The 72,089-nt window shown below is 35.8% G+C and overlaps 2 protein-coding genes across 2 annotated transcripts; one reads left to right on the top strand and one right to left on the bottom strand.

Moving 5' to 3' along the window:
• Positions 1 to 43,402: 43,402 nt before the first annotated feature.
• Positions 43,403 to 48,873, bottom strand: LOC111909805 (serine/threonine-protein kinase SRK2G). The gene is made up of 9 exons (XM_023905579.3): positions 48,682 to 48,873; positions 47,758 to 47,832; positions 47,546 to 47,647; positions 47,349 to 47,402; positions 47,086 to 47,178; positions 45,741 to 45,833; positions 45,468 to 45,572; positions 44,011 to 44,109; positions 43,403 to 43,928 (listed from the first exon to the last, which is right to left on the bottom strand). Exons 1-9 carry the CDS (start codon positions 48,799 to 48,801, stop codon positions 43,584 to 43,586), a joined length of 1,086 nt encoding a protein of 361 aa, XP_023761347.1. The 5' UTR covers positions 48,802 to 48,873; the 3' UTR covers positions 43,403 to 43,583.
• Positions 48,874 to 52,803: 3,930 nt separating this feature from the next.
• Positions 52,804 to 55,442, top strand: LOC111909792 (uncharacterized). The gene is made up of 7 exons (XM_042896992.1): positions 52,804 to 52,812; positions 53,073 to 53,422; positions 53,741 to 53,956; positions 54,045 to 54,162; positions 54,251 to 54,548; positions 54,653 to 54,909; positions 55,026 to 55,442. Exons 1-7 carry the CDS (start codon positions 52,804 to 52,806, stop codon positions 55,440 to 55,442), a joined length of 1,665 nt encoding a protein of 554 aa, XP_042752926.1.
• The last annotated feature ends 16,647 nt before the right edge of the window (positions 55,443 to 72,089 follow it).

Genomic DNA, 72,089 nt, shown 5'->3' with positions numbered 1-72,089 from the left:
GATGAAACAGGCCCAATTGGCTGCTTCTGACCAAAACCATTTGGGCATGTTTTTCTCAAGCAAGAGACATCTAACCATATTCATTAAAGTTCTATTACGACGTTCAGCTACTCCATTTTGCTGTGGAGTATACGTCGTCGTCAATTGTCTTTTAATTCCAAACTCCCCACAAAAATCATCAAATTTCTTTGAAGTGAACTCCCCTCCTCGGTCACTTCTTATCCCTTTAATGGTCAACCCCGTTTCATTTTCATCCATAGACTTAAACCTTTTGAAAGTTTCAAAGCTCTCACTTTTCTTTGACAAAAAATATACCCATCCCTTTCTAGAAAAATCATCAATCAACACCATAACATACATTTTCCCACTTGGCGATTCAGGTTTGATTGGCCCACATAGATCAGTGTGGATGAGTTCTAGTCGGTTTGATGCTCTCCAATTACTCATCTTAGGAATTCTGACTCTTTGTTGTCTTCCCAGATTGCATACTTCACAAACTTTGCTAGACTCGGCTAACTTAGGAAGCCCCTTCACCATTTGTTTGAATTGCATGGTTCTCAATGACTTGTTGTTCATGTGCCCAAGTCGTCTATGCCAAATCTGTTCGTTACCATCTCCTTCTAGCTTCAAGCATCGGCCTTTAATGGGTTTCATCCTTGCATTCACTAGGAACATTCTATTTCTTGTCATTCTTGAAGTAGTTATCACACCCTGTTGAGGATGAAGAATCTTGCACACACCTCTTCGAATAACAACAGTCAGATCTTTCTCTTGTAGCTGCCCAATGCTTAGTAAATTTGAAGTGAGTTCAGGAACATAGTACACACGACTGATAACCTGAGTTATGCCTTCAGCTTCGAACCTCACTTCACCGATTCGTTTAACCGTAAGTCGAAGATCATTTCCCAGTTTTACGGAGTGTTTGAATCCTTCATCTAAGTTGACAAACCATTCTCGTGTTCCAGTCATATGATTCGAACAAGCCGAATCAAGAAACCAGATTCCTTCTTTGCATTCTTTCTTTACTTCTGCATGAGTCATTAGAAGTAAATCTTCTCCTTCGTCAAATTCAGTGTAATTAATCGGCTTGTCTTCCTGAGTGCATTCGTAGGCAAAATGCCCAAGATGATGGCATTTATAACACTCTATGGCTGACTTATTGAAATCAGGTCTTGATCTTCCTCGACCGCGACCACGTCCTCTGTTGAATGGGCTTCTACCACGCCCGCGACCTCGTCTTCCAATCGGATCAAGTTCTGCGCTTAATACTTGATCATCACTAGGTTTCTTCAAAAGTTTTTGCTCATGCACAAGCAAAGAACTTTGCAACTTATCCACTGACATCGCGTCAGTGTCCTTTGATTCGTCAATGGAACACACCACATAATTAAAATTTTCAGTTAGAGATCTGAGGATCTTCTCAACAATCATTACATCTGTTATCTCTTCTCCAAAATTTCTCATTTCATTGGTTGTGGACATCACCCGGCCAAAGTAATCTGTGACGCTTTCACCTTCTTTCATTTCTAGGATTTCGAACTCCCTTCGTAATCTTTGTAATTGCGCCTTCTTCACTCTTACGTTGCCTTGATATTTGCTCTTCATAGCATCCCAGATCTGTTTGGCAGTCTCTTTGTGAGTCATAGTCTTTAAAATCTGTTTGTCGATCAACTGAAACGGGTAGTTTTGAGCCTTCAAATCCTTGAGACGCAGAGCATCTAAATCCCTCTGTTGAGCAACCGTGAGTATTGTTCCTTCTCGAGGTTCGGTGTACCCTGGCTCAATTACTACCCAATACTCTTTCGATTTCAGTAGCGTCTTCATCAGCATACTCCAATGCTCGTAATCCCCGTCAAACTTTGGGACGCTAAGGACTTGAAAGATTGCATTCTCTGCCGCCATTGATTACCCTCAAAGTTGCTCCCAGGTTGATCTGATACCACTTGTAGAGTGGCAAATATCAGAGAATATGAATCACTCAAGTTTTCTTCTATATTATTTGATGAACAAAAGCAGCTATAAATAGCTTACATGAGATGATAACTTAAGAAGCTAAACAGTCATAACTCATGACTCCTTAAACCCAAGAAAAATCAAAAGACTCCATCACCAAAACCAACTAACAAACAAGTTGTGCTGAAGCCCAATTATTTAATAGACCAAAACAAAAGACAAGCCCACTTCAAAATAGATCATGTACTACTAAAGGGATGAATCCTAGTTCAACAGTAGACCCATGCATTGTATATGTTTTGCCACTGTTTGTTTGTCCATATGCAAAAACAGTGCCTGAAGAGAAGGTAATAAGACAGGTAAGTTGGAAGGTCGCATTGATAAACCACTCGTTTTATTTATAACAGAAAGAAAGAAGGAAGATGCAACCAACCTGTGCATGAGGGTTCTGAAATTCTACTCCACTAGACTTATGAGTTTTTGTCCACTCCACATGAGGATCATGGATGAAAGTCTGGAGAACACTCATCAATGTTTCTCTGTGTTCCCTTAGTACTGAAAGTGTAATCTCCCAAACCTTCAAGAAGGTGCCTTCATACCGAGTAATCCCCAACCCGTCAATCATATTCTACAAAGACAATAAATACCACAATGTTACTTTCCAAAATAACTCAATAAAAAAATGTATGGTTCAAACAGCTTACGATGATCCAAAACCATAGAGTAGCCAAACCCTGAAGTGTACAAAAAATCAGGGGTGAGAAACTGACATATGTAAAATAAGATATCCCATTCATATGAATGAGTACTTGTAACCTTCACAGATTGTTGGACCTCCGCTGCACAGATCAAGTTCATCTCTTTCACAGCAAGCAATACAACCATTAAAAAATTAACCATGAGAAAAGATTTATGGTTCAAACAGCATACGATGATCCAAAACCATAGAAAACACCCATAAATGATTGAGAAAGTGTAGTAAAGACCGGGGAGCTTTGTTATCTCGGCTAATAAATAATCTTTAGTAGTGTCATTATCCAGGTTGTAAAACTTTGTAAGGATGTCCATTGTCTCATGTTGTAAAAATTTGTAAGCAGCATACCTTTGGTCCAACCATGTCAACTATCTGGCATAAAATATCCATCCAATGCAACAGTTCCTCATAGAAGAATTGCATCTCATTCCTTGTCACCGCCCCATTCCCATCCAAGCTATGCACTTGAACCTATCAAATCAAATCCCCTTTTTTATATCTCTAATAAAAATTAATTAATTAATTAAAAATAAAAAGCCATACTCATACCAGTACTCAAGACTCGGCTCAGATGACTTAGGACACATAACCATCACAGTAAATACCTTTAACCAGAGCACCTCTTGATACACCTCCTCTTGCCAGTCTCCATTATTTGGGTTCCTGTCTGAACAGTGGAATCTGATGATGCTACAGAGGAATAATAAAAACTTGTATGGATTAGTGCATTAAAAAAGTAGTGTATACATAAAATTTTGAGTTCAAACCCGATGGTAAAGAAACATTAATGCCTTTCTCTAGAAACTATTATATTTGGATTATATGGAGTACCTACTTTCTTGTTTATATATAATAATAATAATAATAATAATAATAATAATAATAATAATAATAATAATAATAATAATAATGTAACTCTAAGAAACTGATAATGATGTTTTCTTTTTTTAGGAGGAGGCATCTGGGGCATTGAATAATGAGGCTATGAGTGCTCATAAATCTGAAGCACACATTAAAATGACAGAAGAATTAAAGGCTCGTATAGAAGCAAACAGGCTAAAAGCTTTGGACATGGCTGCTGCTAGGAAGCGCACTTTAGAATCTCAGGAATCTTGACTTTATTTTCTGTTTATTAAACTCTTCTATAAGGAAAATACTTACTTGATTACCATGACAAATATATAATGCTTTTCCCCAATTCTGCTTTTGGTTTGTTAAAATAATTTTAAGAAAGTTAATTTGGATTAAGGCTTTACCTACCACATCCGAAAAATCTGAAACTTAATTCTTTTTTAAATCCACATATTAAAAACTTAACTCTATCAACTTAATTTTTAAATCTATCTGTACCAATATACAAGCCTTTGAAGATTCCATGAACTCTGTCATGATTCCATTGTTCAAAAGAAAGTTAATGATATGGTCAAGCATTCCTATAGAAAAACTGAAAAAATAAGGAAAGATAAATAGAGTAATCGGGAACAAGCTTTTAGTAAAATCAAGAAACTATAAGAACCTGTTGATGCCCTTCCTGTGCACGATTTGTTGAGTTCATTTGATACTGCATCAATTGCTGCCTCCATCTCAGAGATAGCAGTTGACTTAATAATTGTCCCAATATTCACAATTTCAATTCTGCATCAAAGTCCATTTTATTTGACATCTGTTAGTCAATAGACAAAATATGTGGACAGAATTATATGAATATTCCATTCAATGTCATAAAAAACAAGATAAGGTCATCAAATATGATTACAAGCATAGAATTTTTTAGGGCACACTGACCATAGCTGAACTTCTAATGGAAGGATCATTACCTTGATCAGATCTACAATCATAGATACTGCCTTGGTGTACTCTTCCAATTCTTTTAAGGTTACTGCTACCCCCAGTAAAACCACTTAGAAAGTATTCGGAAGTTGTCTGATGTGAAGAAACAAATGATAAGAATGAACAAGAAGTTATAGAAATAACTATAAAACTAATACTACAATATCTAAATCGCAAGAAGCAAATTTTTAGAATGAAACTACTGGATTGTACAAAAGAGTTTATTTTAGAATGGTTGTGCTCCCTGTAATGGTTGTAGCAACGAGCCATTAAGCTTAATGCTTTCTAAGAAACTTACTTTAAACATAGAGCAACGAACAAGGTAAGATAAATCCATTAAAGTCCATTGTAAAAGACATTTACTATTAGTCCAAATGATTGTTCTTTCCTTCCCACTACTAAAGTGATTTGCATTTACAGTATTTACTGATTTGGGTATCGAGCTTCCCAGGATGAGGTTGACTAGGCTAGAATAAAATATAACTCAAAATCAGATACCAAGATGATGTGATAATTGTATGAAAAAAAAATCAAACGATCTGAAGACAAATAATTTAATAAACCTTCGATCATGAAATAGCATCTACAGTCTGAAGCATTATCCGACCTTCAAAAAGGATTAAGCGACACCAACACCAAAAGAAGACTCAAAGAAAACCATGGATAGATCGTACCACAGGAACTGAAAAATAAAGTAGATCGGGGAGAAATGGTTGATCAATGAACATATTCGGCACAGAAATACCTAATTTAATGAGTCGATTGACTTTCAGATTATTCGAATTAACCTACTTAGGGAGAAAAAGAATATAACTATGTAAGATAAACCCTAAATAGTAATCCTTTAAAGCGCGAGAGAGTTAACAGTGACGGAAATGGCGAGGAGCCGAGAGGTCGCGGCAATAGCGAGTCGATTTCTTGACCACAACACAGATCAAGTAATCCTAATCATAGGTCGTTTTCGTTTTCGTGAGGGTTAGCGAGTCGGTTTCCTTGAGGATGGGGTGAGAGAGCTGCAAAGGGTGATGGTAGATTAAGTGTTGATCGATAAGGCCGGTACATCGTCGTCATGCAAGGCCTAAAGAGTCGGTGTGGGTTGGAGGTAGTTGAGGTGGGTATCAAGCGGGGTTTTAGGGTTTCTTTTGATCTATGAAGATTTTACACACAATGCTTTTAGGGTTTCTTTTGATTGGAGAGGAATTTACAACATACGAAGAAGAAGAAGGAGGAGAGTATCAAGGCGGGGTTTTTTTATTTTTTGGATTTCATTCCCCCCTTGGCAATTAAAAAATTGGAGAACGCGCGTTGATAAACAAAAATATAAAGCGACAGTTTTAGACGACACACTTTTTTATGATAGGTGCCCTCGTGTTTTTAATTTTTTTTTGTTGGACACCAATTTTAGGGCACGCAAAATGTGTGTCCTCTATCCTTCAAATTTTGCAAACTTGACATTATTTTTTAGGGCACCCATAAATGCGCGTCCTCTATCAGCGAGTGTCATTGTTTACGCGTCATTAAAGGGTTGTTTTCTAGTAGTGACAGTAAAAATCACATTTGCTTTCAACGCACCGATGATCTACCCACTACACCCACTGAGCATTTATTTCATCGTCGGATGGGACTTAGTCATTTTGAACTGGAAAGAGGATATCGTGTGCTGATCACCCTGAAGCTTAGTAATGATGGGTTTTGGACATAACTACAAACCTATGTGTTCATGCAACCTTAATTGATTTGGATCTAAGTTTTTCACTAGTTGAACATGCAAATTGAATACCAAAGCAAAACCCTAGATCTAGAATTTAATTTCGAAAATTACACAATAAAAGGGTTTTGATGTTTACCTTACTTGTTATGTAGTAATAACAAGAAACCATCTATATCCTTGACTCTTAAAGGAAAGTGCCTCAAATGTTGCACCTCTAATGGCTTACAAACACTTCTAGCAAGAGGAGAAAATGCACTTAGAATTTCGGTTGGGTTCTAGATAGTAAACATAGGTCGAAATCCCTAAGTGATAGGATCTTTATATAACTGTAGGTTGCTAGGGTTTGCTGGAGGAAACCCTAATTTCCTCCTTAAGGATTAAGCAGCCCATGGACTCCTCATCTAAAGGCCTTGGACGAAATCCTATAGGGCCTCCATATAGTTTTCGTACACTCCTAACTAAGGAGACTAATAGCCTAGTCTCACAACTATCAATGATTTGCAACATAGCCCCTGGTCCTTTAATCAATTTCTTTAATCCCGAAACTAATTCCAAATTAGTTTCTGACTATATACTAATATAATAACATGATTTCTAATTAATATATTATTCTCATAATACATTAATAAATCATTCATTAACCTCTCTCTCTAAAATTCATTCTGTCAAGTTGCTAAACTGAAGGCAACCCCAAAGGACCATGCTACTATCAAATCAAATACATACCAATTATATTTATGGGCTTAGACACCTAATCCAACAAGTAAAAGATTGGAAGAACATAAAATTGATGAATTCATATAGGTTAAGCAAGAGATCTTAAAACAAGGTGATTATTTCTACAATCATTCTTCTGATGACTCTGGAGAAGAATATTAGTTTTGGCATCATCAAATAGGGGAGATTGTAAGGTCATTCCTTATGATATGATGAGTTAAACTCTCTACACGCTACCTGTCAACATCAGCGTCAAGATCACCATCAGTGCCAATGCCAGCAAGCCTTATCAACGTCCGCGTATAGTCATATAATCTAATGTAATCTTTGTATATTAGGCAGTTATACAAATCTTTATAAAATAGATAGAAGTCTGATAACCTTGTGATAAGGATCGGTTCTTAGTACAGATTAGATACAATCCCTTTAATCATTGGATATATGTTAGGCGTGTCAAACCCAACAAATAATAGGGGTACAATAGACTCCAAATACACTAATTTAATGCACTAAAAAGTAGTACACGGCAAGCAGGGTCGAACCACAGAGACACGGGACAAAATTCTATACCTCTTTGCGCAAGGTACTTTGGTCACAAAGGGGTGTTTTGTTTGCAAAAGTCAAATAATGAAAATAACAATCAACTTTGGAACATATAGAAAATGAAATACATTTGTAAACAAGTTGTAAAAGTGCTTCCAGATCTAGTTCTCAATGTTGTCATTTAACCTGATTGTGACTTGATGTAATTTGTGATTACTATTCTATGTTGGTACTGAAAGGTATTAACACGCTCTAATACCTTTCGCTTGCCAAATTATCTAACCAAAACACGCTCTTTGACTAGACCTGACTTTACTAATTCAACCTAAACACACTCTTAGATTGTATTGAAAAACTACATTAAGTTTTGTACAAGCTTCCCAACAATGTTCATTTCTTCTCATACGCTCGGAAGTGTGAAAACATGTGATAAATGTTCTACAATAAGAAAACCTATTGTTTGTTACCAATCATTAACTTTATAGAATGATTAGATGCCCTAAAAGTTAATTAACTACACAAAAATTCAATTCATGAAAGTGGCCAATCAAACACAAATCAAATTTAAGGATTCTAGTTTAAACAAGAACATAATCACTAGAATAGAATCAAAAATCAAACATCAAATCATATGCTTCAAGTCACGCAATCAACATGTTTTGAACAAGAACTAGAAACTAGGGTTTCTTAGCCACACATGGCTATGAACAAATCAAACAAGAATAAAGATGAAATTGAAATGTTTAATGCTTACTAAAATGAAATCAAAAGTGTTTGCAATGATTAGGTCTTCTGTAACACCCCGTTTATAAATAAATAAATAAATGTACAGAAGCCCTAACATGAATAATAATTGAGCAAGGCGTTAGTTTTGAGGACTTAAAAGTCATAATTACAGAAGTCAGGGTGTGTTTGGTAATTTGTGACAACCCGAAGTTCGTTCCGTCGTCGTAACCTATTCCGTCTTTTAAAAATTCTTCGTCTTGAATTGTTTTCGTTCGTTTCAAAAATTAAATCATTTATTTGAGTTTGTTATTATGACTTAATTGTCCAAATGCATTAGAAACTCGTGGAAACGTCCCAAAATTTTAGTTTTATTCCGTCAAGTTATAAAATAATTAAATCGGGTACGACCAAAAGCCCCGCTTATCAGCAGTATCGGGTAGAATTCCACCGTGTCCAAAACCTTGAGCATATATAACATTGAGAGAGACTTCATTTGAAGCTTTTGCACTCTCTCACTACACTCTCTCTAACCTCTCTCCTCAATCCAAACTTAAGGTCCAAAATCATCAAATTAAGGATCCAATTCATCAAGGTAACTTCCCTAACTCATAGATTAGCATCCTTAGCCTTCAAATTCGTGTTTAATCTATGGAAAAGGACCATGTTCATGTGTTTACGGCCCTGGAACATGCTTGGGCCGTAAACACACATAAAGGGGGGTTTTGAGCCTTAAAACCCTTCCAAATCACCTTTGGAGCTTAGATATGTCTTATAGACTTAATGGAATGGACTTAGAACACCTTAAACTCATTATTAGAGGAGTAAACATGAGTTTACTGCCCAAGAACAAGCTTGGGCCATAAACACCCATTCATGGGTAGTAAACTCCTTCTAAGGTGTTAAATTGCCACTTACACACCTCCTAAGCCTTGAACTAAAATCTAGAAGCAACCACAAACGAATTAGAAGCCTTAAACTTGATGAAAACCCTTCCTTTAGGAGTTCACGGCCGTAAACTCCCCAAGAATGGGTTCCTAGGCCGTAAACTCCTATAAATGGGTTAAATGGTGCCCTAAATTCACCCCTTGACTTGTAAAATGACTTCAAATCATATGTGATTGACTTAGGACCACCAAAACACTTTGTGAATGGGTACATAAGAGTTTACGGCCGTAAACTCATAGTTTACTGCCGTAAACTCCTCAAATGGTCCTTAAAATACCCAAACCACTTTCCAATGCCTTAGTACCCAAACTAGCATCACCCCTCAATTGATACAAGACCATTTAGCACCTTTGAACACCCCACCACGATTTTACGGCCGTAAACTCATGGGGAGTGGGTCATTAGAGCCGAAAACTCTCTTGAGAGTTTACTCTTGAAGAGTAAACTCCATATCCAAGCTATATGTGTCCATAGATATCACCCGGGTCCCTCCAAACACTTGTAATGAAGTGTTTTCGCGACTAGAAGTGTATATCCCCAACTAATTAATAATTCAAAGCCTAATTAGATACAAATGTGTATCTTTTCATAATACATAGGAATCTTGTGCGTTTGCAAGCCCCGGGCTGACGTTTAGGATCCAAACCGACGCGTTCCTCAACCGGTGAGTTCATACCCCTACCCTTTTTCCATGTTTTTCAAATGTTTTCAGGGGGGAATACAAGCAAAAGTACAAGGAAATCTTGTACTTAAACTTATTATTTTCAGTTCAAATGTTTCATAAATTGTATGCTTTTATTATCAAAATCGTATTAACCAATGGTTCAAATTGCAGAGTAAACTTTCAGACTAAATGTAGATTCCTTTATAAAGTATTATAATCTATATTACATATTATAATTTGCAAAGGAATCATACTAATCATAAACTAAGATTAATACTAATAAAATACACCCTAGAATAGTAACAGAACGAGTATGAAAGTACAACTAGGAACAGAACGAGTACGAAAGTACAGTTAGGACAGAACGAATACGAAAGTACCGTTAGGATAGAACGAATACGAATACGAAAGTACCATTAGAATAGAACGAATACGAATACGAAAGTATCATTAGGATAGAACGAATACGAATACGAAATAACGCCTTTGGATGATGCCAAGACTTCGGAAGTACAGTTAATGTACGCTTTGAGTGTCACCAGAGTTTCGGAAATAATTTTTAATGTACGCCTATGGACATCCACTGAGTTTCGATAACACACGCCTTTGGATGTCGACAGAGTTTCGGAGATACGTCTAATGTACGCTTTTGGAAATCACCAGAACATCGAATATACAGTTAATGTACGTTTCTAAGTGTATCTAAATATTCGAAAATACAACTAAGTACAGTAGATAATCGACATCAGTGTGTAGGATAACTAAGATATCAGAATACCTAACTAATACTATAAGTATGATAGATACTAGTACATCGAAATCTAAACTAAGAACTAACCACAACGCTTAGGAAAATATGGGATTTTTCTGGGATAACATAACAACTCGTAAACGAATTAAGTAACGAATGGATAACTAAACTATAAGAAAATATGGGATTTTCTTGGATAACAACTTTTTCAGAAAACCAAAGGAAACTCATTCTTTTCAAAACTAAACCTCTTATGAACTCACCAGCTTTATGCTGATTTTCAAACTGCTTGTATTCTCATGTCAGCATTAGACAGGTACACCGCCATCTTTTGGAGAAGACAGAGCGTTTAGAAGACTCGTCTTTGCTTTTGTTCATATGATATATGTGTATAACACTTCTATAACTTTACTTTCAAACAAATGTAAATGATTCTATGTAATGTAATGTTTTGTGATTACTGTGCTTACTATGTACATTGGTTATGATATTCAACATGAAGTCACATCCGCCCCGGAACGTTTCCGCCCTGGGTTTCGGGGTGTGACAGATTGGTATCAGAGCCCTTGTTTATAGTGAACTGATATACCAAAGCTTACATGGTATAAGACTATAAACACTGAGGGGCCTAAGTGCTCTGAACTAAAAGTATACCTTAAAATAATAGTATTTTCAAAAGTATACAAGTATATCCTACCGTCGAAATCCGTAACTACAAGTAGAACAAAACATAAGTAAATGGGTGTTGTACGCTGCGGTTAAACCTGGGTAGTTATGTAGTCGTGTCTAGGATCAATATAGCCTGGCCAACTATATTCATTCGAGACACGACCAACATGTGCTTGGGAGTGACTGTGGTATGCAGCATGCTTAAAACTTACCCAATATCCCAAACAACGAACTGTCGTCACAGCGAATCATGAAATACTATGGGAGTATTTCTCGAGCTAATCCGTTATAGAAATCCTCATTCAAGCATTGTTCCTCAATCATTCCTTTAGCGATAGTTTATCTGCTTTGATAACTCTTTCCTGCTTTATCGCTTAATGGAATTCTATATCTGTCATAATGAGATATCCCTTGTATCATATCTCTTGGTTCAATTCAGAGGACTTATGATCCTCTCTTTCCTGGCTATTCTAGATCAAGATGCCTCCTAGGAAAAGACCCAGCTCAAAGAACAACAGTAACCCTCCGCCACCACCACCTCCTCCTCAATTTGATCATGTCGTGTTCCAGACAGCTGTTGCTGCCACAGTGGCAGCCCCCTTATCTCACATAAACCCCGGTGGATCAGGAGGTGGTCTCCAGCCCAAAACCAGGAAGGTAGCCAGGGACACCAGAAGGAGTGTTCCTATAAAGACTTTGTGAACGCAAAACCCATATTCTTCGATGGTACAGGGGGTGTCATTGCTCTAACTCGGTGGTTAGATAAAATTGAATCTATCTTCGAGATCTGTGCCTATTTAGAATCCTACAAGGTGAAATTCGCCACCTGCACATTCACCGATAAAGCTCTGACTTGATGGAACGGCCGAGTCAAATCCTTAACTTTACCTGTAGCAAATGATATGGGTTGGGAAGTTATGAAGGAACTTATGTTCACAGAATACTGCCCTCGGGGTGAAATTCAGAAGCTGGAGAATGAACTCTGGAACCTGAAGATGAAGGGTTCCAATATCGCCGCCTACACATCTAGATTCGATGACCTTGCATTACTCTGTCCGGGATTGGTTACCCCGGAGAAAAAGAAGGTTGAGAGGTTCATCTGGGGATTGACCCATCCGACCAAAGGGAACGTTTTAGCTGCGAAGCCGGATACCTGTGACAGCGCCAAATGCCTAGCACAAACCATAATTGACCATAGCGATGACCCAGAGGAAGCGGACACCACTCCTGAGCCGACAGAGAAGAGTGGTGAGAAGAGAAAGTTTTGGAAGAAGAAGAAGAAGAGTCAGTCTTCCCCGGAGTCCTCAAAGAAACAACAGATAGTGGCAGTCCACGCTGCCACTACCCCTGCTGTTGTTTCTGTTGTCGGTTCCTCAGCCCAAGGACCTATCACCGGATATGCCGGTATCCTCCCGTGGTGCAATAGGTGCAGTTACCACCATCATATCCTTGGCCCTTGTCGTGCAAAGTTTTGTAAGAACTGTGTCCAAGAAGGTCACCTCGCGCAAAGCTGCAGAGCACCAACCCAATCAACTAGTCTAGCTTCCGGAGCAAGTGTCGGCCAGACCTGTTACAGCTGTGGAGAAGTCGGACATTACAAGCGAAACTGTCCTAAGGCAGTAACATCTGGCAACACCGGGAGAGTCCTAGCTGTGGGACAAGAAGGGGCAGCCGCTGACCCCACCGTTTCCATAGGTATATTTCCCCTCAATAAATTTTATGTCTGTGATCCCTTTTCGATTCTAATGCTAAAAGAAATTTGCTAACTATCCATTCAAACACCTTTCTAAACTTAATCCTTCATTATTAACCAAAAAGTGTACTTTCAAGATGGTTAACAAATGAGAAAGAGAACGCTAACGTCATACCCAGAGGTTGTATCCTTAATCCGGACGATTATTCTTTTCTATTCGATCAAATGGCAAAACTTTTCATGAAATGATTTGATGCTATCATTGGCATGTAATGACCGGGTCTTGTTCATGCTGTTATTCTTGGTTTCGAAAAGGTCGTCCGTCTAAATCTTCTCCCTGACCCAATTCTCATGATCTTCGGCAACAAACCTAAATCCAACCTTCGCATCACTTCGTGCATCAAACCTTAAAAAGTTTCTGCAACAACGGAAATTTTTAAACAAATTTTTCATTTCAAAATAAAGTGTTTTCATCCAAAACAAGGCATAAACATTCAACGTGTCATATCATAATACAAATCATATGAATCCCAAGATCATGAATCATCTATCAGTGTGTACAGATCACGCCGACGCCTTCCCACGGTCCTCGCTAGTACCTGAAACACATACACAACACTGTAAGCATAATTGCTTAGTGAGTTCCCCAAAATACAACTTACGCACATACGCCTTTCCAGGCCCTGACCTTCCGGTCCATGTGTCTCAGGGGACTTCCGTCCCTGCTGGGTAAACCTTCCGGTCCTACCCACGCCAACCCTTCGGTCCACGTTACAACGCCTTCCGGCCCATAACATAATGCCTTCCGGCCCACATTAAGCATATCATACATAGCACATATAACAATTAACATATCGCATTTAGCACATATGTCTCATATCATATCTGACCTTCCGGTCAAACAATCAAACCCTTCCGGGTAAAGTATAGTGAGAAGACTCACCTCGTGAATATCGATAGCTATCAAATCCCGGAATCACTCGTGCTCGATCCTCCGAGCTACAATCTCCCTATAACATCATACATCTCTTATTAACACTTTTATCTTCTAAGCTTGACTATCCCTAAGAAGTCAAACACAGGTCAACTCTGGTCAACGGTCAACGGTCAACTTTGACCGGACTCGGCGAGTGCACAAGGGCAACTCGGCGAGTCTAGACGTTTTTACCAACTCTCTAGGATTCCCTTCTTACACGTCGAGTACTTCCCCTGACTCGACGAGTTCCACCTAGGAGAATCGCGGGGCCACCCCGACTCAACTCGTCGAGTCTCAAGAACAACTCGGCGAGTCCCAGCTCGACTCAGTCCACCTGTCAACCCTCTCTAACTCGCCCTGACTCACTGAGTCAACCCATGACTCGACTGGACCCCTCACTGGCCGATCCAAGGCAATCTTCAAGCTACTCGCCGAGTCTGTTCATCGGACTCGGCGAGTCCATGCCATGCAATCACTCAAACTCGCTTCTAAGGTCAGATCTGTTCCAACAATTCATAGATCTGGCCTTCCTAGACTGATTCACCACGTAAAGCCCCAAACTTGGTGCACATACAACCTCTATATGACCATATATGAAGGATTATCAACAAATATCACTACTCAAGGTCATAACCTCCATTGCTCTTCATAAAGCTTAATGAATGAGGCCCTCTGGACCTCTATGGATCCAGATCCAAAGCCTCATCACTAGCAAGGGACTACTTGGCCATCCAATCAACCCAAAAAAGGTCAAAAGAAACCCTAAAACCAAATATACTTCACAAAACAGAAGATGAGCCGAAATCATACCTTTAGATCGAAGATCTAAGCTTCAAATCCATAGAATAGCAACCTCCTTTGCCTCCTCTTGGCTAGAACCTCCCTCTTCTTTTCTAAACAACACACAAAGTTCAAGAAATGCTTCCTTTCTCTCTCAAATCGCTAAAGCACTCTAGGGTTTCTCTCTATGGACTGTTGGGTACAAATGACGGACATAAGGCCCTTTAAATAGGTCCCAAACCCGAGAAATTAGGGTTTCATTAAACAGCACGGACTCGCCGAGTCCATATCCTGGACTCGCCGAGTCCAGACGAATCCCGCGTCAGAATCGCGACCCTACTCGGCGAGTCTGAGCTCCAACTCGCCGAGTCCCCTCTCAAAACACCAAAAATCAAAACAATAAAGATACCTGGAATTCCGGGCTGTTACAATTCTCCCCCACTAGAACTAGACTTCGCCCTCGAAGTCTCGCTCTGAAAATAGCTCCGGATGCTGCTCCCGCATCTCGCGCTCCGGCTCCCAGGTCATCTCCGATCCCTTCCGGTGTTGCCACTGAACCAACACCAGAGGTACCTCCTTGTTCCTCAGAACCTTGATCTTCCGATCCCTGATGGCCACTGGCCTCTCGGCATAATTCAGGCTCGCATCCACCTGAATATCCTCTAATGGAACCACTGCCGACTCATCGGCTATACACTTCCTCAATTGCGACACATGAAAAGTGTCGTGGATCTGCCCCAACTCTGCTGGCAACTCCAAACGATAGGCTACCCGGCCTACCCTTGCAATCACATGAAATGGCCCAATATACCGGGATTCCAACTTGCCCCTCTTCCTGAATCGAATCACTCCTCTCCAAACGATAGGCTACCGGCGTCTGTCTGCATAACTCTTCTGTCGGCTCTGGGCGGTCAATAACCTCTGGCTGACCTGCTGAATTTGCTCCGTCGTCTGAAGCACGATCTCTGTACTGCCCATCACTATCTGCCCAACCTCTCCCCAACAAATGGGGGTCCGACACCTCCTACCATACAACAGCTCAAAGGGTGGCATACCAATGCTCGAATGATGGCTGTTGTTGTAGGAAAACTCTGCCAAGGGTAAATACGCATCCCAGCTACCCCCGAAATCTAACACACATGCTCGAAGCATGTCCTCAAGCGTCTGAATCGTCCGCTCGCTCTGGCCGTCTGTCTGGGGATGATATGCGGTACTAAAATGCAATCTAGTACCCAACTCCTCATGAAATTTCTTCCAGAATCTGGAAGTGAATCGCACATCACGGTCCAAAACAATCGAGATCGGCACCCCATGCCGAGATACCACTTCCCTCACATATATCTCCGCCAACTTCTCCGCTGAAGAACTCTCATTGATGGCAAGGAAGTGAGCGCTCTTCGTCAACCTGTCCACAATCACCCAAATTGCATCAACTCCTCTGGCAGTCCTCGGAAATTTGGTGATGAAATCCATAGTGATCTGTTCCCACTTCCATTCGGGAACCTCCAATGGCTGCAACTTGCCATGCGGTCTCTGGTGCTCGGCCTTAACCCTGCGGCAGGTCAAACACCTCTCAACAAACCAGGCTACGTCCCTTTTCATACAGGGCCACCAATACTCTCTCCTCAAATCCAAATACATCTTCGTGGCTCCCGGATGGATCGAAAATTTCGACCAATGAGCCTCCTCCATCAAAGTAGTACGCGTACCGCCCACAAACGGTACCCAAATCCGACCCTGAAAAGTCATAAGCCCTCGACCATCCGTAACGAACTCTGAAACCAAACCAACGGCCCGTTCCCTCTTCTGCATCTCCGGTTGCACAGCCTCGGCCTGTGCCCCACGAATGGCATCCAATACCGGAGCTATCACGGTCAATCTCAAACATACATCTCGCAGTGGAGTGCTCTCCGCCATGCGGCTCAACGCATCGGCTACCACATTAGCCTTGCCTGGGTGGTACAGGATCTCACAATCATAATCCTTGACCACATCCAACCACCTCCTCTGACGCATATTTAGGTTGGGCTGATCCATCAAGTACTTCAAACTCTTACGGTCCGTGTATATCGTACATCGAACCCCATACAAGTAGTGACGCCAAATCTTGAGAGCGAACACTACTGCCCCCAACTCTAGATCATGCGTGGGATATCTCGTCTCATGAGGCTTCAGCTGCCTCGATGCATATGCTATCACATGACCCCTCTGCATCAACACCGCACCCAGCCCTGAAATCGATGCATCACAATATACTACAAAATCCTCCATCCCTTCCGGGAGAGCTAATATCGGGGCTTCGCACAACCTTTGACGAAGTGTCTCAAAGGAGGTCTGCTGCTCGGGACCCCATGAGAATGCGACACCCTTCCGGGTCAATCTGGTGAGCGGCACTGCAATCTTGGAGAAATCCTTGATAAATCTCTGATAATACCCTGCCAACCCAAGGAAGCTCCTGATCTCAGATGGTGACTTCGGCACCTCCCAACTCATCACCGCCTCAACCTTGGCCGGATCGACCAGAATCCCTTCCTGGTTAACGAGATGTCCTAGGAACTGGACCTCCCGCAACCAGAAATCACACTTGGAGAACTTTGCATAAAGCTTCTCCGATCTCAAAACCCCAAGGACCTCCCTCAAATGCTCCTCATGCTGCTCTCTAGATCTCGAATACACCAGAATATCATCGATAAATACAATCACCGACCGATCCAACATCGGCCTGCATACCCTGTTCATGAGATCCATGAACACAGCCAGGGCATTGGTGAGCCCAAAAGGCATCACCACAAACTCATAATGCCCATATCGCGTCCTGAACACTGTCTTCTGGACGTCCTCATCCCGCACTCTCACCTGATGATATCCCGACCTCAAATCGATCTTGGAAAACCAAGATGCTCCCTGCAACTGATCGAATAAATCGTCGATCCTCGGTAACGGGTAACGGTTCTTGACTGTCAACTTGTTCAACTCCCGGTAATCAATGCACATCCGGTGTGAACCATCCTTCTTCTTGACGAACAGAATAGGTGCTCCCCACGGCGAGCTGCTCGGCCGAATGAATCCCTTCCCCAACAACTCCTGAAGCTGCGAGGATAACTCTTGCATCTCTGGAGGTGCAAGACGATAAGGCACCTTAGCGATAGGCGCGGCCCCCGGAACCAAATCAATACCAAACTCCACTTGCCTCATAGGAGGTACACCCGGCAGCTCCTCGGGAAAAACATCTGGAAACTCACGCACCACCAGAACCTCCTCAACTGAACTCGGTCTCTCGGAAGCCACCCGCGTATCCATCACACACGCCACAAAACCCTTACAGCCCTGCTGTAGACACTGTCTCGCCCTAGCGGCCGAACAAAAAGCTGATCCTGAACGGGTACCCTCGTCGTACACTGAAAGAACTCCCCCACTAAGGTCTCGTATGGTCACCAGCTGACGCTCACAGTCGATAACCGCACCGAAACGGCTCAACCAGTCCATGCCCACAATGACACAGACATCACCCATCGTAATAGGAATCAAATCAATCAGAAACTCAACCCCGAAAATCTCTAACACACATCCCCGGAGAACCTCCGTGGCACAAATCACTCTCTCATCAGCTATAGAAACTCTCAGAGGCCGACTCAACGGCTCATGACTAACACTGATCTGCTGACTAAAGGCCAAAGATACAAAAGACCGACTCGCACCCGAGTCAAATAACACTAAAGCAGGTACAGAGTTCACAAGGAAAGTACCTACGCATATCATATCATAAGCATAACATCTCAACATCAAAATAAATACATGAAATAAAGCATACCTGCCACAACATCGGGCGTAGCGCGGACCTCCTCCGCAGTCAGCTGAAAGGCTCTCCCACGAGCCCTCGGGGCCTCGGCCTTCACTGGTCGAGTCTCAGTAGCCCTGGCAGTAGGTGCAGATCCCTGAAGAAGCTGAGGGCACTCGGCCTTACGATGGCCGGTTTGGTTGCAATGAAAGCAAACCCTAAACCCCTTGGGGAAATCCCTAGCGATGTGCCCCTCCCTGCCACACTTGTAGCAAGCACCATATCGACATGTCCCCTCGTGACCCTTACTGCACTTTCCGCAAGTGCGGCCCTTCGGACCTCCCGTCCTCGAATCGGCGGACTTAGTCCGCTTGGATGCCGGCTGAGACTGAGCCGGCCGCCGATCCACCCGTTGAGACTCAGCCTCCTCCCTGGCCTGGGTCTCCAACTCGATCTCACGCTTCCTGGCATTCGCCTGAAGCTCAGCAAAGGTATGATATGTGGAGTTCGACATGAACTCCCGAATATCCCTCCTCAACACACCCAAATACCGGCTCATCCGAGCCTGCTCTGTGGACACCTGCTCGGGGCAGAACATCGCCCTCTCATGAAACTTCCGCGTGATCACCGTAACCGAATCAGTACCCTGCTTGAGGGTCAAGAACTCCTGAACCAACCATTCCCTCTCCACCGGGGGAACGTACTCGTCTCTGAACATAGAGGTAAACCTCTCCCACGTCACAGCTGAAATCTCTGCCACAGTGAAGTTCGCCGTCACGAACTTCCACCAATCCTTCGCTCCCAGACGGAGCTGGTTCAAAGCGAACCGTACTCTCAGATGCTCCGGACATGAACAAATGTAGAAGCACCCCTCGATATCAGTGATCCACCTCATTGCAGCAATCGGATCCTGTGTCCCGTCAAACTCAGGTGGCTTCGTGTTGCTGAACTCCCGAAACAGCAACGAGTCACATCCCTGTGGCCTGGCAGTGGCCACAGCTGCGGTAGCTGCAGCGGCTGCAGCCTCAGTCAACGCGGCGTACCGCTCATCAAAAGTCTCCATCAAGGTGGTCTTAATGGACCCAAACATCTCCGGAATCTCGGCCCGGATCGCCGCAGCCACCTCCTCATGAATCATTTGACGAATCTCCTCGTCACTCACACTGCTCGTACTCGGTCTGTGGCGTGGTCCAACCATGATGCCTCTGAAATACAACATAGAACTATCAGAGACTCTATCGAGTATAATTGTACTCAATAACGCAACCCCACTCAGTCTCCGATATCTAGGGATTCTTACTTGGGTTGCCCACTGACCCGGTGTCTTTGGTAGTACGGGCCCAATACTTCCGACCACACCGCATCAGCATTCATCCCAAGTCTTCCTCCCCAAACCCCGGATTGTGAGTACTCTATTCTTGTTATGCACTAACTACCCGCTCGCTATCAAAGCATCTCATGACAACAGACTTCCCTAGACTAAGGCATCACAAATCAGGCCACTCTAGTCCTATCATGAATACCTAGTCTCCTAGCATGCATAACAATTCATAACATATCATATCTCTTAACATAACATTGTAAGGGATTTTGGGGATCTTCACCGTTCGGGCGCTGGCTGATCGTACACACTGCTTCATTCTTGTTTACCACAAAATCATTTATAAAATTTTTATGCCTTTATTTTAAAAGTTTTCCTCAAATCCTCGGTTTGAGTTCAGTTACGCCCGAAGGTGCACCCAAATCCCTCAAACCAAGGCTCTGATACCAATTTGTAACAACGGAAATTTTTAAAAAAAAATTTCATTTCAAAATAAAGTGTTTTCATCCAAAACAAGGCATAAACATTCAACGTGTCATATCATAATACAAATCATATGAATCCCAAGATCATAAATCATCTATCAGTGTGTACAGATCACGCCGACGCCTTCCCACGGTCCTCGCTAGTACCTGAAACACATACACAACACTGTAAGCATAATTGCTTAGTGAGTTCCCCAAAATACAACTTACGCACATACGCTTTTCCAGGCCCTGACCTTCCGGTCCATGTGTCTCAGGGGACTTCCGTCCCTGCTGGGTAAACCTTCCGGTCCTACCCACGCCAACCCTTCGGTCCACGTTACAACGCCTTCCGGCCCATAACATAATGCCTTCCAGCCCACATTAAGCATATCATACATAGCACATATAACAATTAACATATCGCATTTAGCACATATGTCTCATATCATATCCGACCTTCCGGTCAAACAATCAAACCCTTCCGGGTACAGTATAGTGAGAAGACTCACCTCTTGAATATCGATAGCTATCAAATCCCGGAATCACTCGTGCTCGATCCTCCGAGCTACAATCTCCCTATAACATCATACATCTCTTATTAACACTTTTATCTTCTAAGCTTGACTATCCCTAAGAAGTCAAACACAGGTCAACTCTGGTCAACGGTCAACGGTCAACTTTGACCGGACTCGGCGAGTGCACAAGGGCAACTCGGCGAGTCTAGACGTTTTTACCAACTCTCTAGGATTCCCTTCTTACACGTCGAGTACTTCCCCTGACTCGACGAGTTCCACCTGGGAGAATCGCGGGGCCACCCCGACTCAACTCGCCGAGTCTCAAGAACAACTCGGCGAGTCCCAGCTCGACTCAGTCCACCTGTCAACCCTCTCTAACTCGCCCTGACTCACTGAGTCAACCCATGACTCGACTGGACCCCTCACTGGCCGATCCAAGGAAATCTTCAAGCTACTCGCCGAGTCTGTTCATCGGACTCGGCGAGTCCATGCCATGCAATCACTCAAACTCGCTTCTAAGGTCAGATCTGTTCCAACAATTCATAGATCTGGCCTTCCTAGACTGATTCACCACGTAAAGCCCCAAACTTGGTGCACATACAACCTCTATATGACCATATATGAAGGATTATCAAAAAATATCACTACTCAAGGTCATAACCTCCATTTCTCTTCATAAAGCTTGATGAATGAGGCCCTCTGGACCTCTATGGATCCAGATCCAAAGCCTCATCACTAGCAAGGGACTACTTGGCCATCCAATCAACCCAACAAAGGTCACAAGAAACCCTAAAACCAAATATACTTCACAAAACAGAAGATGAGCCGAAATCATACCTTTAGATCTAAGATCTAAGCTTCAAATCCACAAAATAGCAACCTCCTTTGCCTCCTCTTGGCTAGAACCTCCCTCTTCTTTGCTAAACAACACACAAAGTTCAAGAAATGCTTCCTTTCTCTCTCAAATCGCTAAAGCACTCTAGGGTTTCTCTCTATGGACTGTTGGGTACAAATGACGGCCATAAGGCCCTTTAAATAGGTCCCAAACCCGAGAAATTAAGGTTTCATTAAACAGCGCGGACTCGCCGAGTCCATATCCTAGACTCGCCGAGTCCAGACGAATCCCGCGTCAGAATCGCGACCCTACTCGGCGAGTCTGAGCTCCAACTCGGCGAGTCCCCTCTCAAAACACCAAAAATCAAAACAATAAAGATACCTGGAATTCCGGGCTGTTACAGTTTCCCTGAAGGGAGTGCCATGCATTCCTCGTCCATGTGATCATCGGGAAACGGGAAGTCTGCAACTTTTTCCCTGATGTTTTTCCCGAAGATTTCCCAAAAATTCATTCCGAACGTTTAGTCGAGTATCGCATCGACCTAATCCCTGGAACTACCTCGTAGCCAAACCTCCGTGTGGATGATGTGTTCGAGACAGCGACCAAGGCTTGGTATGGTCATTACGAGTTAGTAGTGGTACCCTTCGGTCAAACCATTTTTCCTGGTCATGTAGTAAACAAAGCAGTCATACCCGTGGAGCTTTCCAAAAACTAAGGCGATAGGAAATTAGTCGACACCAGAGATATCCATAGAAACCTGTCAATTCTTGGGTCCCGTCGACTATTATCGCAGAACCACCCAGAAATTTATGTTAGAACCATCAGACCCTTAGCTACTCTGCTACATGAAGATGTACCTTCTTGTTGGAGCTTGTGTCCTGTTGAAGGCCCTAACCCAGAAAGGCATGATATGCTTTGGGAAGCACGAAATACTTCACCCGTGGTACATCGGACTTTTCGAAATCCCAGCCGGAATAGGAACCGTGAACTACAAACTTCGACTATCTCAAAGACTTAGTAGTATCCATCATGTCTTCCTCGTCTCGAATCTTTAGAAGCGTTTTCCCAACGAAACTTTAGTAAACCCTTTGATGAGACTGAAATCAACGAAAGAATAAAACCTCCATGGAAGAACAAATTGAGATCATGGATTGAGAGATCAAACGTACGAAACAAAGCCGCATCCCGATAGTGAGGGTTCGCTGGAATGTCAAGCGGAGACCCGATTCCACTCGGGAGCGTGAAGACTCGAAGCAATAGATTCATCGATATCTCTTTAAAATTCATGATCTGTATCTTAATCTTTGAATTTTGGGACGAAATTCCCTCTAACAAAGGGATAATGTGACAACCCGAAGTTCGTTCCGTCGTTGTAACCCGTTCCGTCTTTTAAAAATTCTTCGTCTTGAATTGTTTTCGTTCGTTTCAAAAATTAAATCATTTATTTGAGTTTGTTATTATGACTTAATTGTCCAAATGCATTAGAAACTCGTGGAAACGTCCCAAAATTTTATTTGGAAAAATTTTAGTTTTATTCCGTCAAGTTATAAAATAATTAAATCGGGTACGACCAAAAGCCCCGCTTATCAGCAGTATCGGGTAGAATTCCACCGTGTCCTAAACCTTGACCATATATAATGTTAAGAGAGACTTCATTTGAAGCTTTTGCACTCTCTCTCACTACACTCTCTCTAACCTCTCTCTCCTCAATCCAAACTTAAGGTCCAAAATCATCAAATTAAGGCTCCAATTCATCAAGGTAACTTCCCTAACTCATAGATTAGCATCCTTAGCCTTCAAATTCGTGTTTAATCTATGGAAAAGGACCATGTTCATGTGTTTACGGCCCTGGAACATGCTTGGGCCGTAAACACACACAAAGGGGGGTTTTGAGCCTTAAAACCCTTCCAAATCACCTTTGGAGCTTAGATATGGCTTATAGACTTAATGGAATGGACTTAGAACACCTTAAACTCATTATTAGAGGAGTAAACATGAGTTTACTGCCCAAGAACATGCTTGGGCTGTAAACACGGGGTAGTAAACTCCTTCTAAGGTGTTAAATTGCCACTTACACACCTCCTAAGCCTTGAACTAAAGTCTAGAAGCAACCACAAACGAATTAGAAGCCTTAAACTTGATGAAAACCCTTCCTTTAGGTGTTCACGGCCGTAAACCCCACAAGAATGGGTTCCTGGGCCGTAAACTCCTATAAATGGGTTAAATGGTGCCCTAAATTCACCCCTTGACTTGTAAAATGACTTCAAATCATATGTGATTGACTTAGAACCACCAAAACACTTTGTGAATGGGTACATAAGAGTTTACGGCTGTAAACTCATAGTTTACTGTCGTAAACTCCTCAAATGGTCCTTAAAATGCCCAAACCACTTTCCAATGCCTTAGAACCCAAACTAGCATCACCCCTCAATTGATACAAGACCATTTAGCACCCTAGAACACCCCACCATGAGTTTACGGCCATAAAATCATGGGGAGTGGGTTATTAGGGCTGAAAACTCTCTTGAGAGTTTACTCTTGAAGAGTAAACTCCATATCCAAGCTATATGTGTCCATAGATATCACCCGGGTCCCTCCAAACACTTGTAATGAAGTGTTTTCGCGACTAGAAGTGTATATCCCCAAATAATTAATAATTCAAAGCCTAATTAGATACAAATGTGTATCTTTTCATAATACATAGGAATCTTGTGCGTTTGCAAGCCCCGAACTGACGTTTAGGATCCAAACCGACGTGTTCCTCAACCGGTGAGTTCATACCCCTACCCTTTTTGCGTGTTTTTCAAATGTTTTCAGGGGGAATACAAGCAAAAGTACAAGGAAATATTGTACTTAAACTTATTATTTTCAGTTCAAATGTTTCATAAATTGTATGCTTTTATTATCAAAATCGTATTAACCAATGGTTCAAATTGCAGAGTAAACTTTCAGACTAAATGTAGATTCCTTTATAAAGTATTATAATCTATATTACATATTATAATTTGCAAAGGAATCATACTAATCATAAACTAAGATTAATACTAATAAAATACACCCTAGAATAGTAACAGAACGAGTATGAAAGTACAACTAGGAACAGAACGAGTACGAAAGTATAGTTAGGACAGAACGAATACGAAAGTACCGTTAGGATAGAACGAATACGAATAAGAAAGTACAATTAGAATAGAACGAATACGAATACGAAAGTATCATTAGGATAGAATGAATACGAATACGAAATAACAATTTGGATGACGCCAAGACTTCGGAAATACAGTTAGTGTACGCCTTGAGTGTCACCAGAGTTTCGGAAATAAATTTTAATGTACGCCTCTGGACATCCACTGAGTTTCGAAAACACACGCCTTTGTATGTCGACAGAGTTTCGGAGATACGTCTAATGTACACTTTTGGAAGTCACCAGAACATCGAATATACAGTTAATGTACGTTTCTGAGTGTATCTAAATATTCGAAAATACAACTAAGTACAGTAGATAATCGACATCAGTGTGTAGGATAACTAAGATATCAGAATACCTAACTAATACTATAAGTATGATAGATACTAGTACATCGAAATCTAAACTAAGAACTAACCACAACGCTTAGGAAAATATGCGATTTTCCTGGGATAACATAACAACTCGTAAACGAATTAAGTAACGAATGGATAACTAAACTATAAGAAAATATGGGATTTTCTTGGATAACAACTTTTTCAGAAAACCAAAGGAAACTCATTCTTTTCAAAACTAAACCGCTTATGAACTCACCAGCTTTATGCTGATTTTCAAACTGCTTGTATTCTCAAGTCAGCATTAGATAGGTACACCGCCATCTTTTGGAGAAGACGGAGCGTTTAGAAGACTCGTCTTTGCTTTTTTTTCATATGATATATGTGTATAACACTTCTATAACTTTACTTTCAAACAAATGTAAATGATTCTATGTAATGTAATGTTTTGTGATTATTGTGCTTACTATGTACATTGGTTATGATATTCAACATGAAGTCGCCTCCACCCCAGAACGTTTCCGCCCTGGGTTTCGGGGTGTGACATAATTAATGAACTTAAATTGAACATATTTGAAGGCTTAAGGGTTTATTGGTAATTTAGGGATTTATTATGAAAGGAAATCATAGAATCAGGGGTAAAAGGGTAAATAATGGATTAAAAATGAAAAGATCCCGTGGGGAGGGACTGTAATTGTAATTATGGTAAAGATGTCATATGGGCGGGTGAATATGTATCCTTATTTTGCTGGAAACCCTAACCCTACAGACCATTTATGCAGCCGCCATCTTCACCTTATGCCTCCCATCTCCGGCGCTACCTCCTTCTCATCTCCCCAGCCGCCGCCGTTGAAACCCAAGACCACCGTGCTGCTGTTTCCGCTGCCGACTAAGGCAGCCACCATGGTCCGTCGTGCGAGTAAGGAAGATCGGAGCTCAGAGTCGACTACCGCCACTGTTTCATCGCCTCTCCATGTTTCCTTCTTCTTCTGTTGTCGCCATGTCACTGTAGCAGCCACTCCGAACGGCTGTTGTGGCTGGAGCTCTTTTTCAACTACCTTGCGCTACCATAAGGGTGGCTGAGTTCGGGGTGCGTTTTGGTATTGGGTTCGCGACGATCTTGCTCGGGTGGTGCGTGTTGATAGGCCGAGACTCAAGGAGACTCGCCACCACCGTGAGGTGGTGGCTGTCGATACAAATCACCGCCAGCCGACGTTTCTATTACCTCCTGCCGTCGCTGTCGTGTCTTGACACCACCAACCACTGTGGTGGTGGCTGTGAGTTGGGTGGGTGCTTGATTCTGCTTCTAATGGATGTTTGTGTGTGTTAATTTTAGTGAAACGGAGTAGTTGTTTGGCCGGAATTCCCAAGAATAGCCACCACCACCACCACCGTGAGGTGGTGGCTGCCGCCACGACCCACCGTCAGGCACCATGTTGTGGCTGTGTGTGTATTAGTTAGTGTGTGTATTTTGGATAAAAGCCTTGTAATTGTAATTAGCATGGAATAATGAAAATAATAATAGTAACCACCACCGTAAGGTGGTGGCCGCTGTCGTGAGCCGCCTTTGACCACCACTACTTAATGGACTAAGTCCTTAATGGGTTAAGTAAGAAACACTTAGCCCTAATCGCTATTTTATGTGAAACCCTAGTTTCACTTAGGCCTTGAGTTGGGCCTTTCGATTGGGCTTTGGTAACTAGATTATTAATGGGCCACCCAAGAATAATCAAATGGACTAGAGTAATTAGTTGGGCTTTAGTGTAAGGCCCATATGAAGGATTGGGCCCAATTTGGAAAATTGAGCCATAGTTTGGGCCTAAATGGTTGTATGATATTGGGCCCTTAGAATGAGACAAGTTGGACTGGACTGAACAATTGGGCCTTAAGGGAAGTCCAAGCAGAGGTTTGGGCCCAATTTGGAAAATTGGGCCATAGTTGGGCCTTGGTCCATTATTAGACTTTTGGGCCTTTGGATTGGGCCTTTGGCTTGAGTCAAGCTAAGTTACGGGGTAAATTAGTCTTTTACCCCAAGCATGGATTTATGAATATGTGTTAGAACCCAATTATTAATTGGGTGTTATATGATATTGACAGATCGAGAATCTGTCATCGAGGCCCTATTCAGTTCCGGACTTCGGTCCCATGCAGTGGGCAAGGCCCTATTCAGTTCTGTACTTCAGTCTGATGTAGTGGGCAAGGCCCAATATGTGCTTTATGTGTTATTGTATGGTATGTGGTAGTTTGGGGGAGCTCACTAAGCTTTGTGCTTACAGTTTTCAGTTTTGGTTTCAGGTACTTAGTTTTCAAAAGAGGAGCTCGGGAAGATTGCAGTGCACACACCATTTGTTCAGCCTGGGATGTTTCTACTCTGATATACTTGACAGTTGTTATAATATTTTGTGATACATTGCTTATGATTTTTATATGAGGTTTATCGACGATGGTTTTTATTATTAAATTAAACGAAATTTTCAGACTATGTTTTTGGGATGCTTCATCTTCTCCAAACTCTCCTAGAAATCTCCCAAAGTCACCCAAGATCGCTAAAAACTGCTCCCAAAACCGTCTCCTGTGAAATGGCGACATCTTCACTTGTTTTATTAATGTTCACATGCTTTCCATAAGGCCATGCGTTTTTAGCATGGCCATGCCTTTTGCCGATGCGTTTTTGGCATGACCATTTGTCTTGACCATGTGTTTTTGGCATGGCCCATGCTTTTTGCTAAAATTCCAAAAAAGTCTTCACTGTTGGTTCCATGTTCAGTCTAGCTTCACCACAAGTCATGTTACTCAAATATAAGATGAGAAAGGACAAACACGACCAGTGTTGGTGCGACAAGAACCGCGTTTCAAACGTAGTCCTTTGCTATGATGACTATGCAACAATGACTCGGGTTATGTCTGTTGGATTAATGTCTAAGTCCATAACTATAATTGGTAAGACTTGACCCGACCCGGCATGGTCCATTTGGGTTGCATACCATCATGCACTTGGATGAGAGAAATAAGACACTTATGGTTATTAATATATTATAAGTTCTAGTATATTAATAATAAGAATAATAAGATTATTTAATTAGTATTGATCAAGAATTAATCTAGGATTAATTAAGTGATCAAAAGAAGACTAATTAAATATATGGGTTGATTGTGTAAATCATCCATACTTGTATAGTGGGCTAATGCTCCATGGATAATCAAGTTGGGCTAAAACCCATAGGATGGTCCATGGATGCTCCATGGTGTATTTGAACCCATGGATCCAAGGAAATGGAAAGTCATGACAATTAGGGTTTGCCCTAATTGTATAACTATATAAGCATCTTATTATTGAGGAAAAATCGGCACTAGTATTATTCTAGAGAGGGCTAGCCGATTTCATGAGTTGTAAGAATTCTCTCAAGTTATTCTAAGTGTTTTGATGATTGTGATTCCATTTGAGGTGTCACACTTGGGGCACTAGGCACTCAAACTTCATGAAGACATTCTACACCAAAGAGGTATGTATTCTATCTTGCTATAGTCATTGTTTTGTATGCTAGATTAGGATAATACCTTGGAAGTTCTTATTTGCATGTATAATAGAGGAAACATAGATCCAAGGTATTTAGGGTTGCATGTACACTTAGGAAGTGTTAGAATGCTCTAAACCCAACAGTGGTATCAGAGCCACGGGTTGTTTTCTGTTATATTGATGCAAATATTTTATTTTCAAAGTTGGAAAAAAAAAGAAAAAAAAAACATGAAGTTCGTCAAATTTTAAGATAATTATTTGTTCTTGTGAAAAACTAATTATTTGTAAAATTTGAATAATTTGCTTTATGAGTTGAATTAGGTCAAATTTAATAAAAGATAAAATAATATGATTATTTTATTAGTTTTAAAAGTTTGATCTAAAGAGTTTTATTTTTTGAAACCTCCATAAGTTATGGATATGAAAAGGTTTTTAAAAAAATTGATTCAAAGTTTTATGGAGTTACAAAAAATTTGGTGTTAATGTTTTAAAGGATTCCATAACTTAAGAATAAGTTATGGATCACCAAAAGTTTTTTGTGTTACCTTGTTTTATGAGTGAATTTAGATTAATGAATAAAATTATGTGATAGTTGGTTTTAATCCAAATTAATCTAAGAATTGATTCTAAAATGTGTTTTTGTAACTTGTCCTCAAGTTATATGAAAAGTCACATTTAAGAATCATAAAACTCATAAAAATTGGCAAAGGTTACAAAAATGAAGAGTCTAGTTCTAATTAAATGGTTTTATGACTCCATAACTTGTCCTCAAGTTATGGAGGACCAGGAGTCTCTTCATTTAATAAAATAAAATAAAATAAAAAAAGGTGTAACCTTAATTAATTCCATAAGTTATAAAATAAAGAAAAGTTAATTCTTTTATTAGTTTAAAGTCTTCCATAACTTGTCCTCAAGTTATGGAACTTGAAGAGTTTTTGGATTAAAACTACTTTAAACACATAAGTTATGGAATTAATTAGTTTTGAATAGTTTCAAAACTTGCCCTCAAGTTTTGGAATTTGTAAAGTTTTCTCTAATGAATACTTTAATTCCAAGTTAGCCCTTAGAATTTTAAAAGTTAAAATTCAACCCTTATACTTTATAATATTATAAGTTAATAATATATATATGTATAAGAGTAAAGTCAGTCTTACCGCTAGTACGCCTCATTCACGAAGCCGGTCTATAAGGTGGGTATAAGGTTGTTGCCTATAAAATGGCAACTTAATGGGTGTCCACTCTCACCCACCGCTTGCTTGACCGGTGGAGGGTCGTTAGCCGAACGGGTTTGACAAGACTATAATTCCCCCTTCATTAAAAGTATTAATGATAATACTAAGTAACTAAACTCTTAATAATACCCAATCTTAGTTACTTAGGAAAAATGTGAATAAGGTGCTAACCCATGAAATTACACTTTACACTTTGTCTAAGTCGTTAGTGGAGCGTGTGTGGTTAACCGGCACACTAACTTGGACTTAACAAGGTAGGTAAAGGGTGACTTAATATTTATCATAGTATCGATGGAGCGTGTGTGGTTAACCGGCACATCGATTGAGGGGTAATTTATTAAGGGTACCAAGTGATTTGCATGGTTACTTCACACCTTGTTTTGTGATCCTCGGCATCCCAGTCACAAAACCTGAAGGGCACACTCGAGATTGAAACATGCCTTTGAAAAGTTCAATGAATCTCAAAGATCTAGGAGTTTCAAAAACCAATTAAAACCTAATAATACATTTCGTTTATCTTGGTGGAAATTGGTGAATCGTCATTCACCTACCTTCAAATATTTTATAGCTTGGATTACGGCATACCTCTTCTAAGTTATAAAATAGTTTGTTGGGTCCTAGCCTTAATATTTCATATTGGGTGTCATATTAAGGACTTTAAATCAACTATCTTGAATATCTCCCAAAAGATGTCTGGTTTAGACACCTATGATCTTCCCAAATCTCTTGAAACAAGGTTTCCTAATGAAGATGATGTCCCATGGATATCATACTTCTTTCTCCTCCTCCAATTATTCTCCCTAACCCACAAGTTCTTGAAAAGTTTAAGGTCACTCAAGCCCTATTGGCAAGGCAAGGTCTAGGTGTGATCACATCTTGGAGATGTAGTCACATATTGACAAGCCGGGAGAGTTGGGTGTCAAAGTCTTGAGAAAGTTGGTGGTTCAATCACTTTCTAAGTCTCATAGTGAGTTCCTTTGGGACACCTATGAAACAGACTATGACAAGACCCTTAATGATCTTATCTATTTGTTAAGATCAACTTCCCTAAAACATGATGGACATTGACAATAGTGACACAGGAAATCTAGAAAAGCATTCTCTTCCCAATGGAAAGGGATCGGCCATAGTCAACTCGGTTGACCAAATGGTAAAGAGAAAAAGCTAAGTCTGTGATAGTCCCGTGTACCATTATCAAAGGGTCCATATGTTTATATTGCCAAGGGAAGGGGCATTGGTTGCGAAGCTGCCACATTTACCTAAGGATGTTAAAGTCAATGAGTTTGACTCTAATTCAGGTAAATTCCACTATATAACTCTGTTAAGTTTCTATTCTGAGATTCTTGATACATGATGTGACTGGGTCACATGGTGATGTTTTAAGAATGAAAGAAAAGTGAAGAAACTTAAAGAAAGAATATGCTGAATCTGATGGCGTAGATGGATTTCTATCGCATAGTTTGAAGATCGGATTCTTGAGCTACTTCTCAGGAGTTATGAGATATTGCTTAGGAATAGATAACAACAAGTTTTCATATGGATTGTAAGGATAAGTTTTCCGCAAAGTTTTAAAAATAAAAGATAAATTTTGATTTTATTTATTTTAAAAATATCCTTACAATGGCATTTGAGGAAAATTGTTGCTTATATGATTCCATTAATAGCAAGAGTGGAAATATGAAATTGATTCTTTCATTTGTGGTAATGTGTAAATTTACCAAATAAGGAAAGATTCCCATCACCCAAGTTTCAATTGGACCGGAACTTGGAATCATGCAAGTTGTATAGCATGATGAATGAGAACTTTCAAGTTTTGGAAAATTAAGACTAATTACTCGGCCACATGGGTGTGTGAGTCAAGTAAAGGACTAAGGGATCGAGTACACATTCTTGTGCACTGATTTAGTCCACCACAAAAGTTTGATAAGATTATTCGTTATGATTTACTTAAGTTCAGTAAATATGATTATACTTACAAGCTTAAGTGTAACTCTGAGACATTGGAAAAGCTTCCAATGTAAGGCAGAGCGAATAAGAAGAATCAATTTAGGCAGAAGGATAAAAGTTTCTCAAATCTGAAAAGATGGGAGAGTACTTTAGTACCAGTTTTTGTGATCATCTTAATGATTAAGAAACCATAGCACAATTAGTTCTCTAAGGAAATCTTAGTGCATTCTTATGACTAAGAAGAGGGATCTTGAATTGTTGAAGTGGTTAAATCAAGAAGATGAGTCATACTTCGTTCCAATACAAGTCTTAGAGTCATACTCCAAGATTGTAATTTGAGTGACATGTCTCAAAAGAAGGTTAAAACACTTGTCAAATGTAAGAGTAAAAGTTTTTCTACTCTTGTACATTTGAAATTGGTAAGTTGTGATGTTTTGGATAAAACAAAGACCAACTTAGGCCAATTGTGTGAAGTGTTTGTCTTGATTAGAATCCTCACTATCTCTTGGATATTTGACAAGGGAGTCTTATATGTCAAGAGGACAGTGGGAGTCTTAAAGGTCTTGAAAGTCTCAAGAACTAATCAAGAGTAAAACCTGAAGTTCTTCACTAGCACACGACTTGAGGTTTATAACCTATCGTGTTGACATATTCTGTGCCCATTCCAGTTAAAGTTGGTTTTGCATTTGAGTTCTTAGAGTTCTCAATTTGTTGCACAACAACTTGGAAGCAATGGCAGGCCCTTGAGCTGCCAGGTGGCAAGAAGTTAAGATTGAGTTCAATCCATATGAGTTTGGATTTGTCATTATCCTTGTCTTGTGACTATGGTTTTGACAATTCACATGGATAAGAACACATACGTCATTAAATCTAAGTGTCATAAGGTTTCTCTCTGATTCATGAAAATGATGGTGAGGAAACACTTTCACTAAGTAGATTTTAGCTAGATAGCAATTGTGATATTTGCATTCTCAAAGTCGTTAGTGGAGCGCGTGTGGTTAACCGGCACACTAATTTGGACTTGTGAGAAGTGGCAAAAAGGTCTAAACATTATGATTACGGCATCCCTCTTCATAATTGTTTAGATACACAAGTGTGCTATCTAAGGGAAGGTGTATGATTTTGATAAAGACTTATCAAAACAATCTAGTATCAGAAATCTGAACTTTGGTAAGAAAGTCAGCTGATTTCTGAGTACATGTCAAAGCTAGTGGGAGCATAAGTGTTATGCTAATAATCATCATGTTAGTGGGAGCATGATAATTATGATAAGTATTGCAAGTTAGCAATGTTAATTATAGAAAACAAAAAATTTCAATTGGGAAAAAGTTGTTTTGCTATAATTAAGGGAGAGGAAATTATACTTCATATCAAATCTATAAGGTTTAGATCTGAGGTTTTAATCATTTAGTCAAGGATATATATATGAATTTCATGTTGGAATGGCTCAACATAAGGAAATTCTATATGTGAGTCCATTATTTGCGTTCTAAAATTCGATTATGATTACGGCATCCCTTTTCATAATCTGAATTATGAGAACTTGGCAAATTGAAATGGAAATGTTATAGCAAAAGACTGGTTTAGTCTTTATGTGAGACATCATGAATCGTGTCCCATATGCTTCAGATATAGGATCGATTACATGTGCTATAATCATCCGTTCTAAAATTTTCCAAATGCCTGGGGCATTAAGAAGGGAAAAGGTTTAGAACTGGATATGACTAAAAGGATTAAACAATTGTCGAGGACAATCTAAGGTTTACCAAAGATTGGTTGCTCAAGGACAGTTGGAAGTATAGTGATAATTCTGGAAGGACCATATTGACATAATCTGTAAGGAGGCAACTCTTGTTCAGAAGTGATAGTCAAAATGGAATTTGGAAATGTTTCAAAGTTAGAATTTTCACTCTGTGTAAGATTAAGGAAACTTAATGCAAGAAGGATGGTTCCAAGGAGTTGATCTCCTTTGGAATGATCTGTAATGTTTGTTGTCAAGTCTTTATGACTTTGTGCATAATCGTTACAAGAGGATCAATGCATATAAGTTTAGAATCTAACAGATTTCTGTAAATGGCATGAATTTGGAATTCTTGCATTTGCAGTAAGGATTTGGGAGTGTGAAAAGAGAATCATTGAAGTTATGTTCAATTGATCTAGTTCACAAATTAAAGATCATAGACAAACATAGTATGCATACTTGGTGTGTGGCATGACTAGTGTTTAAGAAAACATAGTGTACATGCTTGGAGCATGGGACAACTATTGTTTTAAATTCAAGATTAAAAGTTGATAGCTGAAACAGTATACAATGAATAATGTGTAATCATATGGTGATAAATAAAAGGTGTTTTATTTATGTTCAAAGTGTTGATACCATATTGGATTCAATTATTATTGTGTTTCATTTTGCATGTTTTGACTTCCCGAATAAACTAGGTTATTCTTTCGGAATGACTAAGTTATTCAAACTATCCACAGTCGGTCATATGTTGGAAGTAGATATGAATTAAGACTGTCATGATGGGTTGTAGAGGTCTAAGGTGTTGGACAAGGCTACAACAATCATGAGTGCTCATAAGTTCTGAGTATTGGATTCAACCCGCGCTCATTGGAATCACTTCATGGATTTTATCACGAGTGATCATGAGACGATAATATCTTATATTCTTCAAACCTAGAGATATGAGTTGTTACTATGAGTTGATAGTACATTGATTGCACGAAACCGCATTTGGTAACTCTATGCTATAAAACGTGCCTTTGTGTGTGATTCAACAAGTAGTAGAACAAGCCATATGAGTCGAAGTTTATCCGTTCCTTTTACCTTCGGGATAAAAGCGATATCTGTGGGCCCCTCGATGATTTGATGATGACAAATGGAAGTGCTCGGCCGGGCCAGGACTGATTTGATTTGTTCAATTAGTCAGTCGTCATAAATCGGAAATCGGGAAACAACAAATGGACAGAGAGAATGATTATAATCCATGTCTCAGTCCATATGATATCTAGAATGGAGGAATATATGATCCCTTATCTAATGGACAAGTCATTGACAAAGGTCAGAGTTCATCGACAAGGTCAGAGTTCGACAGAAGCTTTTGAGAGCTACGATTGCCGGTTGGTTCCTGAAGTCATACGCAATAATAGTTTTAGACTTATCCAAGTGGGAGACTGTTGGATTAATGTCTAAGTCCATAACTATAATTGGTAAGACTTGACCCGACCCGGCATGGTCCATTTGGGTTGCATACCATCATGCACTTGGATGAGAGAAATAAGACACTTATGGTTATTAATATATTATAAGTTCTAGTATATTAATAATAAGAATAATAAGATTATTTAATTAGTATTGATCAAGAATTAATCTAGGATTAATTAAGTGATCAAAAGAAGACTAATTAAATATATGGGTTGATTGTGTAAATCATCCATACTTGTATAGTGGGCTAATGCTCCATGGATAATCAAGTTGGGCTAAAACCCATAGGATGGTCCATGGATGCTCCATGGTGTATTTGAACCCATGGATCCAAGTAAATGGAAAGTCATGACAATTAGGGTTTGCCCTAATTGTATAACTATATAAGCATCTTATTATTGAGGAAAAATCGGCACTCTAGTATTATTCTAGAGAGGGCTAGCCGATTTCATGAGTTGTAAGAATTCTCTCAAGTTATTCTAAGTGTTTTGATGATTGTGATTCCATTTGAGGTGTCACACTTGGGGCACTAGGCACTCAAACTTCATGAAGACATTCTACACCAAAGAGGTATGTATTCTATCTTGCTATAGTCATTGTTTTGTATGCTAGATTAGGATAATACCTTGGAAGTTCTTATTTGCATGTATAATAGAGGAAACATAGATCCAAGGTATTTAGGGTTGCATGTACACTTAGGAAGTGTTAGAATGCTCTAAACCCAACAATGTCTTCATGTTTTTTGCTGTGGAATGATCGGTTCATATTCTCTTCATGCTCCAAAGCTCCATGCTCCAAGTTCAAAGCTCCATGCTTCCAAGCTCCACGCACCATAATGCCTACAAAATAAATCAAAAATAGTGAAGTACCATATGTTCTTAATGAAATGTGCAATTGCCCTAATAGTTAACTAAATGCAAGAATTATGAAGTAGAATGCTGTAAAAGGACGAAAATAAACATGCAAAATAGGTGCATAAAATGCACCTATCAATATACTTGTATAAATTAGTATATAATCAACATTAGGGTGAAAACCCCAACATAGTCAGCTTGGTGACCATCTTTGTGACAACTTGTTTTCTTGGTGAAAACAATCCCTTTCTTGGTGAAATACAATTTAGAGAAATCTTCATGTTCTTTACTTTTCTGTTCTTTATTTTCTTAGTTTAGTTTGTTCTTGTTTCTTATACTTGAAGTGTATCTGATCAATACAAACCTTTATACATATCTTTTCATTTCTGCTTTATTTTGTTTTTGTGTGTAACCCAAAAGGACATTGTTATTTAAATATTATCGGGCTTGTTATGGCTATGGGCAATATTCTCCATCATATCCCCTAACAAGTCACCAAAGCCACCAATGGATGCTAGTCCTTCACTTGATAATAGATGTTTTTGAGTCTATAAGAACATTGTTATATGTAAGCATGTCCTTTTTAGTCATTTTATATATATTGTTAGATGCCATTTTTTGCATGTTTAATTGTTGTTTCTATTAGTATTTTGCATGATATTTTATGCTTTTTCATATGCATTAGTTCAATTAATATCCAACTCATGTATTTTGTTCGAATTCTCATATTGCACATGTTTTTATGTCATTTTCATATATTACAAAGGGAGCAGTAACATGGAAGCTCTTAGGAATAACTTGGATGTATTATAGGTGCTTAATGAAGTTAAAATTGAAGATTGATATTTTGGAATGATCAAAAGCTACCGTAGTCGAAGAATTATGTCCAATTCACATGAAAAACGAAAAACACGATCGTGTGTCTCATAAACACAATCATATACAGGCTTCGAGGTCATATTATGTAAATTTATATGCATTTTGGTGCTTTTTGTAAAAAACACTATCTTGGGGGCCAAAAACACGATTATGTTTTTGGTTGTGCTTCTTGTACGCGGCATTTTTCAACTTGGAAATCCTCAAAGGATATACACGATCGTGTTTCTCAAGAACGCACGATCGTGTTTTGATAAAAATGGCCAGAAATAGCATCATACTTCATTTAAATTGTTTTGGACGCACGTTTACTGAAAAGCACAATCGTTTGTCCAAAAACACGATTGTGTAAATCTGTGAATCATTATATACTACTGTTTTTGCCATTTAAATAATCCTTATTTGTTCTAAAGATAACCCTAGCCTTTGCTAGACTTTCTCAGATGACCAAAAATGACTTTTCCAGGCGATTTCTGCACTTTTTCATCAATTCAAGAAGATCTGAAGACTGTGGATCATCTCATTCAATTAGTTTAGTAATATTAGTCAATTTTTCTTTTCATTCTTTTAGATAAGATTTTAGCCATGTCTAGCTAAAACTCTACATTTCAGTTCTGCAAGATTAGTACTTTTGTGTAATCAATCATTAGACTTGGTTTCTATTGTGTGAATCTATCTAGTTAGTTTAGTTTTCCACTTAGTGAATGTTTTATTTTTGTTCTTTTTCGCCTGATCACCTAGTTTATGGTTACAATCATCTAGATACTAAAAATTGAAAACCAAAATGAGATTTATTTCGATCCATATTTCATGGTTTAACATGATGTCTGAGACAAAGAAATAATTGATAGCACATCTTAAGACCAATTGTGGCTTTGGAGCACCTGGGTCACTTGTTGGATGGCACCTTTCATGTGTTGTTGAGGGAATTTGTTTGTTTCTAGATGTCAACCAATATATGTGTCAACCTACAATGAACCTTGTGCAAGTGGGAGATTGTTAGATGTATATGCTCAAGAATCATTTTAAAATCCTATAGGGTTAAACCTATAACAAGTTGGCATATACTAAATATTTATTATAAATATGATTATTAATAAATATATTCAACTCTTGTATTTAATTAGGAAATTATTATTTATTGAGATAATATTTTTTAAGATAGAAAAACAACTAGAAAATCATAATGTATTATTTACATGTTGTGGACATCTTGTTGGACCTTTAGTAGTCCATTTATATAAAGCTAAAATCTATAAATAAAATGTATACATACTTTTATATAATAAATGATGGAAGACACCCATGCTTTGACCTTTTGTTGTCAAAGTCGTGAGTTTGAATGGAGAATGTGAGGTTGCTTGTAAGGAAACCTCTTACACCCTCATTTCTCTTACATTTGCAACACATGCTTTCATTTATGAGGGATGGTGCTTCTTACTTGCAAGTTACTATAAAGGAGAGATATAACTAGCTTTTATGTTGCTTGAACTTTTGATAGTCATCTTCTTGTTGTTTTCTCTCTATAACCGTGGATTCTATTACTTTTCTTCTTGTTGTTATTGTCTTTTGAAGTTAGTTGAAGATTTGGTGCTTAGAAGTGCTTATATTTTTATTCTTAATAGTATTAAGCACTTAAAGGTTTAATAAGTACTTCATACAAGAAGGGAACTTGCATTCTTATGAGCTTTACTCTTGCTGATGGATACATTATAGAGAAACTCTATTGTTGAGTTTTTTCATCTTTATCGACTCCCCAACACTATGTGGTATCAAAGTCTTCAAAGGTTGTATTCTTAACATTTTATGGTTGTCATAATATTTCTAGTTCATGAAATTTGATCGTTTTTGTTGTTTTGTTACAATAATTGTTAAATAAATTAGTTATTTTAAAGTTATCGTTGCCGCTTAAAATTGTTTTGTAAAAAAAAAAAAGATTGATTTTAGCTTCCCAAAATCCATCAAATATATCACTTTATATTTTTATAAGAAAACTTTTGTTAAAATTATATTACAATACCTGATACAAAATAATTTTTCAAATGACACTAGGGTGTGTGGGAGTGAATACTTAAAATAAGTCTTTTTCACCTTATTATAGTGTTTAATTCTTGTTAAATTTTGAAAACCCCTTTCCCCCTCTCTAGCGATTGTGGGAGCACCATCCCGGCATGATCAAACGCCGGCAATTGCTGATTACGATTGGATTACCACATGTTTTTTTGGTATTTCGTCGATTCTCTACCTCTTTTGCAACTGTTTTGAAGATTTGCTTCTTCTGCATCTGTCTTGACGATTTTTCGGGAATATGGGACACGGGAAGCAGGGCTTCCGTGATCAAGCAGACTCTGGACTTGGAAGATAGGGAAAATCGGTAATTGGGGAGTGGTGGTAACCCTAATCAGTGGGATGTTTAAATACTATCAACTAATTTCTTTGTAACTAATTTTCCAAAGGAGATGGATGTGAAGAGATTATGGAAAGTGTTTGAAGATTATAAAAAGGTTGTAGACATTTATGTTCCTATGAAACTCTTTAAGTTTGGAAAGAAATTTGAGTTTGTTCGTTTTTTTAATATCCAGGATGAAAAGCGTATGGAAATTAGACTTGTAAATGTTTTGGATTGTTTTGTACCATGTTTTTGTTTTGGTTGCTAGATTCAATCGCGATCAAAAAAGCAATCTAAATGTGAAATCACAACAGGTTGAAAAGGAAGAGAAAGGGAAGGTGCATGTGCATGAAAATCATCATGTGCAAGGTAGCTCTTACACAAGTGTAGTTCAAGGTTAGAAGGGAGTTGATATAAATAACGTTCAGAATCAAAAGAAGGTGAATCAGATTACCCTTAACGCTACTTATCGGATGGCTATTGGTGACTCCACATTGATAGTTTTAGGTAAGGTTAAACAAGCTACTCTTATTCCTCAGGTGTTCAAGATGTGTAGAGGAGAAGGTTTTTTGGAGATTAAAGTAAAATATGTGGGAGGTTTATGGGTCTGGTTTCAATTTGATTCATCGAATGCTTGTAACAATTTAAAAAGTAATGAAGGGGTCCAAAAATATGTGGGAGGTTTATGGGTCTTGGTTTCAAAAAAATTTGTGCTAGATGAGAGAGCCTTGTGGATGGAAATTCGGGGTATATCGTTAAATAATTGGTCCTTAGCAGCTTTTAAGAAATCGATGGAATGTATGGCAATGTTTATTTGTGGATGAAGATTTGGATGAACAATTGAGTAGTGGAAAGGTGTATATTTGTATAAAATTTACAGATTTCGTTAGGGATAGGCCTTTGGTGAATATTGATGGAAAGTTCTATCAAATATATGTTAAAGAGATTGCAACTTGGTGTCCGGAAATTAAAATAGATAAAGAACATGATGAGGAGGAAGAGGTGTTGCATGATAACGATGATGATTCAAGTGATGTTAATGAAGAGGAGGATGATGAAAGTGAGCAAGGAGAAGGGTTTGAAATGAATCAGTTTATGCCTGATCCAGTTTCTCAAACAAGGGTCATGAAAATTTTGATGGGTTGTAAGAAGATAATTTTGAAGAGGTGTCTAGTGAATATGATTTTATTGAAAAAGAGATGAAGGGTGTGATGTGGAAAATTTCAAAAATAGGAAGGCAAACTCGGAGGATAGTCCTCCGGAGACAGATTCAAATGGTGGAAAAGAAGGGGTGTGTAGGGAATGGGAGGTGTCAAATTGTTAGAGGATAAAGGAAGTGTTTGCTGCCAGGAATCTAGATCATTATTGGTTCCTCTTGGTTTTAATCGCCACCTGTTCCACTCTCCGTTACATTCTCGATCCAGTCAATCGGAGAAAATGCATTTACCTTTTTATATTCAAGGTAATAAAGTTAATCTCCTAAAGAAACATGTTAATTTTCGTTCATTAATTGAATTAATGGATGTTGAGTTTGGAAAGGTGTTGGGCTATGATTTTACCGGTTGTAAGGAAGATGTGACTCGAATGATTGAAAAAAATGGTGAACAAGTAGGTTTGTTTATTAATTTGTGTGGCATGAAATACCAAAGGAAAAGAGGTTGAATTAAAAATCTTTGTACGGATCATAATATTAGTGTGTTAGGGGTGTAAGAATTGAGATTGACCGGACTAGATTTGTTTTTGGTTCGTTCTTTATGAGGGAATTATCAGTTGATGTGGCTAGTAGTAGTGCTCAAGGGAGATCGGGTGGTATATTTGACTGTGTGGGATCCTTCAATTTTTAAAAAAGATAGAGTTTGGTCTATGTAAAATGTTTTGATTGTGCAGGGGATAAATTTTTTGTTGTCGGTGTTTATGCTCCACAAGGTAGACATGATAAAAAAAAAGAATTTAGGATTATGTTTCAAATTTTATGAGAAGTAATGTAGGAGAATACATTATTTTTGGTGATTTCAATGTTGTTAGGGATGACAATGAGAGAAGTGGTTCTGTTTTTTGTCAAGATGAGGCGAATGAATTCAATAACTTTCTTATTGATATGGAGCTAGTAGATGTGCCGATGGGAGGGAGAAAATATTCTAGAGTTGATCGTTTGTGCTCTAAAATGTCGAAACTTGATATATTTTTTTATTACTAATGGGTTTTCAGAGTGGTATTCGAACTTGGTTGGATTGGTGCTTTCCAGGCTATGGTCTGATCATAGTCCGATTGTTCTAAAAAATGAAAACATCGATTATGGTCCTACCCCGTTTAAGTTGTTTCATTTGTTGTTATTGTTTGAAGGGTTTGATAATACCGTGATTGATGCATGGTCGAATATGGATTATGGGCTTCAAACCAATAATTTTATTATTTTTAAAAATAAAATTTAAGGTGTCAAAAATAGATTGAAAGAATGGCATAAGGGTGTGAGTCTAACCGAGGGGCTAAGAGGGTGCTCTTGAGTGAGCTTAATGACATTGATGTGATTTTAGATGGTAGGAATAGAGATGAAGATGCTACTTTGGCTAGGATTGATGTTCTTAAACAGTTGGTTGATCTTGAAAAGATTGAAGGTTTGGATGCAGCTCAAAAAATGAAAATAAAATGGGGAGTAGATGGTGATGAGAACTCTTAGTTTTTCCATGCTATGATCAAGAAAAAGAGAAGAAAATTAGCTATCTCAGGTATTTGGGTGGATGATCCTAGTCAAGTTAAAAATCATTTTTTTTAGTTATTTTAAAGAGAAATTCAAAGGTTTTTTGGGTGCTACTTTATCTAATCCTAGTTCTCGGCTCAAGTTTCTAGATTCAGATCAAAGAGACTTCATGAGTTCGAGATTCACTATAGATGAATTTCTAAACGCTATTTGGTCGTGTGGAAGTGATCGATCTCCACGTCTTGATGGCTTTTCGTTCCAGTTTGTCAAGAAGTTTTGGGATCTCTTGAAAGAAGACATCTATAACTTTGTAAATGAATTCTTTGATACAGGTTTCATTCTGAATGGTTGTAACTCCTCCTTTATCACATTTCTCACGAAAATTAGTAATCCTACATTTGTTAAGGATTATAGGCCGATTAGTCTGATTGGAGTTCAATATAAAATTATTGCAAAGTTGTTAGCTAATCACTAATATTGTTAGCCCGAAACAATCTATGTTTGTCAAGGGTAGACAAATCTTGGATGGCCCTTTGATGGTAAACGAGATTATTAGTTGGTATAAAAAGAAAAAAATAAAGGTGATGATTTTGAAGGTTGATTTTGATAAAGCGTACGACTCGGTATGTTAGGGTTATTTGTTGCAGATTATGGTGTTTATGGGTTTTGATCAGAAGTAGATTGGTTGTATTAATGCCTATTTGGTGTCTTCTCGTGCTTCCATCCATGTTAATGGAAGCCCAATACACGAATTTTCTTTATAAAGAGGCCTACGACAAGGTAATCCGTTATCCCATTTCTTATTTATTATTGTTATGGAAGGTTTACACTTGGCTATTGAGGATGCAGTTAACCAAGGCTTGTTCCGTGGTGCTAGGGTGAGAGAAGATGGTTTTTCTCTATCTTATTTATTTTATGCAGATGATGTTTTGTTTATGGGGGAATGAAATCAGCAAAACATTTCAAATTTGTTTACGATTTTAAATTGTTTTATATGGTCTCGGGCCTTAGACTTAATTTACAAAAGTCTAATTTATATGGTATTTGTGCTATTGATGCTCAAGTGGAGGTTATGGCTGTGGGTATTGGGTGTATTGATGCTCAAGTGGAGGTTATGGGTATTGGGTATTGGGTGTATGGCTGCCTCGATCCTTTTTTATTACCTTGGTTTACCTGTTGGGGTGAAAATGACCAGAATTAATAAATGGGATATGGTGGTCTCAAAATTCAAGAAAAGACTTTCGAATAGGAAAGCTAATCTTCTTTTGGTGTGTGGTAGGTTAACTCCGATTAAATCTGTGCTTAATAGCTTGGGTATTTAAAATGCCTGAGTCGGTGTTGGATGCTTTAGAGAATTTGAGGTGTCGTTTCTTTTGGGGAGAGAATGAATCAGAAAGAAAAATATCGTGGGTTAAATGGAGACCGGTGTTAAACGATAAAGATAAAGGAGGGTTGGGTATTGATAGTTTAAAAGCTTTAACATTGCTCTTCTCATAAAGTGGAGGTGACGTTTTTTAATGAACCTGTTGCTATTTGTTGCTATTTAGGTGAAAGCGATCCAAAGGTGTTTGGAAGCTTTTGATAAGTTAGTAAAGAGTAACTTAAAAAATAAAATGACTTATCGCGGGTGTGGAACCACTATAAGTTGTTTTTAGAAATGTCTTTATCCAACAACCATTTTTAACTTATACTAATTGATTGATACGGATAATAAGTTAAAAAACTCTTTTTGTAAGCTTTCCCAAACATCCTGTAAATTCACAGCTAGCATGAACCTCTTTTGCCCTCTTTTCATATTCATCTTCTTTTTGTACTTCTTCTTTAATATCTTCCTGTTTTTCATCATCTTCCTCTACTCCCAAACCAATATTCTCTACCAATTTCGAAAATGGTGGAGGGTTTCTAGCCTCCGCCAGAATCTTCATTATCTCATCCACGCTCTGAAGGGAAAAACTTGGGTTGTCTCGTTGATAATAATTGGTTTGAGCGGATTCCATGAGCTCCCTTGGTAAATTCTTTAGAAACCATGGATGATTCTTGATTTCTTTTATTGTAATCCTCTATTTTATCATAATGCAATAAGATGGTCATCACAAAGTTACAACATGATTTATTTGATTTTCAAAATAAACGGATTCATACCCGCGAAGGATTTGCCACGAATATGCGTGAGAGAAGTTGTTTACATTCTTGAGATATGTAAACATAGTCTGGAATCTTGTATTGAATTCCCATAATACGCTGCATGACAATTAAGGAGCAAATTATTAAGATAACACGAACAAGTCAAGTAATACGTTTAAATGATTAATTTAATTTTCTAGAGCGTTGTAAACCTTTAAATTCATTTAGGTAACTGTTGATTCATTTGATTTGTTTCCTTTATAGCTACTTTTTTTGTTTATCTTTTAACCTTTTTGTTAATTAAAAACTAGTTGTAAACTCATGTATTACGTGAGTTCATTTAAAAGAAAAACATTAAATATAAAATTCTTAACATTTTAAGAAATTTGAATTTATAACAAAGATTAGAAAAATGTTGAATTATTAAAATTAATGTGTTTTTTTTTAAATTTAAACTAATAATTAAATAAATAAACATAGAAAACTAATGAGCCTTAATTTATAAATTTTGAAATTAGAAGAAATATCAATTAATGATATTGATAAAGATTTATTATTATATTTATGACAATTATTACATTTAAATATTACGTGGAATTTAATAAAATGGAAAAAAACCACAAAATGTCATCTTCCTTAATAAGTGAAGGTTTTTTTGTCACATGTCAACCTCTCATTAATTTTGACACTTGTCATTTTGTGGTACTTTTGAAATAAATATTATCCACTTTGTCAATTGTTGGTTTATTTCAATTTTTAAAATTAAAGTCATATATTTATATATGTAAAGTATTAAATATGATATATACGATATTAAATTTCAATAAATATGTATCTTCTTTATTTTAAAGTTATACATTAAAAAAATATTTTATGTTTACACTTTAATGTTTAATCTTTTTTTTAAATCAACCCGTGTAATATACGGGTTTCACACCTAGTATGGAATAAATTTAAGTAAGAATAACCACAAAATGACATTTGTCTAAATCAATGAGAGTGTGACATGTGGCAAAAATATTTTCATTTATTAGAGTAGACTAGTTTATAACCCGTGGGAACCACGGTTATAAAATTAATCAAACTTTTATAGTAAAAACTCAAAATTATTAATAAGTTATTTTAAATAAATTATTAATTTAAGAGATAATTTTTATTAGTTATGTGAAATTATAATCATTGATTCAAATAAATATATAAAATTAATTTTTAATATATATTAGATATTTTTTATTTGTGAATTAATGAAAACAATAATTTAAAATTTAAAATTTAAAATTTAAAATAGAATCATATTAATAAGAATGTTTAATAAATTTAAAACGGAAAACTAATAGATTGAAAAGTGGCAACACATTAATTAAAATGTCTAATATGGTGACACTTGGCAAAAGAGGTACTCTTTTATTAGTATAGAGATATGAGACTCCAACTGATGTGGTTCTCATCAAAATTGAATGAAACTAAACGCTTACACTAATGGTTTTTCTGAAGTTTTTGGGGTCGGCTGGATCTTCAAAAGGGTATGTTCCCACCAGCATAACGTATAGTGTCACTCCACATGACCATAAATCTGCCAACTACAAAATATATCAAGATAATTAAAAAGATATTACTACTTTTGCATATATTTAACAAACTGAATATAATGTGAGCTATATGTATCTATAGAACCCGGCTTCTCTATGTGAACATATGTTTGATTTTAAGTTCAAAGATGCAAAAAGTAAAGATATTACAGTTTCTACCTTGCCATCATACTCTCGACGAAAAAGAACCTCTGGGGCAACGTAAGCTGGGGTTCCAACAGTTGACTTGGGGATTGAATGAAGAAGTAACGACTATAAAGAAACAACAACAAAAAAAACTGCCAATTAACATTTTGAATTTTTTGTTTGATAACATGAGAAGAAAATTATGTTATATATATTATCAAATATTCCCGATTTTTAATACATGAATAAAATGTGTAAATAATGATTTGATCGACTATAAGGATAGAAGCCACCAACGATATCCTTCACAACAAGAAATATTGACTTGAGGGATCTCATGTTGGAATCCTAAGTCGAGTAAGACTTGGAGACCAAGTAATAGCAACCTAGTTTTTAGGAAATCATAAACAAGTAGGTTTCTAGTTTCCTAATTGTAATCTAATTACAAGTCGGTAGTTAGGAATATATATATACATGGTTTTAGGTCGAGTTATGATCATTGGAAAACATTGTAATATCGTGAGTTTTGAGAGAGTTTCTCATATAATCAAAGAGTTATTTTGATTAGAACAATCGTGTTTACATATTCCAATCTTTAATTGGTATCAGAGCGAGGTGAAGACGGTGCCGGTTTAAGAGTCGGTTTCAAGAATACCGTAGCCTTTCGCTGTGGGGCAGAAGCAGCGGGAACCGGGTTCGTTTTAAGGGGGTGTGGATTGTTTTGATTACAAGTTTAAGCATCTCAACAACAGCCTCGGTTTTTCTTGATCTGACTGGTTCTAAGGTAGAGAGAGACCAACCGGAGGCGCAAAATAAATAGACGAGAAGACGTTAAAGCGGGTGGCTTTGATCCGGTTCGTTTTGCGGGTGACGGAAGACGGTAAATGTGGTCGTGACCTTGTCTTGTTGAAAAGTGCTCTCGGAACAAACTTGATTAAAGAGGTCGGGGTGGTGAAAAGAGATAATATGATGTTTATCGGGGTTGAAGAATTCTCTAGAAGGGCTTAGAGATTCGGAGGTGATTGTTGGAATCCTAAGTCGAGTAGGACTTGGAGACCAAGTAATAGCAACCTAGTTCTTAGGAAATCATAAACAAGTAGGTTTCTAGTTTCCTAATTGTAATCTAATTACAAGTCGGTAGTTAGGAGTATATATATACATGGTTTTAGGTCGAGTTATGATCATTGGAAAACATTGTAATATCGTAAGTTTTGAGAGAGTTTCTCATATAATCAAAGAGTTATTATAATTAGAACAATCGTGTTTACATATTCCAATCTTTATCTCATTCATGAATATTGATCTCCTTACGTTTATATATGTATTAGATAAATGTAAACAGATTGAGGACAGAATCAATGAAAAACTAGATTATAACCTTGGAATATCCGAAGTCGCATATTTTCAGCCGAGGTACTCGACTTCCATCTAAAAGCGTATTTTCCAACTTCAAATCTCGATGACATATTTGCTGACATATATATATATCTCAACTTCTTTAGGTTGGAAATGATCAACATATATACTACGATAAATTTTACTGTAAGAGATATAATTCAAGTTAATTTTTTAATGTTTTATTAAAAAAAAAAAAAACTAATATCTTGTAATAGTTATAAGATAGTAGAATATGATTTTTACCATGGAATGGCAGAAGGAGACACCAGATACCAATTGTTGGAAGAAATACCTTGCCTATCAATTTTACAACATATATAAATTAATAATCATTATACATACATACTGCATACATGTTTCTATTAATTGGTAATTAAATTTTGTTTTCATAGATTTTAACGATAGAAATTGAAATTCCACAAAATATAAATATTACGTACCTCATTTTCACTGAATCGGCCTGCTGTGCAGATACGATCAAAGAGCCCTCCACCAGCAGCATATTCCATCACTATTGCTAGATGTGTTGGTGTCAGTATGACCTTATCCACATACATGTATATTATATTAAGTTACATAACCAAACTTATCTCTATTTAAAAAATAAACTTGCTAATACTAAATACTAATTCATGTATACGTATATATTTACCTCCTTAAACCGGATAATATTAGGATGACGAAGTGATCTATGGTTTATGATCTCTCTTGCCACATTTTCGTCGATCTACATTCATCAATTTATATAAACACTAGTTTATAACTTGTGGAAACTATAGTTATAAAATTAAACTTTCATAATAAAAATTTAAAATTATTAATCATTTGTTTTAAATAAATTATTAATTAAGAGGTTTTTTTGTTATATAGAATTATTATCCTTTATTTAAATAAATATCACATTATAATTTATATTTATTTTATTTTAATTTATTGTAATTAGAGCGAGAAATTTAAAATTTGAAATTTGAAATAAAGAATTAATAGATTGATAAATAATATTACATTAATTAGGAGACCTAATAAGTAATATATATTAAAAAAAGAATAAACTTATTCTTTTATTAGAATAAAGAGATTATATATATTGAAATTGTGAACTTGATATGATTAGAACCTAAGAAAGTTAGAGAAACTAACTTTTTTTTTCCCGATCATAGTTTTCAATCATAACATTTTAATTAAGATATGTTTCAACCAAAATAGATAGATATCAAATGCATATGAGAAATTAAATATATTTCTATTTTTTATTTTTATAAATCTTTCTATCTAATTAAACACTCATATAAAGTTTATTTAATTGTATTTTAATATATTAATATGACACATATTATTATTTAATTTGATAGAAAGATTTATAGGAACAAAAATAAAAAAATATTAAACGTGAATATGCTATATGCACATATCTTATTTTATTTTATTTGTTTTTTAAAAAAAAAATTCCATCTTCAAGTTGAGAGTAAAATTTATATCTGCACAAAAAGTTATTAGATTCTCATTTTATCTGTATCCTAGATAGAAATTAAGAAAAAACTATAAGCATGTACATACAAAACTAAGATGTCTATACCTTTTTACCACGCTCGATGTATTTCATGGCAACGAGATCTTTGGTTTCTTTATGTCTCATGAGCCGTGCGACCGCAAAATTCCCAGCTCCAAGATCCTTCACTACCTCGTACTTGTCCATTAATGAGCTGATGAGAGAGTTTGTGACTGAAAGTGAGAACCTTACCTCCGATACATTGTGTATATATACACAGATGTGTACGTATGTGGAATGCGTAGAAAAAAAATGTGTGTGTGTATATACAGTGAAGATATGGGATAGAAAAACACGTGGGAAGGAGACTTGGATACGTAAGGTCGATCGACATGGGAAGTCACGTGCACTTTCACGAACTCCCATGACTCCAAACAATTAAATAATTGTCTTTAGTTAACTGAAGATTTGATTTAATTTTTGGTTGCAACCTTCAAAAGAAAGAACTTTTTTGGTGGTGAACTTTCTCGATGATTATGGATAAGTTGATGCATATAATATAATACTATAACTATAATTTATCATTCGATCAGTATATGTAACTTGAGTTCGGTAATATTACTTCGTCCATTCCATACTTTTAGGAAACTTATATTAATAAAAAGACATTTGAAAAATAATTATTTTATATATTTTCCATAAGTATTATCTTTACTATCTTATAAAACAAATCTCACTATTTCTAAAAATAGATTGAATAAAATAATAATATTTTTTAAGACGTCCAAATCATTAAGCTAATTGTACAACTAATCACTAATAAAATAATATTAAAATTTAAACAAACTCCTATAAATTTTCTCTTCTAAGGTTTTGACCAGATCTTTTTTCATCCAAATAAATACTCAACACCCTATAATTTGGTCATTTCATGAATTTTTTTATTTTTAATATGACATGTTTCCTAAAACAAATTAATGATTGAACTGAAAATAATTATTCTCCATCGAAAAGAAATTAATTGTCGAAAGCAACCATTTGCCGTCCGTCGTTTTGCGCGGGTAAACGGCTAGTATGTAAAAAAACAAAGGTATGAAAGGTTAAAATTGAAGAAAAAAACTTCAAAAATAAAAAATGCACAATAAATAACATATATTAGCTACATTAAATGAAAATACCCAGTTTAATTTGTTAGATTCTGTAATTATGATCATCGCATTTGTAGAGAGTACTTACCACCAGTTGAGACAAATCATCAGAAATATGTACAGCCGATAAAAATCTACTCAACCCAAAATTAACAGGTTGATTTGAGATTTTCAACCCATTTAACCAGCTGACACCACAAATCATCAGGAATATATAGAGCCGGTAAAAATCGATTTAACCCAAAATTAAAAGGTTGGGTTGAAATTTTCAATCCATTTACCTAACCTATTTATTTAAATAATTTGGGTTGGATAAAAATTATCAACATGTTTTTAACCCGCTAACTCATTTAGCGTTAATATATATTTAATTTAATATTATAATGTGTTAAAATATTAAGTTATAAATTATAATGTTGTATTATTATTTATGTTTTGTAAAAATGCAATTCTGATTCTCGTATTTTTTATTGGCTCCGACAATACTACCTACTCTCCAAAATCACTTTGATAATAAACATTTTCAATGTTGTTTGACAAATTTATTTGTATTTGTGAATTAGGATATGCTTTTTTCATACATGTAAATTTTATTTAAGTTTCGAACTAATTTAAGAGATGTATTATTTAGTTAATTTATTTACCTTTTACTATTTTAAATGGTTTAGTGCATTTATTTAATATGTTTGATTGAGAATTATATAATTAGGTCAACCAAATAACAACTTATTTATTTGAAAGGTTGAGTTAATTGGAAATATCAACTCATTTAAATAAATAGTTTGTGTTGGTATAAAATATTCAACCCAACCAACCCAACCCTCATTGACTTAGCAGCTCTAGTAATATACCTGCCTCTTGAACCCTCTAGGAAGGTGTTTGCATCTACAGAATCATTTTCTCGTTATAAGACAAAACTCCCACGATCAGAAATGAAGATATTGTCGCATTCAACTCAAGGCATGTTTTGGATTTGCCTTCAGTGCTAAGACCGTCTGCAGGTAAATAACGTTTTTTTATTTTGTAATGATAAAATTAGTGAGCCCTAAGATAATTTAAAATATTTGGAATAAATAAAATGACATTTCACAGGGGTTTTATATTTGGAACGTGGGTTTTTGATATTTGTCAGCTGAACCAATAATAAAATTTAACGGAAATAAAATGAATTTTTGCATCGGGTTTTTAAGCTGCAAACTTGAGTTTTACATAGTTTTATTTATTTATTTATTTATTTATTTATTTTCAAAAGTATGTTTCTTTCTCACCTTTTGAACAAAAATTCCGAACTTTCGGGGTATTCAAAATGGATAAATGGTTATACATTTGTGTTTTCTGTATTACCCTCGCAAAACTAGAGTTTTACATTGTTTTTTTCAAAAACAGGTTTTATTTTTCTCACTTTTTGAACATAAATTCGGAACTTTATGCACACTCAAAGGGATAAATGCTTATACATTTGTGTTTTTTGTGACACTTTCGTTTTATATATATATATATATATATATATATATATATATATATATATATATATATATATATATATATATATATATATATATATATATATATATATATATATATCAAACATCCAAAACAAACTTCGAAAGAATGAGAATTCACTACTACAAAATAAGCGTTTAATGACACGTGAATTATGACACTTATCTTTGTATGCCATGTTTTAGTGATATAATAAAAAAACATGGAATACACTTCATCAAATACGTGTGTCATCTTTTAAGCGTGGTCTTATAATTCCTAGACCTCGCTTCAAAGACACATCCTCCTAAAATCGAGGAAGAACTTTGGCTTTTTGCTCCACACCTTTCAGAATCGATAACAAGCCGACGATTCCCCTCCACGTCCTATCTACCCTAATTAGGGCTTTAGTATGTATCGGTGTGTGTGTGTGTATGTGTGTGTGATTGTATTAATTATTGTGTATTTACATACGTATTCTTGTGGATATACATGGATAATCGATAAGAGTCCTTGATTAATGATTGTAGAAAGTAGAAACTACACAAAAGCTTCTTCGAGTTATGAGATGGAAAAATAAGTACGTTGTATAAGGTTTGCCGAATGAGCCTATAGTTGATCGAGATACGATATATTATTTTTGAAATAAAGAATTTAAGAAAAGCCTATAGTTGAACAGATTATATGTGCCATTGTATGTTTGATACTCGATCAAACTACAACTCTTAGCTTCATTTTGGCATGTAACTAGTAAGACGTAGTAATTTTGATGAAGAATTTTATTATATTGTGGTATAACTACGAAGTGTGAAGAAAGGTATGCATTTTAATGGAAGAAGAAAATGGTACCATATAATGACCAACGTGAATAAGTTGAGCCATTTAGCCAAATTATAATGTAAATTTCAATAGTCCTTAATGTAGTAGGGTTATAGAATGAACAGGGGCGGTTCTTACTAGGTGCACGGTGTGGCACTGGCAACATCTAGTTCCCACGTAAGCAGTGGTATTTTGTTCGCTTTTTTTTTTTTACTTATCGTGCTACTACGTAAAAAAACTGGCAACTACGTAAAAAAAATTGGCAACTACATAATTTTTTTTCACTCTATTGGATCAAGGAATGCCAAAAATATATTTACAACCTAAAGTTATAATTAGTTATTTAGTTTGTAACTTAAACTCTTAATTAGTATCCCAAAAAACATAATTAATTGTAGCCCTAAAAAACAAATAAGCCTAAGAAAAAAGCCCAATGGCATTTGTAACTTGTAAGATAGTCCAATTGGTAGTTCGGAGTTGGTCCACTTGGACATTTCATTAATCGGATGAAAGAAAAAAGGAATGAACATATGCGAAAAAAAAAATCGGCAACATCAAAGGCAAATTGGCAAAATACGAATCAGTGATGCTTCTGTGAAGGCTGAAGCTTGAAGGCTTCGATCGACACAAATCAAATCGAATCGGGTTCCCTGGCTCGCTGCAATCTTTCTTCCATTCCTTGAGCAAAAATCAAATTGTATTAACCCATTGTTCAATTTGACTCCAAGATTCCAAGTAATCTCCAAACCCTAGCCTAAGAATGCCGCAAGTAAGTTGAAATTTTACCAATTTGTTTTGTTTGAAATTGAAATTGATATGTTTTTATATTGAATTGTTGAAATTGCTATGTTTCTATTGATGTTATTGACTTATTTCTTGATTTGGTGAAATAAAATTGCTATAATGCTATGTCTCAAGTCTCAATCTTATTGGAATTGTTGAACTTGCTATGTTTCTATTGATGTTATTGACTTATTGTTGGATGATTTGGTGAAATTAGTAGTTATTTAGCTTAATGTTGAATTGTAGGTTGCCATTGGTGGTTTTCTTGGAAAAAGACCAAGATCTAATCATAATGAAAGTGGTGAAGGATCTTCCCAAACACCATTCACCAATCAATCAATTCCTTCCGTTTCTAATGCAATTCCACAAACACCATGCTCTAATGAATCTAATGAAACTATTGATTTGAAAGATCTTCCAAAGGACCCGGCGGATAGGCCAAAGATTACAAGTTATAAATCAAATGTAAGAGATGATGTAAGAAGAGCTTATTTGCTTCAAGGGCCTTGTCAAATAATGTCACATAAGTTTCCAAAAAAGAAAATAGGTGATAGATTAAGAAGCTTCGTTCCTTCATGGTTTGAAGATTTTGATTGGTTGGAATATAGTGTGAAAAATAATAGAGCATATTGTTTATATTGTTGTGTGTGTGGAGACCTCAAGGGAAAAAAATGAGGGAGAGATGCATTTGTTTCCCAAGGTTTTGATACTTGGAATAAAAAAAGTGCATTTCGGACTCATGAGGGTATTATTGATAGTTTTCACAACAAAGCAAGAGAAAAATGTGATTTTCTATTGAGAGAAAAACAAGCTATTGATGTACTCTTGAGGAGGCAAACCAAAGCGGAGGACCATAAATATAAAGCTAGATTACGTGTTTCTATTATTGTTGTTAGACTTTTATTGAAAACTAGTTTAGTGTTTCCTGGTCATGACGAGTCGGTTAACTCGGAAAATAGAGGGCTTTACATTGAAGTGCTAAAAGCCATGCGAGAGACTAGTGAAGATATTTTCAACAATACTTTAGAAAATGCTCCTAAAAACAATCAACTTATTTTCCCAAACATTCAAAAGGAACTTGTGCAATTTTTTTCACAAGAAGTACATTGGAGTATTCGCCAAGAGATTAGGCAAGATGTATTTGGTTTATTAGTTGATGAATCTAGTGATATCTCAAAAAACGGAGCAAATGACTATTGTTTTGCGATATGTCGATAGTCTTGGCTTTGTGACGGAAAGATTCATTGGACTTGTTCACGTGAAGGACACATCCTCTTTGACACTAAAAAATGCCATAAATGAAGTACTTACAAGTAATAAGTTGAGTTTTAATCAGGTAATTTATTATTTACTTTTTTTTATTTCAATTTAATTTAATTAGATTTATGTGTTATATTATATATATATTTTTAATTTTTTAATAGATAAGAGGACAAGGTTACGATGTGGCTAGCACTATGCGAGGGGAATTCAATGGTTTCAAAGATTTGATATTACAAGAGAATGACACGGCTTTTTATGTACATTGCTTTGCACACCAACTTCGATTAGTGGTTGTGGCTGTAGCAAAAAAGCATGATGGTGTTAGTGATTTTTTGAGCAAATTTTGTTGGTGGTTAATGTTGTTTGTGCCTCATGTAAAAGAAAATACTTACTATGAGAACAAGCAAGAGAAAGGGTGCAAAAAGGATTACGTAGTGGTGAACTTGAAACGGGGAAAGGGTTAAATCAAGAGACCACACTAGTTCGAGCGGGAGATACAAGATGGGGTTCACATTTCAACACACTCACAAGTTTGATAAAGTTGTTTGTGGATGTTCTTGTAGTGTTAGATTTTGTGAAAGAAAAAGGTGGGTCATTAGCAAACCGTCAACAAGCGTCCGGAATCTTATCATATTTTAAATCATATGAGTTTGTGTTTTACTTATATAAGATGTATGAGATTTTACGTCTCACGGGTACATTGTCAAAGCAACTTCAAAGAAAAGATCTAGACATTTTAGAAGTGGCTTCGATGGTTAGAGGGACAATGGAGGGATTGAAAGTTTTAAGAAACACGGGGTTTGCTAGCATTTTGCCAAAGGTATCCTCTTTTTGTCTAACACACAATATTGATATTTTGGATATGGAAGAGTTGTATGTTGGACTGTTGGTGCGAGAAACCGTAAGACCACAAAGACTAATAGATTTCATTTTGAGGTTGAAATCTTCAATACGGTGGTGGATATGCAACTTCTAGAATATCAGGATCAATTTAGTGAAACAACCACCCAACTACTAGAATACATGGGTGCTTTGAGCCCTTGTGATTCATTTGCACAATTTGACAAATCAAAGTTGTTGAAGTTGGGTGAGTTGTACAAGTATGACTTTGATGATTTAGATATGATAGACCTTGAAGTACAACTTGACATATTTTATCACTATTGCATCAAAGATGAGCGCTTCACTACTTTGAAAGGAATTTCCGACCTTTCTCGTTTGATGGTTAGCACGGGGAAACATCGGTCTTATCCTTTGGTTTATAAGCTTTTAAAGTTGACTTTGATATTACCCATAGCCACTGCAAGTGTAGAAAGATGTTTTTCGAAGTTGAAACTCTTGAAGACCAACTAGCGCAACAAAATTGGTGATGACTTTTTGAACGACGCCTTGCTTTTCTATGGTGAGACCGAAGCACTTGTGAAAGTAGAAAATGAAAAAGTAATGGAACGATTTCAAAAGATGTCGGCACGAAGAGGAAAAATTTTAATTGTATTAGGTAGTTGTTATGTTTTTAACTTTTTATGTAGTTGATTTTTTTAGTAGACTTAATGAATTAATTTTTGGTTTTATATTATGTTTCACCGGAAAAAAAAAATTGACAACACCTGCTATCAATTCCTGCGTCTGCCCCTGCGAATGACTTTATATATATATATATATATATATATATATATATATATATATATATATATATGTCTTAGTCAGGAAAGAAGCAATAAGATATAAAAGGATCTGGTAGTGAAGAGTAGTGAAGAGGGAACTACATAGCACTATTTGATCATGTGATTCGGGACATGGCATTCAAAGCCACATAGAGAAAATATGATTGGATATACTTTAATTACATAAGTCATGAGTTATATAAACGTTTCATCAAGTAAATAAGATGTAGGACCCCATGGTCCATGTATCCTGGTCATGACCATGAGTTAATGTACTATTTAAAATTGACAAGAATCTTGATGGTTTACTTAACTCATCAATAATATTGACTCCTTCCCTGTGGGACAATCAGTATAACATCAAGTTTGTAGGTATTCTTTTGATAAGTTAATCATTTAAAATTTTGGAAATTTTGTATGGCCACGACGTAGCGTCGGGTGACCCAGGACATGACATTAGCTGAGAAGAATATGCATTTGGTGCGATGTCATGACGTGGCAGTATGTTGCCATGATGTGGCAACCATTTTGGACCAAATGTTGGCTTTTAATTCAAAAACTAGTTTAAAAAATAAGAGATTTAGCAATGGTAGACTTGATATTTTGAATAACATAAAACAACTTTATAACCTACCAAAGATCTTCTTGCAAAATTTGGAAATAGAACAACACCAAAGAAGAAAAAGTACAAATAACAACCTTTTTAGTTATTTGGATCCTATTGGGAGGCTTGGAAGTTGATGAGGAATGATGAACTTTAGAGACACCAACAATGACCCAACTTGATGTATAATTCTAGTTCTATTTGTATAAAATTCTTAACACTCTTAAGCTTTATATTTTTATCAAAATAAGAACATAAAGAGAGCATCAAAAGCAAGTAATATTTATGTGTTCTTAAAAAAAATGAAAGAGAATGAGAGAGATCTTTTAACTTCCGGCCATATGCATGAAAAAGTGTAATGCAAGAATGAAAGCTTCTAGCTAGTAAAAGTGAAGGCTTAATCTAAAGGTCCTTAACCATTCCACCCTTTATACAAGCTTGTCCCCCATGGATTCACCCATACCTATTTCTTTTGATTAAAGAATGCAAAAGACCATCACTATTTTCTTCCATATAATTTTCGGCCCATGCTTTCAAAAAGAAGAAGTTTTGTTTAAATTTTATAAACTCGGGTGGCGTTTGTTTCACTTAATATTTTTTGAAGGAATGAAATCTGTCAAAAGAATTAGAATTTGAAGGAATTTGAATCTGAATGTACTAGAAGCTGAAATGCGTTTGGAGGACAAGGAATGGAATCTGTTTTCTGTTTGGTTTGCTGATTTTACAAAGGAATTAGAAAATAAATTTTATAATATTACGACAATAAACGTACATAGCATGTAAAGAAAATTGTTCATACTTCACACAAAGAAACTAGAGATGTAGTAAGCAGCACAAATGTTAAAAAATTATGCTATTTTCTATCAGACAAAGATGAATCACATATTACAAATATATAAAAAAATGGTTGAACACAGTTAATTGTAGAAAAAATGAACATGAGATGTTTACCTTTAAACGAAGATGATAGATACACCAAAGCAGTAGAAGAATGACGAGCCAGAGATGAAATACGGCAGTACAATGGTTATGATCGATAGATGATTTTTTTTTTTGACAAATACCGATTGGAGAAAAATATAATCGATAGAAGAAGGTAACCGTAGAAAAGATATGAAAAATCACATAGTTTATTTTGTTTTACTAGAACCGCATATATATGGGAAGATAATTGTGTAATTAAAAAAAAATAATAAAATTAAAAAAAATTAAAAAAAAAAAAAAAAAAAGACAAGCTAACAGAATGTGGATTCCTTATAAACAGGGAATGAATGGGAAATCTTTCATACACGGAATTAAAAAGTAATTATGGAAATCATATTCTATTCGTTCTGTAAGCCAAACAGGTTTTGTATTGGATTTTAGTTTCCAATTCCTTTCAATTCCTTAGGAATCAAACGAAACAAACGACCCCTCAAAGTTTATAAAATATAAACTTTGTCTTTTGGTAAAAGACAAAATGTCTTTATGGTCTAAAAGTTTGTACATGAATTTATAAATCATACCATATGATATATTATGTTACTAGCTAATGAAAATTATTATTTCCATGAAATAATTGATTTCCAATTGATTATAAGAGTTTTATTGAATATTTAATAAAATTAATTTATGATAAATAATCAATTATATCAAGTTTTTGTTAGTGTAACCTATTAGGCTTAACGAAGTGTGTGTGTTAAGGCTCGTCGCTAACCTCGCTAAGAGAAGAGAATACCACCCCTTTGGGCTTGCTAAGGGGGGTCGCTATTCTCCTGTCGTTAAGGCTTTTATGAGATGAGAGAGAAAGAAAAAGGAGAAGGTGATTGGTCCAAACGTTTTGTTTCTTCTTCAATACGACCCAACTGAGCTTGAACTCTTTCTTTAACCTTCAACTTTTTCTTTTCTATTTCTTCCTCTTTCGCCTTAAAAGTTGAGAGAGCAGATTTAGATTCTTCATCTTGACATTAGACCAGCTTGCATCAGTGTTTGAAGTTGCTCACTAGATTGCTTTTGTGGTTGAGTTTGAGTAGACATTTCTTTTTTAGGTTCTTTCTCGTTCTTCTTCTTCAATCAGAAAAAGCAAAAACCCTCCTTCTTCCTCTGATTCCTCTCTTAATTTCTCTAATTTTTTCTTGTTTTTGCTCCCCCCCCCCCCCCTCTTAATTTTTCGATTTCATCTTTTTCCTCTGATGATTTGAGAAAAAACAGGCCTTGATGCTTGAAGTTATGAGAAAGAAATGAAAGAAAAAGAAAAAGAAAGGGAAAGCACAAAGTTTGCTTTCAAGTTCCTCTGGACACTCCAAAAAAATGCCTTCTCATCCACAAGGCCTCGTTTGCAACACCAAATCACTTTTTAATGCTAGTTTATTTAGATGATTGTTTAATTTAGGATTTTTTTTTTAAAAAAAACCAACAAATCTTAAAGAAAAAAAATCACATGTTAAGCCATTTTATTGGTTGGATATGATGTTTGGGAAATGAGGGCCCATTTAAAATTCCAAGGTTTCAGTGTTATTTTTTAAATTTGAAAAAAAATCAAAATAAATAAATAAATAAAATGTTAGGAGTGTTACCAATCCCTAGGGGTGAGCGCGGTGCGGTTCGGTGCGGTTATTAGCCAAAACCTCACTACTAACCGCAAATGTGGTTAATCCATTTTCAAAACCGCATGGTGCGGTTATTTTTGTGGTGCGGTTAGGCGGTTATTTTTGCGGTGCGGTTTTGTTTTTTTCTTTGTTGCCGTTATTAACCGCATGGATTTGGTGCGGTTATTTTGTGTGGTTTTTAACTACAGTTTAGAGCTCAAATAGTTTTAAGAGTTCAAACATATTACTTGTAATAATAAAAAAAAAATCGTAAGGTATAAGACAATTAACTATTTAACTTAAACCACAAACAACTAAAATTGTCTAATTTCATCCTTTTTTCAAAGTTAAACATAAGAAAAAACCAACACTTTTGTCTTCTAGTATTTTATCCATCTTTCATTCATGAAACTTGTCTTATTTTTAATATTTAATAAAATAATAATTGATAAAAAAAAATTGTATATAATATATGCGGTGCGGTGCGGTTTTTTTGCGGTTTTTGGAAACTAATAACCGCATCGCACCACAAATTTGCGGTCTTTGAAAAATAGAAAACCTCACCATCGGTTTTTATTGCGGTTACGATTTTTCGATTGCGGTTTATGCGGTTTTTACGGTTAATTTTAGTTGCGATGCGGTTTTTGCTCACCCCTACCACTCCCTATGAAATGCTTAGAATTAGATGCTAAGACAAAAAAATGATGTGGCAATCAAAAAAGTGATGTGGCAAGGTGCTAGGAGTGTTACCACTCCCTTTAGCCTTAGTATCATATATTAATTAGCAATATCACTTTAATATAATTATTGAGCATATTGGATCTTTCAATCTCCTACTTGCGCAAGATTCATATTAGACTAATATAGACAGTGGTGAACGTCTAGCAGCATTTCACTGCCCCTATCAATATACGACTTTGTGCCATTCTATAAACGCCAAATTCCCAAAAATCTCGAAGCTACAATTGGTGTATAAGGTAAGTTTATCAGCAATCCCTTTGTCACAAACATCATATTAAACATGAGATATGGATCACGATCAATCTCATTAGGTGTTCAACTTTTGGTGAGGCTCCTTAGATGTCTAACTCTCAACACATAAGAGAAACAAATCTCATCTTGACTACATAAGCCTCTTACATAGTTCATATCATACCTGAAAATGGCTTTTATAATTGCATGGTTAAGGACCAACGTTTGACTATATATTACCACATTACTCCTTACACTTAAGTCCCAATATATATCTCAAGTGTTAAGGATACAAAGATAGTACCTTTTAATCAAGTATCATTCATGACACCGATCCATGAGATAATCTTGATGCGGGTCAGTTCAATACTAGTTCTCTGACAAGTACCTATGAAACTTGGTTAAAACCTATTTCCTACCTTCATTTGGTGAAAGTCAACCAATCCAATTCATCTTAGTCTTACTTCATAATATCTCCCACAATTATAACCGACTATGAACTTTTAGAATAATAAGATTATTCATGGATTAAACATGTTAATATTGAATAAAAAAAGTATTGATGTTATGTTCATATCCTAATATATCAAAACGTTATATAACAGTTGTTGTTACAATGTTCTAATATCAAAATACTAAATCTAAATCTAAATCTCATTTCTAGAATAATAAAGTCTTATAACTGACGTGTGACCATTCATACTTAGCTTAAAAGAAGGACATTATTAATGAGTTCAAAAAAAATTAATTTGTGTGAATTCTGTGAATACTATCATATCTATATTTAACTTTACGCTAGGTATAGTTAAATATCTTGGAGTATATGGTTGGTGTTCTTTCGTGACATAAATTCTCTAAGGCCCTGTTTGGTAGCATCTTAATGCCTCTTCATAAGAGACAGATCTGAATCTTTTTGATTTAGACCGTTTGGTTACCTCTTATATTTGCATCTGAATATGAACATATCATCTTATTCGGTCAGACATAAAGCCGCATCTAAAAGGAAAAAAAAGAATGTGTTTCCTTTTTTCCCTACCTCTACCATCGTCTCTCTTCTTTCGTCCATCAAACACCAACCCTCCATCTCTTCTGCCTCTGCATCTTTGACGTCACAGAGCACCGACGACGCCCTTGCACCACCAGAGCTGACGTCGCACACCATCCCATTGCTGAAATCGAACCTTCGCCAAGCTTTTACTCAAAGACCCCACTGAGATAACTGGTCTTCACGGTGTGAAATTGAAAATTGTTGTGAGTTTATTGTATCAAATATGAATGCGATTTTCTGAGATGTGAAAACAGAAATCAATTTTATATTCTGAACTATCAAATGTAGTTTCCTTTATTTCATGGTTTTCCATTTTTCTATGAATAACCATAAATAAGAACTCTTTGATTCTTTGTTGTCACTTTTAAATCTGAGTATCTGATTCCATTTTTATTTCATTTTGTGTAATTTGGGTTTTATTCAAATGTTTATGTCATTTAGGTTTTGTTTAAAGGTTCATTTACTTGCTGGGAATTTTTAAGCTTATCATTATTTTAATTTACATATTTTTTCTGGTTGAATTTCTAGATACAATTGGATTTTATGGAAGTACTTTTGTCCTCATCTATTTGTTCCTTTTTGTTTATGTTGATGTATACAGATGAATTTTTTCCTTCTTGTTTATGTTGATGTATGCAGATTTCATCACTAATTATGTAGAGCTTTGAATCATATTTGATTATGCAGGGATTTGTCATTTACATTAATTTACAGTCACTTATCACACTTGTTATATCTTCTAAACATCTTGATTTGCTAACTGTTATATCTTCTAAACATCTTGATTTGCTAACTGTTTTGTCTAGGTTTATTGTTAATTGTTCGAGTTTAGAAGGTCGTTTTTTTCTGGGATTTTAGGTGTTTAATGAAGCATATGTGAAAACCAAATTCTTAGTTTTTTTCCTCTTTGTACTGATAAATATCATTTAAGGGCAAAATGGTTATTTTTATCATTTAACACTGTAATTCTGAGCAAACAACATTTAAAAATTTAGATCTTAAAAATTCAGACCCTCTTAGAAATTCAGACCTCTTAGATATTCAGATCTTAAAAATTCAGATGTTGCCAAACAGCCCCTTAACTTGATTTAGTATATTCTCGAAGTCACAAAAATTTCTATTTCATCCTTGAATGGTAGAGATGAACATATCTTTTCAAAGAACTCATTCATCCAATCGTATTAGATTTCAACTTCTAAAGTAATGTATTCTTAATTTGTAGCATATTGTATCATTTTGTTTTTCTTGGACCTCATTCCAACTAAACTTACTCTTTATCCCAAAATAAAGTCATAATCCAATTATAATTCATAAATATTTATGTTTGCTTAGAAATCATAATCTTATCTAGCTCTTTACATGAAGATATTATTCTAAACTAATTGTCTCATATAGATGCTTTTTAGTTCTACCAAAGTACTTTTAGAATGTTCTTATAGTCATCTGGTGACTTAACCATGTATTCAATTAGAATATTATGATATTCTCAATGCATGATCATATACCAAGTTTTATCACAATATGGCATAAATGATGGATTCATTTGCCAAGAAAATCGAATATAAATCATTTCATCTTGTTTAAACCTATGAGCCAAGTCCTTTTGAGGCTGGCTCAAAATTAGTGCCATGTGACAATGTAAAGGTTCCGCATGGATTTGGTGCGGTTATTAACCGCATGGATTTGGTGCGGTTATTTTGTGTGGTTTTTAACTACAGTTTAGAGCTCAAATAGTTTTAAGAGTTCAAACATATTACTTGTAATAATAAAAAAAAATCGTAAGGTATAAGACAATTAACTATTTAACTTAAACCACAAACAACTAAAATTGTCTAATTTCATCCTTTTTTTCAAAGTTAAACATAAGAAAAAACCAACACTTTTGTCTTCTAGTATTTTATCCATCTTTCATTCATGAAACTTGTCTTATTTTTAATATTTAATAAAATAATAATTGATAAAAAAAATTGTATATAATATATGCGGTGCGGTGCGGTTTTTTTGCGGTTTTTGGAAACTAATAACCGCATCGCACCACAAATTTGCGGTTTTTGAAAAATAGAAAACCTCACCATCGGTTTTTATTGCGGTTACGATTTTTCGGTTGCGGTTTATGCGGTTTTTATGGTTAATTTTAGTTGCGATGCGGTTTTTGCTCACCCCTACCACTCCCTATGAAATGCTTAGAATTAGATGCTAAGACAAAAAAATGATGTGGCAATCAAAAAAGTGATGTGGCAAGGTGCTAGGAGTGTTACCACTCCCTCTAGCCTTAGTATCATATATTAATTAGCAATATCACTTTAATATAATTATTGAGCATACTGGATCTTTCAATCTCCTACTTGCGCAAGATTCATATTAGACTAATATAGACAGTGGTGAACGTCTAGCAGCATTTCACTGCCCCTATCAATATACGACTTTGTGCCATTCTATAAACGCCAAATTCCCAAAAATCTCGAAGCTACAATTGGTGTATAAGGTAAGTTTATCAGCAATCCCTTTGTCACAAACATCATATTAAACATGAGATATGGATCACGATCAATCTCATTAGGTGTTCAACTTTTGGTGAGGCTCCTTAGATGTCTAACTCTCAACACATAAGAGAAACAAATCTCATCTTGACTACATAAGCCTCTTACATAGTTCATATCATACCTGAAAATGGCTTTTATAATTGCATGGTTAAGGACCAACGTTTGACTATATATTACCACATTACTCCTTACACTTAAGTCCCAATATATATCTCAAGTGTTAAGGATACAAAGATAGTACCTTTTAATCAAGTATCATTCATGACACCGATCCATGAGATAATCTTGATGCGGGTCAGTTCAATACTAGTTCTCTGACAAGTACCTATGAAACTTGGTTAAAACCTATTTCCTACCTTCATTTGGTGAAAGTCAACCAATCCAATTCATCTTAGTCTTACTTCATAATATCTCCCACAATTATAACCGACTATGAACTTTTAGAATAATAAGATTATTCATGGATTAAACATGTTAATATTGAATAAAAAAAGTATTGATGTTATGTTCATATCCTAATATATCAAAACGTTATATAATAGTTGTTGTTACAATGTTCTAATATCAAAATACTAAATCTAAATCTAAATCTCATTTCTAGAATAATAAAGTCTTATAACTGATGTGTGACCATTCATACTTAGCTTAAAAGAAGGACATTATTAATGAGTTCAAAAAAAATTAATTTGTGTGAATTCTGTGAATACTATCATATCTATATTTAACTTTACGCTAGGTATAGTTAAATATCTTGGAGTATATGGTTGGTGTTCTTTCGTGACATAAATTCTCTAAGGCCCTGTTTGGTAGCATCTTAATGCCTCTTCATAAGAGACAGATCTGAATCTTTTTGATTTAGACCGTTTGGTTACCTCTTATATTTGCATCTGAATATGAACATATCATCTTATTCGGTCAGACATAAAGCCGCATCTAAAAGGAAAAAAAAGAATGTGTTTCCTTTTTTCCCTACCTCTACCATCGTCTCTCTTCTTTCGTCCATCAAACACCAACCCTCCATCTCTTCTGCCTCTGCATCTTTGACGTCACAGAGCACCGACGACGCCCTTGCACCACCAGAGCTGACGTCGCACACCATCCCATTGCTGAAATCGAACCTTCGCCAAGCTTTTACTCAAAGACCCCACTGAGATAACTGGTCTTCACGGTGTGAAATTGAAAATTGTTGTGAGTTTATTGTATCAAATATGAATGCGATTTTCTGAGATGTGAAAACAGAAATCAATTTTATATTCTGAACTATCAAATGTAGTTTCCTTTATTTCATGGTTTTCCATTTTTCTATGAATAACCATAAATAAGAACTCTTTGATTCTTTGTTGTCACTTTTAAATCTGAGTATCTGATTCCATTTTTATTTCATTTTGTGTAATTTGGGTTTTATTCAAATGTTTATGTCATTTAGGTTTTGTTTAAAGGTTCATTTACTTGCTGGGAATTTTTAAGCTTATCATTATTTTAATTTACATATTTTTTCTGGTTGAATTTCTAGATACAATTGGATTTTATGGAAGTACTTTTGTCCTCATCTATTTGTTCCTTTTTGTTTATGTTGATGTATACAGATGAATTTTTTCCTTCTTGTTTATGTTGATGTATGCAGATTTCATCACTAATTATGTAGAGCTTTGAATCATATTTGATTATGCAGGGATTTGTCATTTACATTAATTTACAGTCACTTATCACACTTGTTATATCTTCTAAACATCTTGATTTGCTAACTGTTATATCTTCTAAACATCTTGATTTGCTAACTGTTTTGTCTAGGTTTATTGTTAATTGTTCGAGTTTAGAAGGTCGTTTTTTTCTGGGATTTTAGGTGTTTAATGAAGCATATGTGAAAACCAAATTCTTAGTTTTTTTCCTCTTTGTACTGATAAATATCATTTAAGGGCAAAATGGTTATTTTTATCATTTAACACTGTAATTCTGAGCAAACAACATTTAAAAATTTAGATCTTAAAAATTCAGACCCTCTTAGAAATTCAGACCTCTTAGATATTCAGATCTTAAAAATTCAGATGTTGCCAAACAGCCCCTTAACTTGATTTAGTATATTCTCGAAGTCACAAAAATTTCTATTTCATCCTTGAATGGTAGAGATGAACATATCTTTTCAAAGAACTCATTCATCCAATCGTATTAGATTTCAACTTCTAAAGTAATGTATTCTTAATTTGTAGCATATTGTATCATTTTGTTTTTCTTGGACCTCATTCCAACTAAACTTACTCTTTATCCCAAAATAAAGTCATAATCCAATTATAATTCATAAATATTTATGTTTGCTTAGAAATCATAATCTTATCTAGCTCTTTACATGAAGATATTATTCTAAACTAATTGTCTCATATAGATGCTTTTTAGTTCTACCAAAGTACTTTTAGAATGTTCTTATAGTCATCTGGTGACTTAACCATGTATTCAATTAGAATATTATGATATTCTCAATGCATGATCATATACCAAGTTTTATCACAATATGGCATAAATGATGGATTCATTTGCCAAGAAAATCGAATATAAATCATTTCATCTTGTTTAAACCTATGAGCCAAGTCCTTTTGAGGCTGGCTCAAAATTAGTGCCATGTGACAATGTAAAGGTTCCTCTAAAGGAATATTCTATCTTGATCTCTTTCAAGATATTGTCAATATATGCATAAGGATATAAAACTTTTAACATTCATTTTATCTATCTCTATAGATTTTACATTCCAAGAATGTATCTTGTTCTTCCTAAGTATTTCATTTTATAAACACATTTCAAGTCAAGGTAAAAAGGTTTGTCATGGTTAGAATGTAATTTCTTATGATTAAGTATGTCTCACTCATACAAGATTAGGAATGTCACTATGCCCCCTCTAGTTATTAGTAAGCACACATGTTTTATTCATTTTGATATGAAAGAATACCTTATGGTTTCATATTAAAATGATGATTACAACATTGAGATGTTTGCTTTATATCCATAAGTGGATATCAAGCTTTACACATTTTTCTAGGATAACATGGATTAAGAAAAACTCCATGCTAATCTATATAGATATCTTTTATTAGATGTCTATTAAGAAAAGTGGTCTTTCTTGAAATCTATTTGCTATATCTCATATTGAGAATACGAATTTGTAGTAAACAATATCCTTGTTGATCTAATCATAGATACTAGTGAAAAAGTTTTGATCATAGTCAATGTCATGAGTGTGATAACAACCATAGTCAATGACATTGGTATGAGAAAATCCTTTTATAAATAAGTATTGCTGTAAATGTGTGTGGTTATCCATGTAATGCATTATTTCTAGAAGATTCACTTACTCTTTCTAACATAGCATCTTGGTATTTAATGGATTTGCCAGAAACCATCAAGAAAATCTTATCAATAAGATATTCCACATTTCTCAAGTCATAGATGATTTCCAATACTAAAGCAAACAGTTTGTGTTTGTGAATAGCTATTATTCGAGTTTAACAATCCCTTGTTAAAACTAGTGTCAACTATTACTACATTAGGTTATGGTTCTAGAGGTACTTCAATGTCTATGTACCTTCTGCTATTAGAAGCTTGCATTTTGTTAACACAAACTATCAATGGAATAAGAGAACTTATTCTTGGTGGGTTTGCATATAATAATCTAAGCCACATTTAGAGTATTATACAAATATATATATATATATATATATATATATATATATATATATATATATATATATATATAGTAGATTTTGGGTTTAAAATCATTAGTGCAACATAGGCTTTAAATCCATAAAACATTTAAGTAAGATAGTGATGGAGTCGTTCCATACAAAACCTTATGAAAAAAATGTTATATCTACTTATTTGTTGGTGTTTGTACTCAAGGTACAATTGATAGTGTTCTAGGAGTTATCCCATAGAAATAAAAGGAGGACATTTCTAGCAATTAGAATGTAAATCATACCAAGTAAGATTTAATTCATCATTTATTATCATTAATGCCTTGGATAGTTCTTACTGATTTGTATTTCAACTTTATATATGAAAAATTAAACAAATATTTCACAATTATGTTTTATCATGTAAAATATTACTACAACTACTATAGTTGTTAATAAACTTGATTTGGTATCTTATGCTTAATCTTAGATATTCATTAGAAAGGAATTCATACACCATGGTGTATAGTTCCTTATTAATTATTTTCTCTACTACTTAGTGAAAATATCATTAGGAATCTTTCATATATAAATAAGATTTACATATGTCAAATAAACTACATTATTTGTCTTCAAGGATCGCTTTCTTGAAGTTAGAATATGTGAATATCATTTATATAATAAAGATAACAATGTCAAAGATGAGTTTAATTTAAAACAAGTTTAAATCAAAATATATTGCATATAGAACTTGTTATTTATAAAACACTGATATTTACTTTATAATTCTTATTAAGAGATCTAGTCTTATAATCAGAATTTTAATCATTTCCAAATATAAAGGTGATCATTATGAAAAACGATTTAAGCAAATAGTCAATCATTCATAAATTAAAATAACTGAGACATATAGTTATACAAGCTAAATTAAAACATACATTATTCCAAAACAAACATTATTCTATATTACAAGTACATTATGTTCCTAGAATAATTAATAAACTAAATTCTGAGAGTATCGTTTCAACTTGATTGTGCTCAGCTCGTTACTCTTCTGTAAACATCTGCAAGCCATTTACAAATATTATGTTAACATTTAAGTACAAAGTACCTAAGTGTTAGTAGATACCTGAAGTACTAGTCGATCTCTACCAGACTTTCTTTCCAGATAAGAGGAGCAAAAGCATCTTCTAGTGTCCAGTTTCTCCACAAAAGAAACAATATCCATCTATGTGGGCCTTATTGGATTTCTTGGGCTTAAAATTGGTCAGTCCATAAAAAATAGGTCTCCCACTACAAGAAAAACCCGATATTGTAACGGAAGGAATCCGTTGCAAAAAGCTGAAATTCCATTCCAAAAGGCGAATAGCAATGGAATTTGCAACGACCCATTTCCATCCTAAAAAACCCCGTAACGAGGGTTTACGAGGGAAGCAATAATTTTGTCAAAAATGTAACAACGGAATGAAATATGTTGTAGAGGGTATTCTGTCGTGTACCGTGGCGAATTTTGTAGTAGCTCTTTCATCACAAATTCCGTTAGTGGATCCCTAGCAAATTCTGTGGTGATGAATTTGTAGCAAAATTTGTGGTGATGAATCTCTAGCAAAATCCATGGTGATTAATCCCTAGATAAATTTGTGGTGATTAATCCCTAGCAAAATCCGTGTTCTATTTTCCGTTGCAAATTACATAGGAATGTTTTTGTTGCAAAGTTATATATCTTAGGATGGATAATTAATTTATAAATTATAACCAAATTAATTTGTACTAATATATAAAAACAAATTTAAGAAAATATCAAATAAAATTTATATCATTAAATAATAGAATAAATTTTTATTACATCGAAAATCAAAGTGACTAATCTAAAATAAATACTTTGCGATAAACACATTAATACTTTATGAATTTTGTAGTTGTTGAAAACCATTAATAACATCCATTGCCGATTGTAGTTGTTTATTAAGCTGCTCGATTCTTATGTTGTGTTGGTCATCTCTGGCCTTCATTGTCTCCTTAAGTTCTTCATTTTGCTCTTTTTACTATTTAACAAGCTCCCTCAATTCTTCTAGTTCACCATTTTTTTATTGGAATGTAATTAACACTTTCGTTGTACCGCTATTCATGGGAACTGCTTTTGCATATGAGCCAAATCCATATAGTGTTATTTTCTTGTCATGACCACCAAAGTAATAATAATTTAAAAAGATATCAAAGTTATAAATAACATGAACTCTACAACATAAAACCTTGCACTGAAATGAATGTTACATGATTTTTTCTACATTTTTCATTTGTAAATGTGACTCCATCGTGATTTCTTGTATGTGTATACAAGAACACTTCACAATGTGCTGGTTACAATCCTAATTTCCTCTTTTGTATAAACACCATCAAATTTAAAATAAATATACACATAACATATATAAACATACAAATTATAATGAACCATTTAAAAAAATCACCAAATCAGAAGCCACCTTCAAATTAGAAGCGGGTCCAGCGTTATGGGTAGGTTGTGGTATTCCATCAGCCATCCCATTACGCCTATTGATCTTGTTCTGATTAGAATTCTCCTTGTATTCATCTGTATTCCATTTAGCTTGCCATGAGTTCTATACTTCTAGTGTGATATGAGTTGGTTTCCTACCACTTGGGTTTATGTTTATGCTCTATATGTTGAAGAGATATTGGCCATAACATTGTGCTTCTTTACTTTCCTAAGCTTTCCTCATTTGTGTATCTTGTGTTGATTCATCTGAACAACAATTTTTCTACACATAAAAATATACACATATGTTTAAATTTAAATGTTTACCAAACAATAATTTAAAACATATAACTTACTACCTTGAACTCCTCCCAATATAATTCTCGCATTTCGTTGCTCACTTTTCCCCAAGTGTATTCTTATGCATATACTCTTTGAACAAATCATTTACTAATGTAGGTGGCACAAAGGTCTGGTGGCAGGAGAGTATAAATAAGATGATAACTTTAGTTTTGAATTTACATATGTGTATCCAAAAGGTAATATATTGAAAGACTTGTGTAAGGTATGATTGACAACTCACGATTTATTCCAAACATGAATATTAAAACATCCATCTGGACAATAAGCAGAGGAATTGTTTTCACCGCCTACAGTTTCTGTGACAACCCAAAATTTTCATTCGGTCAAACCTTAAAAGTCAACCACTTCGTATCGTAAATTAATATCATTATTTCTTATTTTTAAGAAATATAAAGTTCGTTTGATTATTTTAATATTATTTTTAAACGAACGGGTGAAAGAAAGTGTCGTCCCGGGTTTTTATTTTTGAAAACCGCAAACACTTCACATATTAGAATCACCCGACCAAACTTTTATATTTTGGGTTGAAAAAGCACCCAAAACCGTATACTCATACCTATGTATGAGTTTACTCCCCAAGAAACTAGTCATTGTGTTTACTCCCCAAATAGTCAAAAGAGTAAACTCTAAAAACTCTCTCAAGTATCATCCAACATTAAATTCCAAAACTCAAATCTTGTAAGTGTTCTAACCATTTCAATTTAGTAAAACACTTAATCTAGTGTTTGTGCATCTATTCATCCATTCATTTATGTATTTTGTTTAGATTTTCCAAAACACCAAGAACACCAAGAACACACACTAAGTGTTCTTGGCCTTTTAGCTCAAATCAAGCTTCATTATAGTAAGTACTTCCATCCTTGAGTGCTTTTAAGCTAGTACATCATTTAAACACCAAGGAATCGGTCAAGAACACCATGCTTGAGGTGTTCACGGTCCAAGATGATGCTTGGGCCGTAAACACCATAAAGTCCCCCAAAATTTACTTAAGTCCCATGTTTAGCCCTAGTTTGAAGTCTAAGACTTACCTTAACTTAGTTAAACTTCCCATGGATGTGTTTAGGCTTTGAAAAACACCAAACACCACCATTTATAGGTGTTTACGGTCTAAGGATATCCCAAGACCGTAAACACCCAAAAAGGTGTTTAAATGAGCCATTTTCCTTTCCTAGCCCTAAAAACTAACTTAGATGTTTGCCTAGTGGTGATAAGGACTTGAAACAAAGGCAATATCCCTTCCCATAAGGGTTTACGGTAGTAAACCCAAGGGAAAATACCCTTAGGCCGTAAACACCTCAAGGAGGGTGTTTTGTGGCCCTAGTCCCTTCCAAAGGCCAAACCACTTAGTAGAAATGCTTCAAAGGCTTGCTAAACCACAAAACAACACTTGGACCTTAGGACTAGAGCTTACGGCCGTAAACTCTAGAGTTTACTGCCATAAACTCCCTAGGTCTTATCCATCAAAACCGTAAACTCCAAGGGAGTTTACTCTTGGACTCCAAACACACTAGTTTTGCCCTACTAACACTTGGATGCAATCCTTGTGATCTTTAACACTTGAAACAAAGTGTTTTTATATTCTAGAGTGTCCCAACTCATTTTATTAGTTATAAAAAGGCTAATTAGTTATATATATGTTCATTATATGATAACTAGGCTCGTGCGTGTGTACAAGTCTTCATTTGTCACCTAGCACCGTAACCAACACTTTAATCCAATCCACTCACCACAAATGAGTTCATACCCCTTTAATTAACCTTTGAAATAATTTCAAATGCTTTAAATGCTTTTATGGGGGGGGGATACAAGTTGAATACTTATAGTTATTACATCAATCACATGTGATTAATAACTATAAAGCCAATGATTTTATCAATGTTCAAACTGTTTATCAAGCTGTTTTACTTCAAAATGTTTTACAAACTCTTTTCTTACCAAATACTTTTATTTAAAGTTTGTTATACTTCTTATAAATTGCATGCCCATATATGTATATATATATATATATATATATATATATATATATATATATATATATATATAAGCAATGTTTAAAGGGCTTAGGAAGGCCATCCGCCCTATTTCC

The sequence above is a fragment of the Lactuca sativa genome, chromosome 1 (genome assembly GCF_002870075.4).
Source record: "Lactuca sativa cultivar Salinas chromosome 1, Lsat_Salinas_v11, whole genome shotgun sequence".
Taxonomy (NCBI): domain Eukaryota; kingdom Viridiplantae; phylum Streptophyta; class Magnoliopsida; order Asterales; family Asteraceae; genus Lactuca; species Lactuca sativa.
This window is presented reverse-complemented; position numbering and strand designations above follow the sequence as displayed.

Coding starts and splice junctions, on each gene's coding strand:
- LOC111909792 (XM_042896992.1), top strand. Junction 53,957..54,044: donor AGTATTCGCCAAGAGATTAG/GCAAGATGTATT, acceptor ATATGTCGATAG/TCTTGGCTTTGTGACGGAAA. Junction 54,163..54,250: donor ATAAGTTGAGTTTTAATCAG/GTAATTTATTAT, acceptor ATTTTTTAATAG/ATAAGAGGACAAGGTTACGA.
- LOC111909805 (XM_023905579.3), bottom strand. CDS start 48,801: ATGGACAAGTACGAGGTAGTGAAGGATCTTGGAGCTGGGAATTTTGCG. Junction 47,833..48,681: donor ACATCGAGCGTGGTAAAAAG/GTATAGACATCT, acceptor TGATGAATGTAG/ATCGACGAAAATGTGGCAAG. Junction 43,929..44,010: donor TCGTGGCAAATCCTTCGCGG/GTATGAATCCGT, acceptor ATGATAAAATAG/AGGATTACAATAAAAGAAAT.